Raw genomic sequence first — 68,967 nt, forward strand, 5'->3', positions numbered from 1 at the left:
ACTTAGTTTTTTAAGGGGATAGAGTATTAGTTTTTTTACCACAATCTCTTATTCAACCATTATTCACATTTAAAACGTAATTATGCAAGGATAAGGAATTTTATTCCGTGTTTAAATGGGAATGAAAGTTTGAATTGAGTACAAGGCAAAAGCAGGAAGTTGGATACCAATTATTTGTGAATTTTATTCTGCCGCACCCTACTTGTATTAATAGCCGGCAACTCATCTCATCAGGGTTGATATGGAGGGAGGTTTTAATGTTATAGAGAACGATTACAAGATTGACAAGATATCTGAATTGCCAGACTTTCTTCTACAACAAGTTCTTTCTTTCCTTACCATTAAACAAGTTGTTCAATCCAGTCTATTGTCCAAGAGATGGAAACATGTGTGGTTTACAATCCCAGTTTTAGAATTTGATGGAGCATATTTTGAGAACACCAAAAAACGGTGTCTCGAGTGGACCGTTGGATTGACTACTCTCTTAAGAGTGATGTAGAAGAGCTGAATCTTGATTTCTTTATGAGTGGCGGGAGGAGGTATATTTTGCCTCAGAGTGTTCTACTTGCAAATCAATAACTGTGTTGATGTCAAGTGGGTGTAGGTTAGAGTCACTCTGTTGTGATATAAACTTATCATCTCTGAAAAAGTTGTCTTTAGTTAAAGTGAGAACAAATGATCAAATTATCCACAATCTTGTTGCTGGGTGTCCTGTGATAGAAGACATTAGATTTGAATTTTGTTATGGGTTGGAAAATATACACTTTTCTGCACTACCTAAACTCAAGGCTATCAAGTTGGAATCCAGTGAACTTAAGATGGTGGAGTTGGAAGCATCAAATCTTTGTTATGCATGTATAACAGCTTATCATGCAAGCGAGATCAACCTGGTCCAATGTAAAAATCTGAAGGAATTAAATTTAGAAGCACTGTGCATAGCAGACGAGTGGTTCCGTAACCATATCTCTCAACTTCCACTCATTGAGGTGGTGACCCTATCTAATTGCAATAAGTTGAAAAACATTAAGATTTCAAGTCATATTCTTAAGAAATTATACTTACATATGTGCAAAGAGTTGATTGAAGTCGAGCTTGACACTCCTGCGTTACTTAAACTCTCATATTTGGGTTGGTGCAATTTATCACTTTCATTGAATGCTTCGGCTTATTTGTCAGAAGTTATCTACCAGATGTTGTTGCCGCCTATTAATCATTGGGATGTTCAAAAGATTGAATTGATTTCAAAGCTAAGTAATTCCAAATCATTGCATTTGTTAAGATTTCAGTCTGCTAAGGTATTTTTCCTCTCCTTTATTTGATTTTCTTGCTTCGTTTCATTTTACATCTATTTTCTTATCTTAGGAATTTTTGTACATTATTTGTTTCAGTGTTGTTAAGCTGAAATCAGATTTTTTTTTTTTTTTTTTTTTGTTTGTGAAGGATGTGGTTATACCGCAAGAATTGAGAGATACTCTACCATCCCCATCATATCTTGTCAAGCAGTTAAAGGTATCACTATCACGGCCAGATACAGGGAGCGAAATTGACAAACTTGTGGATAACTTGCTTTGGATTTCTCCTCTTCCAGAGGTTGTAGTAATAGCTTATCGGATCAACGTAAAACCCTGGGAGGACACCACATCTTTCAAGGTATGAGAAAAATTCATTATTTTTGAAATTAGAAACTCCTCCCCCCCCCCCCCCCCCCAAAAAAAAAAAAAAAAAAAAAAAAAAACTCAAAATTTTAAAAAATAACTGCTTATATTGCTAAAAGTTATTAAGCTATATCACTTTGGGTGAGATGGATCGTCTAGCTGTTTATAATATATTGGCAAAGATTTTTATTGTAATTACTCATGGTGCATGTACGTGTGTTGCTAGTGAATTTTTTTACTCATAGATTCCTTTAAATTGTGATTGAATGCAAAATGGAAAGTTTAGGTTTGAGAATTAAAGTTTATAGTATAAAAGAGAAGTGCTAAGTCCACAACATTTTTTATAACAAATCATAGGTGGTTAATTGTTATTGATCCAAATTTAAAACTAAAACTAAAATTACTTTTTTTCCCTGACAATAACCAGTAACAACCTGCCACTTAAGATTTGTTATAATAATGTTGTGAAAAAGTTGTGGACATATCATTTTGTACTACTAGCATGTGTGTGCAATAAAAAAAAAATTGTACACAGTACAAAAAGTTCCCACTTATGAGGTAGAGTGAAGAGAGAAGTTTCATAGATATTATTTAACTTGAACACTAAAGTTCTTAGTAGAAAATTATTTTAAGTTAAATGATAGAACCTTTTACTCAAAAAAAAAAAAAAAATGATAGAATCCTATTTTCTGCAACTACTTTGGTATATCCTAGTTAGATGCTTAAATTTGTCAAAGTGGTAGTTTCATAGCAGTGCATTTATGAAAATTTTCCTAGTAGAAGATGATTATCATTGTTGTCATGATTTGAAATCAATTCTCCTATAAAAAGCCTAAAAACTCTATGCTTGATTTCAGTTCTCCTATAAAAAGCCTATTTTTGACGAGGAGAATCCTAGTTGCTGCAAATTTCTTCCAAATCCATGTTGGAGGCATTGCTTAAAGACTGTCACGATTGAGAACATTAGAGTACGTCCAGATGAAGAGACTCTAAAGGCAGAAAAAGAAACCTTAGAGAAGTATTTTTATGAGAATGCAAAATTCTTAGAGAGCTTCCAATTCCTTTGTGGTGTTGTTGGTTAAAAATTGTCAACAACTTTAGAGGATCTGTATTGGCAAAAATGTTAGAAATGGGTATGCAAAAATCTTGGAGAGCATCCACTTCCATTCTAAAGGAGTTCTGCTCAAACATTGTCAACATGTTGAGCTTTAGACGATCTGCAAATACAAAATTTTTAAGCGAGCTAACTTTTAGAGTAGAATTTTGGATATGGTCTCATAAATTATGACCTCTGGCTCTGACTCATCTTGGAGAATCTTTTTGAATGCATTACACTTTTATCCCTTTTTGGTTTGAACTAATATTCCTGATATTTGATTATTTTGTAAGATCATTCTCGGAACCGAGCAACTTAATTTAAAAGTTTTAATGTTAATTACTAAATTTCAAGTGTTTTATGTAAGGATATTATAATTTGTTTGTGGCACCAGTACTTTTTGTGCTAGTTCAGGTCAATCGAGTTGAATTCTTGAAGTTCTTAAACAAACTTTGAATTGCTTTGGGTATATGGGAACAGAGTATGCCATATGTATGAGAATATTTTGAGCATCAGGGCATGTCTAGACTCTAGAGTACTCATCCTGGCTTGATATCTAAAGTAAAGCTTTCTCATCAGCTTGGTTTTAAGAAAACTAATGTTGAAGAATTATGAATCTTCCACTAAAAATAGGCTACCAGCTATGCATCGAAATGTTCTGTAAATTGAGTTATTGATATTCTTAAGCATCAGTCAAGAAATTTCCCCTATTTGCTTAGAATATACGGTTCAGTAAAAAAAAAAAAAAAAAAAAAAATTTGTGTGATATACTCATACAAAATAAATCTGGACTTTTCGATCTTACCTTCTTATATGATCAGAGGAGAAAATGTTTATTTATTTATTTACATTAATAGTTGGAGTTGGGGAATTCAAGCACAAGATGTCTTTATTAAAAAAATTAGAAAGTGTCAGTTGAACTACAACAATCTTGACAAGAGAAAGCGTATTTTAAGTTACGACTTTATAGACAGAATCAATAAGTTGCTTGCAATTTCGATAAGTTAGTGGCATTCAATACAACAATTTATCATAGATAGGTTGTTGGCTTTCAACTTAAGATAGTCAATATCATATTGAAGGTCGTTTTGATTTGGTCAAGGGAAACGAAATATTTTGTTCTCAATTACAACCAGTGTATTGTTTTAGGGTTACCTTAACCCAATTTATAACTTAAATAGCATTTTTTATATTTTTAATTATTTATATTGTACCACCAGAAACATCAATATCAGTCAAAAAAAAAAAAAAAAAACCAATATAGTCAGTACAATTTGATATTTTATTAGTGCATTTGAACATAAAGGCTCAAATTGGACCAAGATTGATTGATTGGACTAGGTTTCATCTACCCCTGGTCACATCATCTAAATTAGTTATCACTCTATATTTGATGGATTGAAATACCAAATATTCATTTTGAAATAGGCCCTCTCCATTTTAAAAGCAAATGGAGTAGTCCTTTTATGATTAAACATGGTATTACTCAAAAGGCACGAGCGAGATTAAGATCTTTTAAAATTTTTAGAGTAATTCTACTATAGAGTTTTTAAAATCCTATCTGTCCATTGAGAAATGAATGGATTTGAATTTACCATGATAAAATCAAATTCACTCATTTTAGAGCAAGTGAAAATTTGATTTTTGAACTTCACGGAGGGGATAACCTTAAAAATTTTAGAAGTTAATAATCTAGCATGACCATGCTATTATTGACTAGACTGTTAATAAATAAAACGTATATTTAATAAATGGAGGGATTCTTGAAAATTAGAATGACCATGACAATCATCGTTCAATTGATACAAAGAAACCTGGATCAGTTGCAAACTTTATTTATTTATGAGGATCACTATTACTCAGCAGACTAGAAAACATGAAGATCATGACACCCATATGCAAATCAAAAGTGTCCAAAGACAAACATGTTGAAGTGGGCCGTGTGTGGCTTGAATTGCCACAAGCCCACATCCTCATTGCCTAAGTCGGTCACTATTTGACCAACTCCTATTTGGAATAGTAACCCGCCACTTCAGCCGACTTTCATAAAGTAACATATATATATATATATATATATGTGTGTGTGTGTGCGCGCGCGCGCGCGCGCTTTATTATATGCGGCTATATTGTAGAGAGATTAAAGAAAAATTCCAATTAACCTAGTGAGCAAGCTGCATGAGAGAAAATAGAGAAAAGAGAGCAGCCAGCTTCTATTTTTATTTTTTCTATGAGAGAGTGCTAGGGTGTAATTGGGATTTGGGTTTCTTGAGAGTGTTCTTGTGCACTATTGTATTTTCCCTGATAATAGTGAAATCCCTGCAACTCCGTGGACGTAGGCAAATTGCCGAACCACGTAAATATTGTCTTGTGCGTGTGATTATTTTCTTTGACGTGTGTTTTCTCTATTTATTTTGTTTCTCACAGGTTGGGATTTTTGGTTAAATTCCCTACAAAACAAACAATTGCATACTCTGTTTGAAAGGACCAATATTGACCTCAACCATAAGAAATTAAAACATTTCCACTTCATCATCATCCTCGTCTAATAATTAGTAAGTGGAGCTTCTAAGCCACCAATAGGAGCTGTAGCAAGACCAGACATTGCATGACAGTGTTCTTGCAATTTGTTGTGCTGCTCTGATGTGAAACCAAACGAAGCAAGTGTGCTAGGCAAACAATTTTTGGTGATGGTGGAAATGGAACCACAACAACCAGGGCCAAGATTGGTCAGCCTATCAGAGAGGAAATCAACAATGTCACTTGTACAAGAGTTCATGCCACTCAATAGGTTCAAGTACTTGGCTTGGTCTCCGCTTACTTGGAACTTGGAAGCTTGACACAGATTTGTATCCTGGCCTGATGGGAAGGTCCCTTGTTCCAGTTGCATTTGCCAAAAGGCATGCAATGACCATAAAGATAAACACATTGTTCATAGCCATGGTGTTTACCTTTGTGTACTGGTGTGTGCTTCTATGCTATGTGATAGAAATGGAGAGAGATGAAGAAAAGCTTAGGTGTGGGAGGCTTTTTATAGAGGTTAAGAAATGAGGCAATTTTCAATTAAGAATTTTTTTTTAAAATAAAATAAAAAATCTAGAAAGAAGTTTTGGTTTGATTCAAAAGTTTTTTAAGAAGGGTATTACTAGGGTAAAATGTGTTAGCTTATGGTTAAGGGACTTTTAGCTAGGGTTAAAAGGTGCAATAAAAACAATTGCAAAGGATGTAATTTTTTTTTAATCAATAATCTATATATATAATAATAGGTGAAGCAGAGAGAAAATCCAATTAGATTTCAATTGGATTATCAATTTTGCGCCACTTGTCCTAACCAAAACTCAAAAAAAAAAATTTAATTAGATTATAAATTTGACTTCAATTTTGTGTCATGTATCTTATCTAAATTTTCTAATTTTTGTGCCCAAATAAATGATGCATTAACATTTAACACATAACCAATAAAACCACAATAATAATGCTCATTGGCCTCAGCAAAAACATCTTACCTGCACACTTTCATGGAGATTATAAATTGGACTCCAATTTTGTGTCATGTATCTTATCTAAATTTTCTAATTTTTGTGTCCAAATAAATGATGCATTAACATTTAACACGGAAGCCAAGAAAACCACAATAATAATACTCATTGGCCTAAGCAAGAATATCTCACCTGCACACTTTTATGGGTGATCTAAATAGAGTCTGGAGCTCTTCTAATCCCACAACCAGAACCAAGGAGTCCAACGAGAAAGACTATAAAAGTAAAACATCATCTCCTCCTAATTCCATATCTTCATCCCATGTCTCCTCCTCTCTCAACCTCTACCAACTAGATCCACACACTGCCATCTCCTCCTCCTTACGGATTTTTTAGAGCAAGGCCGGGTTCAAACACAATGTTCAATCCCACTCTTCCTTGCTTCACACTCTCATACATTAGCGCTTCATTGGCGCCTCCAAGAAGATTCCAAGCTCAATGATTAGTTCTTATTTTTTAATAGTTTTTAGTGTGTCTGGATTAAGATTTTGTTAATTTGTTAAAAGTGACAAAAATATAATCATATATATTATATTAAGTTGAAGTTCAATTTTAAAATTCAAATTGAATCAAATTGATTTCTAATTGTAGTTTAATTTTGTGCTATGTGTCCAATTTGATTTTTAAATGTTGGTGTTAAGTTACTTCCATTCATAATGCTCAATGTGGAAATTGAATCTACTAAGATAAACATCTTATCATCACAATTGTTAATATTTCTGTGCGTAAGCACGGACTACATGCTAGTAAATAGAAATGTGCAATGCAATAGTTATCATCCAATCATATTGGCTTCTGGGAACAACAATTGATTCTAAAGGAGTGACATGAGATGGCAAATTAATTGCTATTTGTCAAATACAATTCATGCCACAAATGAAAAAAAATACAAATCTTAGGGTAAATTTTACAGGTGGAAGTGATTTTGACAAAATCAAACACTTAAACTTTAAGAATATATGTTTCCTTTCTACAAAAATAGTGTCTAATGGTTATGTTCAAGAGGGCTAATAAGTAACAAGTCATCGCATGATCCTTTCCTAAGCAAAACCCAAAAGCCACCAACAAGAGTGAAAACTTGAAATACTCTTATATTGCTATTGCTCAAAGTTAATTTCTTGCTAAACACAAATTATTTTATTTTTTAAAATTTTCTACTAATGCTATATAATCTTACAAGTTAATTACAAAAAAAAAAAATTAAATAGTGAAAAATATAAATTGAATGTTTTTTTAGTAGTTCTAGGACCACAAATTATTTTATAATTTTTTTACCACAACTTTGATATGGTAGAGTATGAATGGTTAACCATCACTTACACATGGGCTCATTATTTTTTTTTCATCAATCAGACTCTGCCATGTTATAGTTGTGGTAAGAAATTGTGAAAAAATTTGTGGTCCTTAACATTTGATTTTTTTGTCATTTATGCTTGATCACCTTTTTATTTTTTTTAGAATACAAGAATTAAAAAAAAAATTTAGCTTTTCAAATACTTCTACTAACTATATTAAAAGTGTCAAGAGCTCTTCTACAATGCTTTGGTTTAGTCAATTCTTGTCTTTTTTTCTTTTCTTTTTTTGGTTTTGTTGTGAAAAAGCAAAAATTGTTTAACTAACCAAAACAAATATGTATATAGTTGTCATAATATTTTCACAATTGTTGAAGTGTCAATTCCTTACATGTCAAAATAAAATATTTAATAGCCTATTAGACCGAAACCAACCACAATTGAAAATAAAGATCTTGTAAAAGTGTTATGACATTTTGGTGTGGTCACAATATTTATACAATTGCTAAGGTGTCAATTGCATATAAATCAAAATAAAATAAAATAAAAATTATCATATCAAGACGTACCACAATTTAAAATAAATGTATTGTGAAAATGTGACATTTTTTTTTATATCATAATATTTTCAAAATTGTAGTGTAAGTTTTTTAGAGCATTTGTATCAATTCATGCAAAATGGCATAAGAGCCAAATTTTGCTTAACCAACCCAAAAGTCACCCTCATTAGTTTATGCATTTATTGTGCAAAATGCATTTTAGCTATAGTTCTTGTGAAAATATGCACAAGCACTAATGTTGTGCATTCAGTTTTTATTATTTCTTTGCATTTTTTGATGATGAAGGAAGATAGTAGCTGGTGGTTTTGCTGTTGTCACAATATTTTCACAACTCAAAATAAAATAATAAAATATCATACCACCACTCACCACAATTTAAAATAAAGGTATTGTGAAAGTATGACATTTTGTTATTGTCATAATATTTTCACAATTTCTAAAATATAAGTTATTTACAAGTCAAAGTAAAATAAAATAATAAATTATTAAACCAAGATTCACTATGATTGAAAATAAATGAACTATGAAAATGTTATAATATTTTGTTGTTGTTACATATTTTCACAACTACTGAAATGTAAGTTTCTTATAGGTCAAAAATAAATAATAATCTATCAGGCCGAGATTGACCACAACTAAAAATTAAAGTTATTGTGAAAATATTGTGACATTTTGTTATGTCCCTAGCTAAACTTTTTTGGTTTAGTCAATTTTGGTGAGCATATTTCACTCACAGTTTTCTTAAGTTGAATTTTTTTTTTTTTTTTTTTTGTTTTTTTTTTTTTTTTTTTTTTTTGTTTTATCTAGCACCAACATAGTTTTACTATAAAAAAACCCGTTCCCCATTTATGTTTGGGTTAGTTCACAATTTTCCTCATAAATAAAAACCAAGCAATTTCTCATTTTATAATTTGGAAACAAGTGAATACCCCCTATTGTTACTCTTTCAATTAAACCCTAACGGAATGTCATAGTTCCCTTTCCCACTAAATTTTAATATCCCAAAAATTTCTTTCATGTTTTTTGAGTTTTATTTGGCAGTCTAAATTATCCCCACTATATAGGGTGTTCTATTTTTTTACCTAGAGAACATTGATTTAGTAGGTTTTATTCTTCTAAAATTATAATTTTATGTAATTTGATGACACATATGCCTTTTGTTATCTTGTTTTTTATAATTTATCTATTACTTAAAAGGGTGTTTATTAAAAACTAAATAAGATAACACCGTAGCTAGACGCATAAAATGTAAGATAATAAAGAAGGAAGTATGAATAAAGATCACTATTGTGGACGGTTGCAAGTATTTGATGAAAAGCTTCAATTGCATACAGTATCATTCATTGCAAAAATTCAAATATTGTTAAAATATATTAGCAAAACTCAGTTGCTTATTATTTGAAGATGATATTTGTTATCATTCTTATAATTTTTTAACGAGTGACTATTGCCTTGAACAAATAGTTTTTAAAAAACTATCATTATAAAATAGATATTCATATGTTAAATAGTTATGCTAAATTTGTATGTAATCAAAATTCTTATGTAGTTTCTCCAAAAAAAAAAAAAAAAAAAAAATCTTATATAAATAATATTATCATTGCATGATATGTATTTTTTAGTATATAGTTTCATAGTTCTTCAAATGGAAACTTTATTTTAAATTGCTTATTAAAGGAGCAACACGTTTCTTACGGTTGCCACCCATACTAATTATTTTCAAGAAGAATCATAGGAAGTAGCATTTATTTTAGTGATATTCTAGTGTCTAGTGTTGTTGTAGTAGTTAGCGTGTATTTTTTTTTTTTTTTTTTTTTAAGAAAAATGATAGGAAGAAGAGTTCTAGCTATAAAGTTAGGAGTAGAGATTTTGAGCTTTCAATAAAGAATATGTTCTAAAGTTATGAATTTTATAAGATTCTCAAAACAAAAGTTATGAATTTATAAATTTAAAAAAGAACAAAAAATTGTATAATTTTTATTCAACTTTTTTTTTTGGAGAAAGTTTTGTTAATTTTAATTTAACTTAATTGCTCAAAATTTCAGTTTTTTTCTTTTCTAAATAACTACAAAAGAATTTTATGGGGCTTTAAAAAACATGAATAAAATTTTAATATGGAGATGTTAATTGTTTATGTGAAAATGACATTTGTTCAGGAAAAAAAATGATACTTTATTGGGAGGGGGAAACAAACTTGCTCCATTTTGTTTCAAGGAAAATGTTTTCAAGAAATGACTCATTTTCATATACACATTATATGTTTAGAAAAATTGATATTTTCTTGTCTTTTGTGTTGATCTGGAAAACTATAACTAGAAACCATTTATGATATGTAATTTTTGTGGTGCTTTGTACTTTTTACTTTGTACATTTTGTTTTCTGTTGACTGTAGAAAATGTTTTCTGTACACTAGTGTTTTCTGTCTTCGGCCCACACACCAGAAAACATTTTCCGGAAAACTTTTATGATCGAAAACAAACGGAACATAAAAAACAGGAAGTGCCAAATACTAATAGACCCTCAACGCAAAGAACCTTTGTGCTGAGTTCAGTTCAGTCATCAGAAATGGCATCCTCTGCACTCGCACGAATCTCCAATCTCCAAAGACACATCGATCCCACAGAGTCAAACCACAACAAGGTCTTTTCTTTTTGCATCCAAATTTTCAAGCTTCACAATTTTTCACTTCTGGGTTTTAATCTAAATGCTCTAAATGGTTTAACTAATATACAAACTGTTACCCATTGATTCTAGTGTGGTTTTCATTTCATGGTTGCTTTGGTTTTTAATAAAGGAGCCTCTTTTACAGTTCTTTGACTTTGTGTGTGTGGGGGGTTTTTACTTTTCTATAGGGTGGCAGTGATGGGTTTTGTGGAGACTTAATAAAGATTTCTCCAGAGGTTTCTGAAGCTTTGTCACGTGGGGATGCGGTGGTTGCTCTTGAATCCACCATTATTTCACATGGTAATAACAGTTTTTGTAATTTTATGTGTTTTTGCTAGTTTGATGCTTATGTATTATGAATTTTTAGTTTTTCTGAGAAATTTGATGGAAACCGCTAAACCCCTTTTTGTTAAAGTTTAAGATTTTAAGCTTGGTTTGTATATTTTTTTTATGTGTGTGTTGTAATGGGAAAGTATGGGCTATAGGTTTTATGAGTCTAATTATTTTGTTAGATACTTTGTGACGAGGCCTGTGAAGTTTTTATAATGTCTTACAATTTGCTTTATTGATGGTAGTATGTATTTCTTTCGGAAGGCTTTGTGTAGTGTTTCAGAAAGTTCACTGGATACTTGCAGTTCCCCTTGGCATCCTTTTGAATTGGAAATCATGCTATGAAGCTGGAATTATAATATAAATTGAACCTTATTTGATTTTACATAGCATTTCAAGTGATTCTGGTCCCGAACTCACGTAATTTAAAAAAAAATGGTTTTCTTGATTCTTTAGAAATAAAAATAATGTGTTTGTGTGCATTTGTGTTTACAACACACTGCATAATTAGATATAAAATGGAATCTGATTTGCATTCTTTATGTATATTCAGGAATGCCATATCCTCTAAATTTGGAAACTGCAAAGGAGGTGGAGGCCATTGTTAGGACCAACGGAGCTGTTCCTGCTACTATTGCAATTTTAGATGGCATACCATGTGTAGGTGTTTACATTAAACTTGTTCTTGTATTAAATATGCACATACGTACACTCATAGAATTGACTGTCTAAGAGGTCCTTTCTAGTAAATCAAGTGTAATCGACTAATAGCTTGATCTAGTTATTGTAACACATAAATTTAAACAGCTTTCTTTATTCAGTAAGCTAAGTTCTGAGAAATTCTGGAATATTTTATGAAAATTAGATGGATCTCCACAATCCGACTATGGTGAGTTTAACATACTTTCTAAGTGGGATCTGTCACTGTCACAGATATCTTTGGCTTAACAGCATGTCTTTGTGAATCTGTGATGCCATTTGCTTAAACTCGTTCTACATATATAGAACAGAGCACAGATGGTAAAAACATTGTTACCGGGAAACCTATTGCAATGTACAAAGATAGTGGCTGACCAAATAAAGACAGATCATTATTAAATCAAAGAAGTTCTTCACTGTATCAGTTTAATGGTTGAAGTCTGCATCTAGTTTTATAGGTGGAGTAGAGTTAGTGTTCCATACATCAGTTTTGTCAAGGGCTCAGCTTTTTAAATTCAATATGTTCTGGGAAAAGAGCAGTAAAATAGAATAGCTAAAGTTCATGAAACAAAGATGATTTTCCTTTGCTTTATCTACTCAGTGGGAAACTGGTCTGGCCAACTTTGTTGCTTTCTTGTCCATAATTGATCGGGCCTTGCTATGAAGGAGCTAGCCCAAATATTAGTAGAACACTTGTTGAGGTTTTCAAGGACATGTGTGTCTGTGTCTGTGTCCACTTATTCATTTATTTATTATTTTTTTTGGAAGGGGGGGGGGGGGGGGCTGTATTATAATCCTTGCCTCACCTTGGCTGTAACCTGCAATTATAGAAAAGTTGGTTATCTTGTCTAGGGTGTAGAATACACTATAATTTAATTCATTCTATAATGTAAAATATATCTCTGCATAGGATTGAGTATGGAAGAATTGGAGAGGCTCGCCATTTTGGGAAAAAGAGTTCAGAAGACAGCTCGGAGGGACATTGCACTTGTTGTGAGTAGCTCTTGATCATTTAAAGCTTATGATTGTTATTCTTTAGAAAGCTCTTTCTTTTGATATTTGCACCAAGTTCATATAGGATCTACTTAAATTCAGAGTTTGTCACCGCCAGTCTGCCACCCATTTTTTCTTTTTGCATCTTAATTTAAGCAGATCTGAGAATCCTATTAGAATGAGATCCTTTATACAATGATGATGCTAGAGTAACACTATCCATGATTTAAAAATTATATTTTTACAGAAAAAATAATTTAGAAGTAGATATTTGTCCAAAAATAAATAAATAATTTATAAGTAGATCTAAACTTCAATCATAAACAAACTCTGTGATGACCATCCAAGTCTAGAAGTTCTGTGTTCACTGAAATCAAATCAACAGAACCCTTCATCATAAATTGTGGGTATATCATATCAAGATAGGAAAAAGAAGAAAGTAGTTGGAAAACACTTTTTAGAGTAGCAAATTCTAATTTCAAAAGGCAAATAGACAAATTCGATAACCTTTACTATAAGCAAGTCTCCTTTAGGGCATGTTGACTGCTGCCAATTAGATATTCAGATTAAATCTGATTACTTTGGGGAACATACACTGTTTTTTCAATGGTTACCAGAATAGGAGAGGGGGATTTGAACCCTGGTTCTCCTAATGAAGGAGAGCAAACTATGCCACTGAGTTACAAAGCTCTTGGCTGGGAACTTACATGCCTTTGTTAATTTATTTAGTTGTTAGAACCATGAGGTTTGGACATTTTGTTTAGGGAACCTGTTGGCCTATATAACAGATGAAAATGTTATCAGTATCTGCTTTTGTGGTGAGAAGCTTCAACAATGACTATAAATGTCTGACACAGAGGCAAGATGTTTGAAAGGCTGACAGGAAAATAGCTGCTTTGTTGACATATGGGCCATCTGGGAAAGTTTCTGTAATGAAATGTTTTCAAAGGATTTTTTGTGTTACTTATATTGTATAAATTAGTAATATAGTATAACTTTGACATAAGTAATTTCTTATTTGTCATTATGATTTTTCTTTTTTTGTCTTTTCATTTTTTTTTTTCCTGCTGATTTTACGTGCTATTTGTTCTCTTTTTAGGTGGCTTCCAGAAAGAATGGTGCAACTACTGTCTCTGCTTCAATGTTCTTTGCTTCTATGGTGACTACTCTATTTTTAGTTTTTGTACTGCCTTCTGGTTTTGCTTATGCAGGTGTACTATGGACATCTTTACAGTTCTGGTGTCCTTAATGTAGGTTTTGATAATATTTTAATGTTCAACTCATCAGGTTGGCATCCCTGTATTTGTCACTGGGGGGATTGGAGGAGTACATAGACATGGCGAGCACAGTAAGTTTACCTCTATGAATATCGTGATGTTAGAAATAAGGTGGTGTGCATAGACCTTTGTGTAAGACTCCGTATATGCTGTTTTGGTCTTTGGAATCTCGGTGCCATCTTTTATGGATGGTCTTGCTTGTTTTTTCCTGAAGTTTTATTGAACTAAACCCATTTATGTTTAGGGTTTTGTTTAATCAACAACTAAGTCATCTAATCTGTATGTTGTTGAGTTTATGTCCATTTGATGGTCTGATTTGGAGTAGGGAATAGGAAAAGAACAGGCATGTTTGTAATGGTATTGGAATCTTTCATTCAGAATTATCTGTTCTGCAATTTAAAATACATGCAGTTACCAGTTTATCTTACCACTTATTCTCTAGAGGTAGATTTCATTTTTATTTTGCATTTTGTGTTTGCAAAAAATAAAATAAAAGAGAACGAACTTTCCCCCCAACAAACATAAGAGAATAGACCTATGATGGAAAGATGTGAATAGCCACATCTCCTCCAACAATGGATTGTGAGATGGCATTGCATTACTGAGTCATGGTAATGATATTTCTAGTACCTATTAATTATTCAAGTTAATAAACTTACATACAAATTATACAAGTTGCTAAATGAATTTTCAAGAATGAGCTAGTTGTTCCAAAAAATTTCAAGTTCTTTATTGATTGATTGGAATTTAATAATCTGTGAATTAATATTGATGGCGGGATGCATATTCATTATTGTTCCTTTGCAGCGATGGACATATCATCTGATCTTACTGAGCTTGGAAGGACCCCGGTAGCAGTTGTCTCTGCTGGTGTCAAATCAATATTAGATATTCCCAGGACCCTGGAATATTTGGTATTTATTATATCCTGTATCATTATGAGTAACAGAGATTCAGAATATGACTTATAAATTATTGTTTAAAAAAAAAAAAAAATTAATCTTACATTTATCTCTGTCATTACAGGAAACACAGGGAGTTTGCGTTGCTGCCTACAAAACCAATGAGTTTCCAGCATTTTTTACGGAAACAAGTGGCTGCAAGGTATTGATGTTGAACTCTATTTCAGTGCAATGTTTCTTAGAGTTACATTGATCTTTATTCAATAAGCAAAATGTTTTGATTTAAAAAAAATTTTTAAGTCCACAAAATTTGCCCAGGTCAATGTTGTCTCAACTCTGAACTATAATTTCCAGAATTTCTTTATGGCCATTAGAATTTGACATTGGACCCATTCATGTGGTGTTGTGTTCTGGGCCTTCTAGCACATAAACAGCTCAACCTCTTTGATATGTAGTAGCAAAGGGATTACATTTATATACATCCCTTGCCTTTTCATGTTGTTAGGATCTTTAGATTATTGGCTAATTCCATGACAATTTTCCATGTACTTTTTTTATCAATCGATTTGTATTTCAATACTTGAAATGAGGTGTATTTTGTATTGGGTTCAAGAGGGTTTAAGCTGATGTTAAAAGTGCATACCAAAGAATTTCGGTTGAACAAAAATTGGAGGGTCAGCCAAACCTGTCTGGTGAAATCAGTTTTTGAAAATCTGTTGGAAGAGCAAATTTGTCTGACACTTCACAACGTGTCAAGCAAAATGCCAGAACCTGAGAGAAATTAGTTACAAATTTCTCTGCTGTTCTAGCCCTTTGCCCATCTATATAACCCTCACTTCAACGAAATTTGTAGCTTGAATACCATATTGAAGAGCTATATAGAGACCAAAATCCCTAGAGCTAAAACCTTCTCATTCTTTCTACCTCTCCCTCTCAAATTGCCAAACCCTATGAGAGGAGATTAAATCCTTCACACCTATTATCAGCTGAGTCTCAACTTGCGAATCTAGTAGCTAGATTGAAGAAAGGACTCGGTGAAGTTGGTTGTTAGCAACAGCTTAGAGGGCTTGAGTACATACATAGTACTAGGCTTGGAGGGTTTTATGTGTATCATGTACTGCAACTATTCATTCTAGTGGATCGTTTTGGTGGTGGTGCCATGGAGAGGTTTTTCTGCCCACTTCTTGGATTTTCCTCTTTGATAACACATCCAGTGTTATCTTATGGTATTGTGTCTTTAATTTTCTGTGGGTTGCTCATTATTTATGTTTTACATGTTTATCCATGCTTAATTTGATGTCCATGCACATTGTAATTGGTTAATAACTTAAATTCGGTGTTAATTGTTAGATTAGCTTAAAAATGATTAAGCTGTAATTTTAAAATTTGGGGTCTAAATTAAGTATAATTAGGTAATTTCTCACATGTGAATCAAGTATAATTATTCTCTTAAGCAAAAAAAAAAAAAAAATGTATAATCTCTTTTTACTTCTTTCAATTCTTTAAGTGGTTGCATGTTTCATAAACTTCAGAAGATCTCCTTTTATTTTTGTTTAAAACACTTTTATTTTTTATTTATCGGTGGTTGAAAATTGAAGAGATGTATTGATAAATATGACACCTACAAGAAAGAAAATGGTTATATTGATGTTCTCTAAAATGCTGATTTTAGACTTCTTGTAAAGAACTTTTGTGCAAATGTATCAGTCTAAGATAATTTTAAGGTATAATTTTATGTATTGATGTTCTTTTGGTCAATTGTGACAAAATCTAGGTGCCTTGTCGTGTAGATGGCCCAGAAGACTGTGCTCGGCTTATAGGCAAGTGACAAACTCAGCCTTTTTATCTTTTTCTTCATTTACCTTTTAAAAAAATTTAATTCATTTCTGTTTCCATTTTTTTATTATTGTTTTTTACAGATGCAAATGTGAAACTGAAGCTTAATACTGGAGTTCTATTTGCGGTTCCAATTCCCAAAGAACACTCAGCTTCTGGAAGCATAATTGAATCTGCTATACAGAGAGCACTTAAGGAGGCTAGGTAAAATGTGCTTTTCCTGTCACCCAAATCTTATAACTGCTATTTTATCTTGTCTAGTTTATATCTATATATATATATATATATATATACACACACAACACTAATCTACGTAGGAGTTGCATCCTCAGGGATAAGAACATAACTGGAAATGCTGAAACTCCTTTCCTGCTTTCCAAAGTGAATGAACTAACTGGAGGAGCCTCACTTGCTGCAAGTATCCTTTTTCTTTTGTTCTAGCACAATTTTTCTTATATTATTAATTTCACATTTTCATATTCTAAGTCATAATTTATGCTTAAATTTATTAAAGGTTAACTGGAATTCTTTGCTTGAGCGTATGAGTGTAAAAATGTATTTGCATTACAATTTCTTTTTCCCAATTCATTTCCATCTTCACTAGCAGTTACCCTGAATTAACCCTTTTATTTTAACTTAATTTTCTTAACCAACTCTTAGACATGGCACTTGTGAAGAATAATGCTCTTGTTGGTACAAGAATAGCTGTGGCCCTTGCTCAGCTCAGGAAATCTTGTAATAAAGGTATGATCAGTTTGCTGATGTGTGATAATAATTAATTGATGTTGACCCAAAAAGAGATAATAATTACATGAAAACGCTTCCCGATTAATTCAAGGAAAATAGGAGCTCCTTTGAGTTTCCAAGATGTTTTTTGTATGGCTATGCTTGTTCTAATTGGCTTTCTATATTGGATACGATTGAGCTGCCCTGTTCTCTCCCTGATGAAACTCTTGTTTTATTTTCAGTAGGCAATGCAGAGTCAGTGTCATAGCCCCAAATTGTTCTGATCAAAATCCGGGCAATCCAATAATTTGGCAAGTTTGTTCTTTTGTTCTTCCCTGATATGACCCTTTATTCATGACAAAATGAAAAACTGATTTGAAAAGGCTAAGTTAGCCATATAATTTGATGAAGTGTATTAAGTACTGTATAATTTGTTACATTGACCCCAAATAGGGGAAGTTATACTTTTGAAGGCAGATGACCTAGCCTGCAGTTGTCATCCTAGATGATATGTATTATTATGTTATCTCATTCTCATGTTCATGTAAATAAAATAAAATAAAATTCTACCTTTCTCTAGGTGTGTTCTCTACTCAGGATGCAAATTGTTAATTCTTGAGAATATTTAAAAATTTGCTTGTTTGTTTGACAAAATTTTCTAGAATTACGATTCCCTTGAATATCTCAATTCCCATGAAATGCAAGAATTCTAATTCACCTTTTTATATAAGAAATGTCAATTCCCTCCCACTCCCTCTAAAACCAACTACATAAGAGTTTTTTTAAAAAAAGAAAAAGGGGGGTGGGGTGTTATTTCACCAAAATAAACATCCTTAAAAGTATTTAAAAGGGTTTTTTTTTTTTTTTTTTTTTTGGTTCATTTAAAAATGGTACACAATGGTCAAATTATTAATCTTTAGTTATTACATGATCAAGTATAAGATTATTTTAAACAACAAAAATTGATATTTTAAATATAATAGTCTAAAATATGGCATGAACTCATATTCGAATAACATAAATGTCAACTTTAATAATTCTTATTCTCGTGAGTTAAATCACTCAAGAATCTGTCATGAAGATCTTGAAATTCTTAGTGACCGAAAATGTTTTAAAAAGGCCTTATCTTTTTATGTCATGTTGAAATGACAAAATTAGAGAAATAAACGCTCACCATGGTAATGAATGCTTCAATGCCCTCTTGACCCTTCCTCACAATTGCCTATCCCTTTAAAAGAATGTGATCTTGGTACAAAGTGGATAATTTTTTGTGGATGATTTTAGCATAAGATTCTTACTGCATTCGAATGTGATCCAATCACCTTGTGCTAATGGGTACAAAGCAACTAGACAGTTGGTGGCCTTAGATTTTACTTTTATTTTTTTATTCAGTTTTGGTCCAAATGCAACAATGAATGAATCTATTGGATAAGTCTTATCAATAGATATCCCAATTTGATTCTAGGGCTTTATAATGTCACTTCTTGGCATGAAAGTCCTTGTTTTTCCACTAGGATTTCATTTCACCACTTCTAAGGAAACTGAGAAAAAGAAGGAAATATATCTAGTTTATATTGTTTGATATCATTTTGCTTCCGGTTCAGCATTTTGCGTTTTTTTGTCTAAACTGCTAAGAATGATATTCTCATCTACCTAAACACACGGCTGTTTTAGAGTTCAATTTTTTAGGAACTCATAACCAAAACTTGAGTTCACACTTTTGTCCCTGTCATGAATATTTTCAGGCTTTCTTTCCGGCACTCAAATCCTTCTTAGTTAAGGATTATTATTATGGGAAAAGTTAATGTATGGTCTAAGGGTGTTAACAAAGAACAATTTTTAAAAAAGTTTTTATTAGAAAAGAAAATAAACTAATTAATATTTTAACAACTTTTTCAACTTCCTATAAAATTGGTATAAAATTTTTCCTAAAATATTTTATTAATTAACAATTTTTCTAAGGATACCCATTAACACAACCATATTATTATTAGTAGTAGTAGTAAGTTGGCTTAGGAAGAACAAGCTCCAACTCCCAAGTTTCTGTAAAGATTAGAAACTTTATTCATGCCACTTCAAGAAAAGAAAAAAAGTATTTTATGAGACAGTTTTATGAGATTTCTCTCTCACAATATGTGTGAACTTATATGAGCAATTTTTTTAAATCGTCAAATTAATTCTCCAGGAGAACAAAGTAGTGGTTATTTTTGTTTGTTTGTTTGTTTGTTTTTTTTTTTTTTTTTTTTCCCACTCTAAATATATTACAAATCAAAGGGAAAAAAAAATCAAGGAACATTTTATCGTAAATACATCCAGTAGTTAGCAACGCTTGGATTCTTCTTTCTAACATTCTCCATTTGTCCCTTTATGATTCTTAGTTACCTCACCTCACACTTAAAAATTAAAAATTAAAAAAAAAAATCATTTTCTAAATTTATTTTTTGATTAAATATAACAGGAAATGATCTTCTCATTCTCTAAGACCTTATTAATAATATGAGTGGAATTCAAGGTCTTATTAATTTTATTTTTCATAATAGTTATTATTATTTTTAAATTTGAGTTCAATGTGTCGGGTCTAGTCTGCGAACACGTCTTGTCACTGTTGGTGGCCACGTGCCTCCATTGAAGTTAGGACAAAACGGATACACCTACTTGTTTTTGTCATATTGATGATAGTGCTCTCGCTATGTCATTCCAATACTTATATATATGTTGTTTAGCAAAAAATACTTTTATATATATATATATATATATTTATATATATCTTTCTTTCTTTCATTTTTGCTGAAATACTTATATATCTGGCTTATCAATAAATTTAGAAAAAAAAAAATGATATATCTATGTTTCTTCTTGTAAAGTTCTTTTACAAAAAAATGAGATCATGTTGTTTTCTATAATGTCTTGTGGAGATTAATCATCCTTTCATTCATGATATATATAAAAAGTTTTACTTTTACATGATATTAGAATTTAGAAGATGTCCCATGTAATGCTCGTGTATAATATAAGTTTATTTTGCAAAATTTATGTCTTTGCGCTTTATGGTTATAGGCCACTCTATTTTGTTTTCTGTTTTTTTTTTATTTTTTTTTATTAGAATATTTATTTATTTTATTACATTGGAACTGTATTTTTTTGGATTCTATTACACAACTTCGTTGTTCAAACTGACCGGTGATGTGGCGCTAAATTAAACACTTAAATAATGCAATATTTGTTTCTCAACAAATGAAAAAAAACACTAATGCAATATTTCGTAAAAAATGTACACTACGTGGCTAAACAATATTAATTTTAGGGGTACGTTTTTGCAATTAGATTTAATAATAGATATATTGATATTGATTTTATTCTAATCAGTACATTCTAAGAAGTTCAAATTGCATAATAATGGGTGATATGGTTTTAATTCTTATAGGATTTTAAACAATAAATTTAAACCCAATCATTATTCGTGGGATTCAAATTGGGCTGCAATCCAACTATGTTCAACAGTAAGAAAGAAGATGAGCCGAATGGCATTAAACCTGACCATGACTCAAATCTGAAGACAATGAATGACCTTCAAAGTTTACAAAGAGACAATGAATGACCTTATGGACCAGAAAGAAAGGAAAAGTTAAAGAAAAACAGGCCGATGTGGTTATGTCTTTTTTTGACTGAAGAAGGTTGGTGGTTATGTCTTCAAATAGTTAAAAGTTAAAACTGACATAAGTGACGATTTCAATGTTTGTAGTGCAAAATATCTCATCGTAATTTGTGATAAATGTCAAGACTAAAATGTACAAATTTTTTTTTTTGGTCAGAAAGGAACATGTATAAGATTGGATAGGATCATGTATGTGATAAATAACATTTTTATTTTATTTTCACGTGCAGTTTATATACAATTATACACTATTTTAAAATCTGTCTTTTTAGATGGAGTTATATTTGTATACAATTTTTTTCCCCCCACAATAAACTCATTCAAACATACTTTAAAAAAGCATCCCCACACAAAAGGGGGGAAAAATGTTGTGATAGAAGGTTTTTTTTTTTTTTTTTTTTTGGGTGTAAGTCTGTATTCACTCTGTAACTATAAAAACGTGTATTTTAATTATTAACTAAAGGTTTGTTTGGATAGTGCGGCTGCGTCCACGTTTTGCAAGTTTTGGGCGTTTTTTTTTTTTTTTTTTTAAAGTCTAGCGTGTTATGCACTGTTCATTGGTCATGAATAGTGATTTTAGGCCAATGAATAGTGTTGAACAGTAATAAACAGAAAAAAAAATTATTTTTTTATTGTTTTCAGTTTTTAATTTTTAGCAAAATAAGCTGTATCTAAACGTACACTAAGTTATGCAATTATAAAATCAATAAGTTTTAAGAACAAAGTTTTATAATTTTTTCACAATAATAGATGGTGGTTTATTGTAATTAGTGTATAATAAAAGTAAGGTTATCAGTGAGTTTATATAAAACTGATTATATCCTCTTAAAAAAAACCAACAAGAGTAATATTTGATATTATTCATATAACAATTTATTAATTTATTAAAATTATAGTGAAACAAACTATATCCCTAGCATTTCTCTTATAAAATTTATAATTTATCATTCAACTCTTTCCATAAACAAAGTGATCTAAGGGACAAATAACATCTACTTTGGATTGATTAGAACTTAGAAATATAGAGTACTTTTCTATTCCATTCTTGGCCTTAATGGATTGTCCTAGTGTAAATTGATGGTAAAAGATACGATCTATGACTTTTTTGTACTGTCTAGTGTATTGAATGGGCTACCACCAAGTACCAGTTGAAAGTGTGTCATGATAATTATATCAGTCGATATCATGTGACTTGTAAATATAACATCCACTCAGAGTCTCATATCAGACCCCCCCCAAAAATTATGGTCCCTACGAAAGTGATGAACTAAAGTGGGAGTTTTTTTTTTGAGAGGAAGTGGGAGTTAATATTTGCTTTGGATGTTCTTAAATAATCCATTGTAAAAACAGGAAAAAGCCATTAAGGTATTGCCACTTGCTCGGTCTATTTAAGGCACCCATTCATGAGACAGTGACCAACTCTGGTTTCGGGAGGAGAAATTTACCAACAAAATTTAATGTCAATTTTAAGGTCTCATTTGGTTACAAACTTACAAATTACTCGTCAAAGTAGCCTTGAGTATAAGACAAAATATTAAATCTTTTTTTTTTTTTTGAATATTTGATGATTGGTTGACGGAGATGTAAATCCTAATATATCCATTAAAAATAGGAGTTTTGATCCTTAAATATATTTATTACAATTATCAAGAAATGTCAATTAATAGAAGTACAATATTAAAATAATAATAATAATAATAATAGAGGTACAAGGCCATTAGCTTTAACAATAAATCTTTTGTTTGTGAAGTTCACGTGTTAGAGTCATATTTTTATGTAATTGACATATCTTATGATAAAAATGCATTTTACTTATAATTTGATAGTTTTAAGTAGGTTCAAGACTATCATGACAAGTAATTTTATTGAGCACATGGAAATTACTTAAAAAACCGTACAAGAAAAATTGAAATAAGTTGTCTCGATACCCAACTCGACACTTTCAATCTATCGAGTTTTAATGAATCGTGATACCTTTCTCGATATGTTTGATCTATCTAGGTATGTAGGTTTTAAATATGTAGATCTATTTTTGGCCCATGATGACAAGGTTTTTTTAGGGTTTTGTGCTTTAAGTCTCTAAAGGATATAAAAGAATTATTTTATAACCGTCATCATAGTCACTATTGACATACAAGCTTTTGAGAAGCTGTTGTGACTACTTGTGCACCATAGAGTTATGTACTAAGTTGCTTTAAGATCTACAAGTGTGGATTGAAGAACTTTGCATCAAACAATAACTATCAAGTTGATGTGCAGTTAGTCACATATTGTGATTTGTGTAGAGGAGAAGTCTCTACAAGGTCAAGTTTAATTGGAGATTAGCTTATGGGTTTAATTGTAGGGTGGTATTTTGGGATAGGTTGAGTAGTAGTAAGATTCTTTATACTTGTAACTGTTTGTTCTTGATTAGTGGATTCTTCGAGAGGTGACTTGAAATTTACCCCATGAGATTTTTGCCTATGAAGGTTTTTCCTATTCGTCAACAAATCATTGTGTAAATTTAATTTCCACTGCACTCTAGTTTAAATAGGAGATTTGTTTGTGCCTCTACAATGTTTCATGTAATTTGGATAATTAATCATTAATTAATTGGGGTCAATCTATAATGCAACAACATGGAGTCCTCGTATATATTGGCAAGCATTAATAGCTTGTGTGAAAATGAGCATTAGACATAAGTTTGCGTTTGCAAAGTTAAGAATCTTGTAACTTAATTGATAACTATTAATATTTTCAATTGAAATATCTAGAATTTAAATCTCCCAACTATCAAATTATGACATAAAAAAATTGTGCATTTGTGAATAAAAATTATGATATAAATTCAATAAGAAATTAGAGTAAAAGTATCTCATTCTATATTCTATCAATCTTGTATGGTTTGTCACACACTTTTTTTTTTCCTTATAAAATAACAAAATTTAAAATAAAGACATGATTTGGTGAAGTTGATGGAGGTGGGTTATAATTAGCTCAACTGTTAAAGTTTTTGATAGTTAAATAAGAGATTTGGGGTTTTTCTTTGCCTACAAAAAAAACTGATTAGTATCTTGAACGCAAGTGAGACAAAATTTTCATTTGTGTGTTTGCATTAGCTTTTTTGTTGAAAAGATTATTTACTTAGTAAAACTTGATAAAAGTTGTGGAGCAAGAAATTTTTTGAGGGGCAAGTTAAATATATCAAAAGAAATTTAAATCCAAAATAACCTATTAATTGTCTATAATATATCTTTTTTTTTGAGAGAGTTTCATTCAAAAAAAAAGATATATCCATATATATATAACTTATACATGAAATATGTTTGTAACATACTAACATTATTAAATATATTTAACTTTTTTTTTATATATAATCATTTATATTAAGTTAGGTTAAAACATTTTTTATCTAGTTAATTTGTTGAATTATATTGATCATAATTAATATTCTTTAAATATTTTATATCAAGTTTTTTAAAAATAAATTAGAGTTTACTCAATTAAAATATTTTAATAATTACTAAAGGAGCACTTTATTTTTCACAGATGACAAATGCAATAACGATCTCTAACTATTCATCAAAAAGTCCACAAATTGTCCTTTCTTCCAAAAAGTAAAAGCATAAAAGCATGGTTTCCATATCTTTAATTCTTCGAATAAAAAATAATAATAAAATGTTTTCTCTTTGAAAAATAAAGAAGACTTCAATTAAAGAGATTTACTTACTATTTTCTGGAACATATGTATTGAATATGCTCTTGTTTAATTAGTTATACAGAGTATAAAAGTAACAAGAAGAAAAATAATAATGCTTTAATCATTTATATAAACTTATCTATTTTTTGGAATATGTACCTGAGTATATTTTGGTTTAATGAGCTGTATACAATATAAAAATAACAGGAGAAATAAATGATGCACCAATCTTTCTCCACACATCTAATCCCAATTCACTCCTTTAGACCCAAAGCTTTGTGTGTTGGTGTTGAAGGAGAGGCGTTGCTTGCTTTTCTAAGTGAAATGTTTCAAAATGGAACTCAAGTAATGTTTTATTATGTGGTACTCATCTCTTGAAGAGGCCACAATAGATTAGCTATTTTAGCTTCAAGGTAAAATATATTGTCTCTTCAAGAGACAAGGTCCATGTTGGGACTTGTCTCTTGAAGAGACAAGATCTAAAAAATACTATTTCTTCAAATAAGTTTCAAATAACACTATTTAGTGAAATAATTTTAATTATTAAAGAAAGAAAAAAAAAGTGTTAATGCAAACATAAATAAAAAGAAAACTTTTTAACTTGAGAAACAAAGTGTCTTGGTTATAACTTGTAAATATTTTCTAGTCCAAGAGCTGATCTTATCTATAACGATTATATGTGTAACCACACTCATAGTTGTAGGCCACAATGTCATTACACGGAAAAATTACATAAAATACTGACTCTCTCTCTGTTGGACAAGTTCCAAATATTCATATTCCAAAGGGAGAGAGGTCATGAATTTAATTAATTAATTAATTAATTATAATTAAAATCTTAAAATTTTTGAAGAATTTAATTTTCACTAAACGATGTGAAAGGATGTGGCTGCTTTGGCAGCTTAACCTACTTCATGTTCTTCCAAGGCTCACCCATCTCATCAATCCCAGCTTCAGTGCTCATTCATCCAGTGTTGATGAGATGGGCTGGTCCCTTTGGGCTATTTTGTTGTAAATATCTTCTTCCTTTTTCCTTTTTTATTTTTTATTTTTTATTTTATTTTATTAATTTTTTTCATTCAGGAAAAAAGTAGATTGATTTGTAAGGTTTTCAAGATTATAAATTCTTATAACTTGGATATATGATATATTGACAATAAATTCATTATTGACCTGGCTATTTGTGGTTTTATTTACACACATACATTACATGTGCAATTGTGCAAAAAAGAAAAAGAAAAGAAATGTCAAAATAAATCATTTTCATAATATACAGATAAAAAACATTAAATTACAATGAAACTGTGTTTCCTAGCCTTCCACCTAAAACTCCGCAAGTAGAGATAAATGTGCTATCTACTTTTGGCTTTTTCCTTAACCTCCTTGTCCCTTTGTCTTAATACGAGAAGATAATACCAATTGTATGGTCACAGGGTTTGAGAAGAGAACAAAATGTGATTTTGGAAGGATCTTTGAGAGTTTTCTTGCAATTCTCACACTCCTCCCACTAGGAAACAAAACTTAGGCTATTTGTTTGTCTTTGTTAGGGCACGTTTGGATCCATGTAACCTTTGGGAATATTAAAAAGTCTATTAGGCCAGGCCTGATTCCCTATCCACCTAATGTAAAGACAAAAAACCATAAAAAGTGGAAGTTTTAATAGAGTTAGAGAGAGAGAGAGAGAGGGAGAGAGAGAAAGACAATTCCTTTATAGAGAGAGAAACAGAGAGAGAGAAAAACAGAGCCAAAAGCCAAAATGGCTCAGCTTCTCACAAATTCCATATTCCACTTAGGAGTGAAGGACAACAAAACAGTAACGACAAAAAGGACCCCCCCCAACGCTTTGTCGACAACGTAGCCATGAACAAGTCCAAAAACAACACTAACTTTAATTAAAACCCCCAAATGTATTTTTCTCTCTGTGATAGAAACAGAGGAAAACTGAAAAACAGAGGGAACCCAGAAAGAGTTGTCTCTCTGTGTGCACTGAGAGAGATTCAAAAAGCAATCTTTGGAATTCTCATGGGGATGCGTGTGGGTTCTTTATCAATTGCGTAACCCAGTAAGGCTTTTGGCTGTTCTTGTTTTAGTTAGCTAGTTCTAGTTCTGGTATGCTCAAGCTGCTTCTTTTTGTCTTCACTGTTCCTCTCTTTTTTTTTTGACTTATCAGATCCTTTTCTTTGTGAAACCTGAACTAAGATTGATGAAATTTTTTTTTTTCCCTTTGGAGCTTGTCTAGTGAGGATTACATTTATGATATTTTTTCTTTGATTTGTGTTCCACTTGTTGTTTAATCTAAGCCTTCCACTTGTTTTCCCTTTCTTGTTTGTTTGATCTATTTAATTTGGTAGATTCTTTACTCTCTTAGACTTTTAAATAAGCACTCATAGTGCTGTGATTCTGCATTCTTTTGCTTGTGAATGCTGAGATGAGACTAAACTTTATTCTCTGATTATGATTCATGCAAATTTGGTTCTTGCACGAGCAATATGATGTCTCCTTGTAAAGACTTCATCATTTAGATCAATTTGCGAATTTAGTTTGGTTCTCTTTTTGTTACCATTATAGTCTGTCCTTGTTCCCCAGTTTCTCAATCTGTTGTGTTAGTTGTATGGCACCAATGCTTCAAGATGAAGGGTCTTCTTCTGTAACTTCATCACCACTCCAATTATTTTCCATGATGTCTCTTTCACCCAATTTAGGATCACCATACCCATTTGTTAGAGAACTTAAATCTGAAGAGAGGGGTTTGTATTTGATCCACTTATTGCTCACTTGTGCAAATCATGTTGCTGCCGGCAGCCTTGAAAATGCAAATATTGCCCTTGAACAAATCTCCCAACTTGCCTCTCCTGATGGTGATACCATGCAGCGTATCGCTGCATACTTCACTGAGGCACTTGCAGATAGAATCCTAAAAGCTTGGCCTGGTCTTCACAAAGCCCTCAACTCTACTAAATTAACATTGGTTTCTGAAGAAATTCTTGTTCAGAAACTGTTTTTCGAGCTGTTTCCCTTCATGAAGGTGGCATTCGTGCTCACAAACCAGGCTATTGTTGAAGCCATGGAAGGGGAAAAGATGGTTCACATAATTGACCTGAATGCTGCTGAACCTGCCCAGTGGATTGCACTTATTCAAGTTTTGAGTGCACGGCCTGAAGGCCCACCCCATTTGAGAATTACTGGGGTTCATCAACAGAGAGAGGTTTTGGAGCAAATGGCGTTTAAACTGACCGAAGAAGCTGAAAAGCTGGATATCCCATTCCAGTTCAATCCTGTAGTTAGTAAATTGGATAATCTTGATTTTGAAAAACTTCGTGTCAAAACAGGGGAGGCTCTAGCGATCAGTTCAGTTCTTCAATTGCATTCCCTGTTGGCCTCTGATGATGAACTCTTGAGAAAGAAATCCCCACTAGCTCCAAAGAATCTGAATGGAATTCACTTACCTGGAGTCCCGCAAATCAACCAAAGCACATTGGGTGAGCTGCTTGAGAAAGATTTAGTTAATGGGCATAGCCGGAGTCCTGACTCAGCCACGTCATCACCCCAATCTTTAAGTGCTTCAGCTAAGATGGATGGATTTTTCAATGCCTTGTGGGGCTTGACACCGAAGCTCATGGTAATAACAGAACAAGATTCTAACCACAATGGATCAACTTTAATGGAGAGGCTATTGGAGGCTCTTTACTCCTATGCAGCATTGTTTGATTGTTTGGAGTCTACAGTGCCAAGAACATTGGAGAGATTGAAGCTAGAGAAGATGCTGTTTGGGGAGGAAATTAAGAACATTATAGCATGCGAGGGAGCTGAGAGAAAAGAAAGGCATGAAAAGCTTGAGAAGTGGGTCCAAAGGCTTGACTTGGCTGGGTTTGGGAATTTGCCTTTGAGCTATTATGGTATGTTGCAGGCAGGGCGGTTGTTGCAAGGTTATGGTTCTGATGGTTATAAGATCAAGGAAGAGAATGGCTGTGTGGTAATATGCTGGCAAGACCGAGCCTTGTTTTCAGTATCGGCTTGGAGATGTAGGAAGTAAGATTTGAAATACTGATGTCTGAGCTTTAGTATTTGTTGTTTCCTCTCCCACTCAACCCACCCCCCCCCTTCCTTCTTTGCGTATGAAAGAATTTTGATCATCTGCAAATGAATACTGTTTAGAGTGTTGGTGGCCCATGCTACCTGGAAAAAAAGGCCATCTTCCTTTATTACCTTCATACAGAATTTGTTTAATTCTTCTCATTTTATTTTTAATGGAACCTAAACCGATGTTTGGATTGTATATGTATATAAAGTTTTGTCTTGTGTTTATTGTAATTGATCTCAGTGCACATTTATGTGCACTTGAATTTCAGTGTCACAGCCTCAACTTTGTGCTGCAATTGTAGTATGGTGTTCATCATTGTATTACAGGCTACAGTAGTGAATTGACCAAAAAAAATGTCCCATTAATACATCTAGACTGTGTTTGCAGTTTGTTGATTATTTCTGCATCTCTCTGATATCCATATTCATGTGTTGACCATAACGAATTAAAGCCTGGAAGTCCTAAGAAAATAAAGGGAACCTGAGATGAAGTGTTTCTGTAGCATTACATTTTGATGCAAAATTCATGTGTCCCCTGGCGTGGTAAAGAATAGTTATCAAGTAGCCAAAAGAAGGGGAACAAAAAAGGTTTCTATTGGACTTTTTGTAACAAAGATTAAGAAATGATTTATTAGGAAATTGTGTGGGAGATGTTGGTTTTGTTGAGAGGGAAGCTGGTCTTATAATCCGATACATGTGAACTATTCAAACAAAATCAAACCCTTTTGTGACTCATTGAATTATTCCAAACCTCAAGCACATACCCCCTTGCCCCCATTTGTTTCCTCCATTAGTTCACTTGAAAGGGTTGCAAGAAATTAAGTTGATGCTTTGGTTGGACTTAACAAAGAAATGGAAATCAAAGCTCAAAACTAGGGGGACAAGCATGTAAGAGAATGAGCTGGGAAATGAATTTTAGAGGGAGAATAGATACAGATGGGATTGCTTTATGTCTTCCAATAAATTTTGGTTTAATTGTAATAACCAAGAGACTCAAGTTTGTTTTTAGAACGTAAGATTTTGATCTTAAATTTAGTAAGGGACATGTTTTGGGTGGCATAGTAAACTTGCTATTTTAGAGCTTTTGAACCCAAGTGATTTGTGAGCTGCACCTATCAAGTTGTGTTTGGTGAATCATGACGAGGGAATGCACTAGAGGATATTTGATAAATCATGAAACCCTCATGAGAGAGAGGAATGGTGGCATGATGCTGAAATTATGGATAATGGGGTGACAGCACAAGAGGATAATACATAGAGAAGTCAAACAAAATCAAACCCTTTTGTGACTCATTGAATTATTCCAAACCTCAAGCACATACCCCCCTGCCCCCATTTGTTTCCTCCATTAGTTCACTTGAAAGGGTTGCAAGAAATTAAGTTGATGCTTTGGTTGGACTTAACAAAGAAATGGAAATCAAAGCTCAAAACTAGGGGGACAAGCATGTAAGAGAATGAGCTGGGAAATGAATTTTAGAGGGAGAATAGATACAGATGGGATTGCTTTATGTCTTCCAATAAATTTTGGTTTAATTGTAATAACCAAGAGACTCAAGTTTGTTTTTAGAACGTAAGATTTTGATCTTAAATTTAGTAAGGGACATGTTTTGGGTGGCATAGTAAACTTGCTATTTTAGAGCTTTTGAACCCAAGTGATTTGTGAGCTGCACCTATCAAGTTGTGTTTGGTGAATCATGACGAGGGAATGCACTAGAGGATATTTGATAAATCATGAAACCCTCATGAGAGAGAGGAATGGTGGCATGATGCTGAAATTATGGATAATGGGGTGACAGCACAAGAGGATAATACATAGAGAAGTTCCTGTGGATGGCTTTAAAGAGGAGATTGGAGTAAAGCTAATTCTAATGCTAAAGACATTGAATATTATTTTATATTTTGTCTTTTTTTGTGTATCTTTTTTCTTGTTCAACTCTTGGCTTTGGCTTGATGTTTTTGGACAACTTGGGACAAATAGCTGGATCCTGTAGGTACTCTGGAACTTCTACTTTGGACTCTTTGTGGTCATAATTTGGGTTCTCTGGCCCCCATCCCTTATATACTGCAAGGCAACTCTCTTACACACACCCTGTCTCTTCTTTGTTACTAGAGGCCATGGGGCATTTTATGGTGCATTCTGTCATCTTCTCTTTTACATTTAGCATAGCTGTCATTCCCTTCTATGCACAAGACAGTATAGTTTTTATCTTTGGTTTTAATAAAAAGGGGTTGCAAATAAGTCACACATACACACTCTCTTTTCTTTTTTCTTTTTAAATATTATGCACTAAGATATAAACTTTAAAGGCATGTTGGTTGAGACCAACTTGCAAGAGTTTTGACTTTTGTTTGATGTTTCTGGAAGAGTAATGCTAGGAAAAGTTAAATTTTTCATTACTGCTAATATGATCTATTGTGATTAGAGTCATATTACTTTAACTGGTTCTGCCATTGATACTGATTCTATTATTCACCAATCACAACAGACTATGTAAGTAGTTGTGAAAAAAAGTTGTTAAAAAATAATGTTTACATTTTATGGAATAGATATATGATTTCAAGAACATGGCTTCAATAGGACTAGCTTTTTCCCTACTTCTGAATAGTACTAGCATCTGCCTCTACATCAGCACTACCATTAAAGCATTGAAGAAATATGCACTATTGAGAAGTAGGAAGAAAGCTAGTCTTTACTGCATCGCCGTCAAATTGTTCATATGAGTTGCTAATGTTTCAATAAGGTTCTTGCCTTTTGGTTACTTGGCTGCTATTCTTTACTGCGAGGAGGGACATCGAGGTAGAGGATGAGAGAGCAATTCCTGAGGTTGGTGATAGAAAGAGGAGATTGAAGTGAGGTGGATGCTAAGAAAATTGGATTTTGGGTTTTATATTAATATTTCGTTGTGTATTTCTTGGTGGAATGCCTGGCCTGGTTGTCTTGAATCCAGACAAGCTGAGCCCAGTTTGTCCCATGTAGTTGAAAAAAATACTAGGCAAAAATCTAATCTCTTTAGCATCAACTTCACTTCAATCTCTTCCAGAAACATTAGGCCTAAATCCAATCTCTTTAGCATCAACTTCACCCTAATCTCTGTTGGGCTTTGTGGAACTTGGTTTGTGTTTGATCTAGTTTGTGACCCTACTTGACTTGGAAGTGTTTCTGTTTTAAATGATAAATTTTCTTAGACTTAGTTTGTGGAGTGAAGGCTTGAGCTGATATTTTGGCCTGTTGTTTGGAGTATTTATTTTTCGCTTCAAATTAGGATTTATAGTATTGAAAAACTGTACCTAATTGCCGACTTTATATTTTTCTCCCTAAAATTTTTGGTGAAGATGGTGTCTTTTCTAGTTCTCTTTCCTGTTTTCTTAACTCTATTAAATGATAGTGAAATTTGAATATTTTCGTTATTGAAATTTTTTGGAAGTCTTTGTGATATGACTCTCGTATGAGTCATGGCAACCCCTCATCAATTTGCACTTAAATCATTGATTAGATACCAATAACATCAACTTTTGGCTTTTTAGTGTCTTGCTCATATCAAATCACACCTAAATTAGCACAACAATGCCATACGTTATCCATTCATTGAAGACAAATACATTAATTTTGCTTTGGTGGTTATCCTCAGATCAAGCTGACATTGGCACAAGCCTTCTCTCTTTTTATTTTTTCTTCTGGACAGAAGCGATCATGTGCCATAAAAATGTTCTGGAGTAAACTTTAAGGCTTAAAAGTAATGGCAAGGAACAACTTGGCGCACTCTCAAACTTGAGGGAGACATTGACTCAAATAGAAGTTTTGAGATAAAACTGATCCTTCAGATTAATCATGAAAGATTAAAGAGTTGAATTAATGGAATGATTAATGCATGAAAAGACTGGCAAACTAAAATCTGAAGGCAAATATTGAATTGAGTTGATCAGCAAATTCTGTGTCTAAGGAATCACTTAAAACTACAGCTTAATTTTCCTTTCTTTCCCAACTGTGGCCATGTGATGGCAATAGGAATAAATAGCCTGAGGGGTTTGAATTATGTTCCTAGGCCTATTCAAAATGTGATGCATTGTGTGTGTCAGTAAGGGTTGGTCACATAAGTTTATTTTTTGCTTCCCCAAATGTATCAAAACAGCTATGTATTCTGCTTCATTTCGAGTCCTTGGTAACAGCTATGGTTTCAACCATGTCGAACTCCAAATTTATTGTAACATTTCATGTCATTCGCAATCTTAAAGATATTGTTTGGTTTTTAACACAACCAAATATAATGTTGGGATGGAACCAAAAGTGTTAATATATTGACTCCATTATCACTGTTCCTTGTTAATCATTCTGAGATATACCCAAGAATCAACCTATACAACATGTATGAAGCCATGAATCTCCTGTTTGTTTCAGTTCCTCAAGTAAAGACCAAAGCTCAACCATAATTTTTAAAAAAAAACTAGGTTATCAATCTAAAATATATATCCTCAAGGTGCTAAATTAAAGCATTATTAATAAAACGAGTTGATGACATCAATGTGATTCATGGTTACAGAGTTAAATCTAAGTATATTTGAGTTAACATTGATAAACCATATACATACAAAGTATATATGAGATTATATATTAAAGATAAGATCTCACCAGAAAAGTCTAACAGAATTCTAAAACCAAAGAACAAGATTTACAACTTACAAGTCAGCTCTCTCTTCTTGAGTGTAAAGAAATTACCTTACTCAATTGCTGAAACCAATAGAGAATAACTCTCACCTTGAAACCTGCATGAAAAGCATTATTAGTTCTCATATGGAATCTCTCAAAAGAAAAGCGGATGGAGATTCAATTAGATATCAATGTTTTGCCTTAGATTTCCAAAGATAAAAACTATTGGATCTCCATTCCCATTTCTTCTATGTCTCGCCATAAGCAAAGCATGAGATATGGATTGTGATTCTCATGCTTGAAGCACCTGCAAAGCACAATGTGACTTTTCAAACCACATCAGCAAGCTATAGTTTACCATAAATATATGTAAAGAGTCCTAAGATGACCATTACCAGCTATATTTTCCCGTAGTTCAGGATTGATCTCCACATGTATATTTGGATTCCAAATATCAACTATGCTGATACTCATGTTGTTATGGATGAAGCAAAGCGACAGCCTCAAAGCACAAATAGCTCACTAGATGGGGCTTGCTACCTATAACTTTGTGCCATGAATCTGTGAATTTATCATAAATTCTAAAGCTTGCATCCATCCTGGCAATCCAAGGCATAGTTGTTTCTTGACCATTCCAGGAGAATAGGCTAGGCTCTGTAAAATTCAAACTAAAATGCTACACAAGTACCTATGTTTTTGTTATGTACATGTATTTTTAAGTTCAAAAAAATATGTAAGATTAACAGCATTAAAAATCACAAAGAATAAGAATTCACCTTCTCAGCCTTAGCTGTGGTTTTGGCAGATTTTCCATGTAATTCTTCTCGAACGACAAGTTGACCCTTCAGTTTTTTTTCTTGCAAAACCTGCAAATATAGATATTTACAAATTACAATGCAATGAAAAAAACCATGTCTAGAAATCTGAATCCTCTATGCCACACCTCCAAATTAGCACCATCACTCTAAGATGCTTCTTTATTTTCTCATTTCTTTCGTCAGTAGTAATTTCCTGCAAAGCTAAAATATTTCCCATCAAATTTCTAATTTTGAAAGGAAAATAGAATATACATACATACATACATACATACATATATCTAGCCTTGGTGCGATGGCAAATGCCTTCCACCAAAAATGACAAGTCGTAGGTTTAAATCCGGCAATGATCAGTCTCTTCGAAGAAAAAACAAAGTGATGATAAAAATTATAAAATTGTTTTCCAAATCACCTATTTTGAACCTCACAAAAGTGAGAGCTTTGAGTTTTGGTATGACTTTTTGTTGTTGTTGTGGAGAACTTGGAAGTATATGTAACACCTACATTGTTCCAAATTTCCACATCATCCTACTCAAATACGTGTATCTATAAATTGCATGAGTGTGTTATAATTACCTAAAACCTTGTAATTTAATTGACATCTCTTAGAACATTATAAATCTCCTGATTCCAACTATGGAATTATTAAAAAAAGAAAAAAAAAGGTTAAACATCATAACTTAGGGCCAACAATATTAACTAATAACTATTGCCAAACTCAAAAACGTTCACAAGTAAACTTTTAAGCCAAAATTAAATAAATGACTTTTGTTATGTCTCAATATGTACTTTTAGATTTTTGTAAAATATTTCATTACTTTAATCATTTAAACTAATTGTTTAGTTGCACTAATTTTTTATTTTTTACGAATCATGTAGCACTAATTGAAAGTACCAATAAGATAAGAAATTAGACTCTGTCATAATTTTAAAAAGCAAAAACAAAAAGTATTAAGAGAGAAAGAAACATTGAATCATTGTCGGTCACTTTTGCATGAATTCACAATTTTTTTTTTCTACCACTCACAGTTTATATCATATTAAAGTTGTAGTCCTAGATTATACTCAGAGAACAATTTAAAATTATTTTATATAGGTGATGGCATTGTTGAAATTATAGAAAAAGAAAAGGTGTTTTAAGTAATTGTGCTGTAAACCCAACTTATGTTAGTCCGGATGCACCAAACCCAACCAATTCCTAATTGTGTGGGCCCAAGTGGCCCAAATATCTATCCATTTGCACTAAAAGGAAAATCATTGGGCCTTTTGGGTTTATCTCACAGAGCTATAGAAGGAGTATACAGATTCATCAAAGATTAACTGGAAAAGAGTCATCACATTAATAAAAGTCTAAGACAAATTTGATTAAAAAGATTAATGTATGTTCAATTAATTTAGAGAGAACGTATCCAATCCATAGAGGAAAGGAAAAAGTTTTATTGGATCATTGATTGTCGCTAAATATTTTTCATTTCGAAGGATTTGTGATTCCTTTATAAAAATATAAAAAAGGAAGAAGAAGAGCAGATTCATCATTCATCCATTCCCTTTTTGACTATTTCTATTTAGGATTTTTATTTTATTTTATAATAGTAATAAAGCTATTAAAATAACAAATAACATAGACAAAAATTAATGGCTTGAATCATGAATCAAGAGCCAATATACACCCAAACATTTATTTATTTATATCCCATGGCATCTACTCTCTCTCTTAATTAAAAAAAGAAAAGAAATATAAAGAATTGACAAGGAGAAAGTGGATTTAGGTATGTATCATATCAATCTAATGAGTACGAAGAAGAGTTCAAAATTGCAATATGCATTCCTTCTTCAAAGGAAAATGCTTAAGATACTCTAAATTTTATTATATGAGGTTTATAAATTGATGAATTTCTATGTGTTTGTGTAATTTGTGGGGTTTTATTTGTATTGAATTGGTGAGGTGAAGTTGTCAAAGTGCATAGATTGATGTTTGCTGTTGAAGAATTTCGCCCCTACGAACTTCATGTTAAGAGGTGAATTGAGGGATGAAAATTAAGTTTGAAAAATATTTAAACCGTGAGTTTGATCCTCTCTCTTACAACACTTTGGAGGAGTGAATTTCAAAGAACCTATGAAAATTCTGTTACCTTTTGTCAATAGTTCCACCACCTTAGCCTCACTATATATGATCCCATTTCCCATGATTTTACACACTTAATTCCCACTACAAGAGCTTGAGAGAATCCATAAACTCTAAAGCTTAGACCCTCATTAATCTCCACACCTTCTCCCTTTCTCAATTGCCAAAAAGGAGGAGATTAAATCCATCACACACAAATCAACCTTCTGAGTTATTGTGTTGATTGGAAATTGGAGAGGCTGGAGTGCATTGTTTGCTTCATAGTTTGGAAGGCTTTGTATGTAAGATGCATTGCGACTATTTTCTCTAGTGGATCATTTGTGTTGTGAAACCCAGAGAGGTTTTTCAGCCCAGTTTTTGGGTTTTCCTCTTTGTCAACACTTCTGTGTATTGTTGGTGTGATTAGTTTTATGTTTTTCCATGTATGCTAATGTCAATTGGTCAATTACTTAGAAAACTGCACTTTAAATTATTCAATTTGCTAAAAATCAACATTAGCCGTAAAGTTTGGGGTCAAAACAACTTGAGTTTGTGCTACAAACTCTAAACACCGGTGGAGACTGAAGAGTTCAACTCTCTATCCAACTCACCAAACAAAAGAAAATCCTACCTTTGTTAACATTTCTTTATAATAAAATAATAAAAAAAAAAAACATCAAGGGAAATCAATCAATAAGAAAAGACGCATTCATAGGAATAGTTCGAATTATTGTATATATATATTTTTAGAAGCGATACACTTCATGCTTAATGGTGTAGACTCTAGAAGCATTCTCTCAATTTCCCAGAGGTGGAACCTTATAACCTGCAAAAATTATATTGCTACATTAACAATTTTGTTACATAGCATAATAGAATTCTTTTAAAAAAAAAGAAAGAAAAATTAAAGAAACATAAAAATATTAAATGAATACAATTATACAAAATTACAAATAATCAAAAAATATGAAAATGTGAATAATACTTCCAAAATGGAAAATTCTTGGTTGCAGCAATTGGCAAATTGGCATTAACGAGAACATTATCTAGAATAAATACAATAAATGGTCAGTTTGGTAAAACAATTTTTGATAAAAGACAAAATTTTAAACATAAACACATAGATCTAGCAATTAGCATCAAAATACAAAAAGCAACCTTAAACACAAATATTTGAGATCGGCTATGAATTTTCAACAGATTAGTTAAGAGCAACGTTAAACTAGTAGCGTGTTTTGCAAAAACGAAACATTAATTATAAATCTGTCGGGTAATTAAAGAGTCTTACTTCCACATTGTGTTCCAGGATTGAGTGACCCGCCGCAATAGTGAACGACGTAAACAAAATCGTCCATGTTGTAAATTTTTTCAATATCCTTGGAAACACCCTTGCATATGCATGGAACTGTAAGTTCATTTACTGCCTGGCAACAAAAACCGGGGGGTACATATCTGGGCCTGCCCTTACCTTGCACGTACACATCTAGTCAAGAAACTCGAGGTATCAATAGCTTGACATTCCCTTGCATATACCTCACGAATATTGATATCCCACAAGACAATGATGGTTAAGACTGTCAAGGCCAAGCATCGAATGGTTGGAGCTGCCATCTCTGTCTCTCTTTCTCTCAAATTTTTGGTGCTGGTTTAACAAGTTCTATGATAGAGAGGTATAGATTTGGGCGAACATATCGTGTGAATGAATTTTAGGGCAGCAACAAATTTTGTTGCAATGTGTGTTTGGATGCAATGCATTGCAAAATTATGGCAATACATTAAATGTTTCAGAATATATAGAAGTCTGGAGTCTCTCCCTTCCAAGTAAAGGAAAATGAAAATTTAATATAGATGAAGCTCAAGTTTGACCGCGGAGTTATTGGTGGGAAAAAAAGAGTAATGTTATAGTTACAAACTATTTTATAATATTTTTTTAAACTGTTGATATGGTTAGCTTCTTATTAATTTTCATCTATGTTCACCATTAACATCTTTTTTTTATTACCAATAACTACTTACTACATCGGTAGTTTGTAAAAATTTTTGTAAAATTGTTTGTGTTTCTAACATTATTCAGGAAAAAAAATTTTAATTTCAACTCTAAATTAAAATTAATAATAACTTACTATCTATGACTTATTATGAAGGGAAATGTTAAACAATGCCATAAGGGCATTGGTTTAGGAACTAATTTTAGAAATATTTTATTGGAAGAATGATAAAACAATAAATGTTATTAATAGTTTTTTATATTTCCCATGAAAGTGGTGTCAAAACTTCCCTATTATGGTTTATTAACAATTGTTCTAAGATCATCCAATAACATGTCCCTATTATGCAAGTGTTGTGAAAATGTTGCAGATGTGACACTTCTTTTTTATTTGTAGAGTTCTGTTAAGTGGTGTCCTTAGGAAAATTCCTAATAAACTAATTTAGGAAAGTTTTGACACAACTTTCATAAAAAGTATAAAGAGTAATACTACAGTCACAAACTATTTTAACAACATTTTTACAAATTGTTATTATGACCAACTTCTTATTGGTTCTCATCTGAATCTACCAATAATATCACTTTTTTGTTTACCAAAAATCACTCATCACATCAGCAGTTTGTAAATTTTTTGTAAAAAAGTTTGTATTTCTAGTATTTTCGAAGTATAAAAAACCAGTAAAAAAAATCTATTATTTTTTTTCCCCATAAAAATTTCTAAAAATATTTCCAAAACTAATAACCTTATGCATTAAATTTTCCCTTACTTGTAAAATATGGTCACATGGGTCATGTAATTAATGTTATCAAATTTTTGTATGATTTTTTTTTTTGAGAAACATTTTATATGATTGATAATAATATATATAGGCATTTTTATTTGGTATAATTCCATAGTTGAGAAAGGGGATATAAATAATGGACGGCTTCCATAAAAACACTAAGGGTATGTTTGGTAGACTGTAATAAGCGCTGTAATGTAATAATTATTCCTATGGTTTAGTTATTCTTTAGTTTGGTTATATTTTTATTACAAGGAATAATCATTCCTTATGAATAGCTATTCTTCAAAATGGAGAATAACTATTCCTCTTTAAAAGGTTGTATTAGCTATTCCTTAGTAAGTGCAATAATTTCAAAACTTAATATATTTCCAAGTAAACAAACTTTCCATATACATCTAACAATTATAAAAATAAAAAATCATAAAAAATAACACATATCTCTCTTAAATTTAAAAATAACAAGTTTTAAGGAAATATAATTGTATGAGTAAGAAATTTCCTAAAATAAATGTTAAGTTTCATTCTAATGTTATAACTCACAACCAAACTAATGAATATGTTTAGTTATTACATTACAACACATTTTATTCCTAATAATAAAAATTACAATTTCTGTCGTAATCCTCATTTAGTGTACCAAACGTACCCTAAGAGACTTCAAATGAGTTGCAAAGCTCTAGGTGAATCTATAATAGATTATTGTTTAACTATGTGTTGGATAGATTAATGCTTGGAATCTTATGGATAAACTTTGAAGTCTTTTATTTTTGAATTAATATGAAGGCAAAACCCAATTTGGTTGCCAGGAGCAGTATAATTAAGTGACTATATATATTTCTTAGTGTTTCAATAGAGACGTCTAAGATTTTGTATTCCTGTAGTCACTTAAAATGTATTAAAAAAAAATTTTTATTTGGCTTATTAGGTATAATTTTTTAAAGCTTTACTTTTTTCCTAAGTATATTTTACACAATTTAAAATTAATTACATATTATTAATTAAAATAGGCCTTACAAATATTCTACTTTTAATGGAGTAGTCTATAGTCTATAATCTATTATTTATTTATAATATATATAAAGTTGAAGACATTTGACTTTTGCTTGACCTCATACTATTTTGACAAGACCGCTCCCCTCTCATTAAAAAATCCTCTCATTCTTTCCTATTTTTATTCAAATAAAAACCATGTGGCAAATAATAAATCTGAAGGTAAAAAATAATCCACCTCAAAATATACATACAGTAATGTATTTCTCTCTTTCCCAAATCCAAACCGTTCGGCAACCTCTTGGGCAAACTCACTACCCATACCAACACCCTCAAATTGCAAAAAGCCATTAAAATGGTGCTGAAGCTTTTAGAGACACCATCAACAAGTCATCCAAAGATGGAATTTTGGTGAAATGGTAAAAGGTGTGAATAAGCCAAAGAAAATGTGTCATTTTGAGAGACTTTTAGGTTCTAAAAGTTTAGAACAATTGGCAAATCGTGAATACAAACTTGTCTAGATATAGATCTTAGAGTCTATAGGTATTATTAGACAATGCTCAAGGTGATACAAGTCAAGATCCAAGAACAAGTAAGTTGCAGAAAAAAGAATTTGAAATTTGCTTAGTTCGATCGATCGAGAGATAGGCTCGACCAATCGAAACACGGGTCTGTAGAATTTTAAGTCGGCCCAAATAGCAGTTCAAGCCCAAAAAGGATTAGGGTTTCAAATTTACTCTTTTTAATATATAAAAGAAACCCTAAACACGTTTTTAAAAGGTTTTTCAGAGAGAGAAGAGTGTGCCTCTTTTGTATCTAGGGTTTTGTATCTAAAAAGCTCTCTTATGTCTTCTATCGGTGTTATTCCTTGAAGAATCTCAAGATTTGGTGTTGTAGAAGTTGTTGCATTCTCTAGTCATCAAAGGTACTAATGATCTAAACCTTCAAAGGTGGTATTGGAGTCACAAATCGGAGAGTTTGTGTTTTTTTAATCACAAGTGTGGGTGCTTGTGTTGCAAGGGCCTTATAAAGAAGGAGTTTGTGGATTTAGAGTTTGCACGTGGTTGTGTCAGTAAGTTCTACATGTGGTAGCAATAGGATATTAGTGGTCTAAGTCTTATTGTAAACTTCAATTCTCTATAGTAAATTTTCTTTTTACCTTGAGGATAGCTAGGTTAAATCCTCCCAAGATTTTTTATCGGTTAGGTTTTCCTGAGTCATCATATCATTGTGTTTTTTATTTTCCATTACTTTACATGATATGATTGTTTTGTTTTAACCTAGATCTGAATAATAAACCTAAGTATTCACTTGGTTAATTAATTAGGTTAAACAACTTGCATTAAAGGGTCTAAAAACGTATAGAGAGAACTAAGGTGTTTGATTTGGAGACAACAACTTGACAAGAAATCCTTAATATGGTTCTTGAACACAATGAAATCATAACAATTATTCCAAAAGCATAACTTAAGACATCATGCTCTAGTACCATGTTAAATTATCAATTCTCCTAAAAGTTTAACTTGTTAGTAGATGATAAATTTAATCATTCAAACACATAATTTTAACAGAGACATGCAAAAAGAATTGGTAAAATAACTGGTTCTATTGAGAAGCTTTGGTCTAAAAAAATCGTTTCTTTTTAAACATATATTTGACATTTTTTAGATTTGCTAAGTGCTAACCCCAAATATTCCACTTTTTTTTTTTTTTTGGCAAAAAATTGAGAGGAAAGTGGAGGATTTTTAATGGAAGGAGAGTCCGATCCTATTTTGACACATAAGTTTTGTGTCCTCACAATCTTACACACCAATATTCTAGTGTGTGTATATATATAATTAAACTTAAATTCTATTCTATATTTAAATTTTTAATTAAATGATAAAATAGATAGTTCAATATATAAACATAATCATAATAAATAACTATTAATGATTGTCATAATTAATTATTTAATATTTTTATATAAAAACAAAATCATAATAAATACATATAAATAAATATTATAATGATCAAATTTCATATTAATATTTTATATACAAACACAGTCATAATAAATATTTATTAATGTTTATCATAATTATAAAGTTTCATATTTATGTACAAAATAAAGAGAGTGAATTATTTTTTTTATAAATAAAATCATATTTTATTGAACTTTCTTATACATTGCACGAGTTATTGAAAAACTGAACGCGTCATTCCTGGGACCAAAGTACATGTCCAAACCATAGTCGCTTTTGCCAAGCTCATTGGGTGGTTTTCACTAATATGGAGGGTCTATCACCACTCACCAGGCAAGCTGGGCTGTAAACAAGCTGAGCTACTTGAGCTTAGTTAGGGAGTGACTTTGGAAAGTTGAGTTGAGCAGCCAGCTACTTGTCTCAAGTTTTTCATTAAAATATTAAAAAAATGATTTCTATTTCCTAACAACTTAGTGGTACTTTTTTTTTTTTTTTGGAGGTGAAACTTAGTGGTACTCTAATATTATGTTTGTTTTACAATTTCTCGTACTTCCCACTGCTACTAAAAAACGGAAGGTATAAGTTGATGTAGGGTTAATAGTATGAGAGAGGTTAATGGAAAGAGGGAAAGTCGAATTAACGTTGATCAGCCTGATGGTTTATGTCCATAATAAAACATTTTTAGTGGCTACATGCTTGTTATATTGGATTGTGTCTTACAATAGATCTATTGGGGCTTAACTCTAAGCTAACCATAAACTAACTCTAAAGCGTAGTATAAGTTAGTCTGTGTAATAATATAAGTATTGCAGTAAAATAGTATAAGTTGTGCAACGAATACATAAAAGAGCATGTATCCAATCCATATAGAAATGGAAAAAAAAAAAAAAATCGCTCTATTAGGTTCTAAAAGTTTAGAACAATTGGCAAACTGTGAGTACAAACTTGTCTAGATATAGATTCTTTGATCTATAGTGTTAGAAATTGGGCTGGTTTTGGTCCAACCCATAAACCATGGCCCATAGATCGTCCACATGGGTTATCTGATAAGTAAGTTTAAATTTGAACTTAACAGATATTGATATGAGTTATCAATATCAGTAGTGAAGTCATTTAAATTTAAAAGATGAGATCTTTTAGGGATCACATATATCTGATAGTAAGTGAATCTCTACTAGTATTTAAATACTCCTACATTAGTCAGATAGTGGTTAGACACAGTGAGTGAACATACGTATAGTTTTGAGTGCTCTCTCAAAATAAGTTGTCTCTCTGGGACATCATCTACTGTTCCCTAGAATTTGGAGCGTGGAAACTAGGAGAGACTCTAGTAGCCTTTCCTGCGACTTGGAGGTGTTCCACAAAGGAGATCGTGAGGAGTTCGTAAAGCAAGCAAAGTGAAAGATCCGGCAATTTGGTGATCTGCTCCATCAAAGGTATGTGTCTACATGACCTCTAGTAAAGTATATATTTATTCAACATATAGGTTTGATTAGATAATGCTCAAGGTATCATAAGTCAGAACACAAGAACATACAAGCTATAGGAAGCAGAATTGAATTTCTGTGAAATCCGACTGATCGAAAATTAGATCCAACCAATTGAAAATAAAAGAATTCAAATTCAATGAAATCCGATTGATCAAAAATTAGATCCAACCGATTGAAAATCATAGACATGAAATTTCTGCAAAATTCTATTTCAGCCCAAACTTTGCTTAAACATTTTGGGTTTCAAGTGAAACACTTCTAGTATATAAAGGAAAATCCTAACTACGTTTTCAGAGCTTTTTTAGAGAATTTGGAGGTGCTCTTGTGAGATCTAAAAGGTATTATGCCTTCCTTTTTCAAAGTCACTACCGAAAATCATTCTCATATCATTATATCCGGTAGATTTGAAGTTGCTGCAACAAGATCAACAACTGTTGATGATCTAAAGCTTCAAGGGTGGTCTTGGAGTCACAAATTGGAGAGTTTGTGTTGCTAAACCTTTGAGTGGGATCTCAAAGTCACAAGCAAGGGTGCTTGTGTTGGTGTAAATCCAAGAAGAGAATGAGTCTATGGATTCGGAGCTTGCACGTGGTCTTGTTAGTAAGTTACTACTGGAGGTAACAATAGATTTAAGGTTAGATCTTATTATAAAAATTTCAATTCTCTTATAGTGGATTTGTTTTACCTTGAAGATAGTTAAGTCAAATCATCTCTAGGTTTTTACCTTGAAATGGTTCATTTCATCGATTTTTCTAGGTCATCATATCGTGGTGTTATTTACTTTTCCGCATCTTTGCATGATATGATTTATTTATGTTTAACCTAGAACTGAATAATAAACCTAAATAATCACTTGGTTAATATATTAAGTTAAACAATCTGGTTTAAGGGGTCTAAAAGAACAAATAGGCTCATTGATTGTGCCTAAATATTTTTCATTTGAAGGATTTAATGATTTCTCTAAAAGAAGAGGAGAAGAGCAAATTCATCATCATTCATTCCCTTTTTAACTATTTCTATTTAGAAATTTTTATTTAATAATAGTAATAAAGATAATAAAATAACACATAGAATGGATAAAAATTAATGGTTTGAATCATGTATTAACAACCAATATCCATCCAAACATTTATTTATTTATATTCCAAGGCATCTTCTCTCTCTCTCTCTCTCTCTCTCTCTCTCTCTCTCTAAAAAAGGAAAAGAAACATAAAGAATTGACAAGAAGACAATGGATTTAGGTATAGTTTATATCAATATCATGAGTAGGAAGAAGAGTTCAAAATTGTAATATGCATTCCTTCTTCAAAGGAAAATGCTAAAGATGCTCTAAATTATATTATATGAGGTTTAAAAATTGATATGACAATGATCATGTTTGATGAATTTTTATGTGTTCATGTAATTTGTGGGGTTTTATTTGTATTGAGTTGGTGAGGTGAAGTTGTCAAAGTACATAGACTGAAGTTTGCTGTTGAAGAATTTCGCTCCTACAAGCTTCATGGTAAGAGGTGAATTGAGGGATGAAAATTATGTTTGAAAAAAATATTTAAACCATGAGTTTGACACTCTCTCTTACAACACTTTGGAGGAGCGAACTTCAAGGAACCTAAGAAAGTTCAGTTATTATTTGTTTGTAGTTCCACCCCCTTAGCCTCATTATATATGATCCCATTTCCCACAATTTTACACACCTAATTCCCACAGAGAGCATTCATAAACTCTAGAGAACTCTAGAGCTTAAATTCTTATCAATCTCCACACCTTATCTCTTTCTCAATTGCCAAAAGGGAGGGAATTAAATCCATGACACACAAATCAATCTTCAGAGTTATTGTGTTGATTGGAACTTGTAGGGGCTGGAGTGCATTGTTTACTTCATAGTTTGGAAGGCTTTGTATGTATGATGCGTTGCAACTATTTTCTCTAGTGGATCATTTGGTGGTGACATCCCAGAGAGGTTTTTTAACCCAATTTTCGAGTTTTCCTCTTCGTTAACACGTTTTATGTGTTGTGGGTGTGATTAGCTTTATGTTTATCCATGTATGTTAATGTAAATTGGCTAATCGCTTAAAAAACTGCGCTTTAAATTATTCAATTTTCTAAAAACCATCATTAGTTGTAAAATTTGGAGTTAAAACAACTTAGTGTGTGCTAAAAACACTGTCAGTCGGTTCAACCCGTTGAACCGGGAATTAGACCTAGAGTCAATCTGGTCAAAACCAGCAAAAAACTTGTCAAAACTGGTCAAGAATTGGGTTAAACAGGAAACCGGCCTCTTTTTCGAATTTTTGACTGGTTCAATTTTTAAAACCATGGCTACAAACTCTAAACACTAATGAAGAGTTCAACTCTCTATCCAACTCACCATACAAAAGCAAATCCAACCTCTGTTAAACACTTCCATATAATAAAAAAAATAAAAATAAATAAACTCCAAGGGAAACTCAATCAATAAGAAAAGACACATTCATAGGAATAGTTCGAATTATTGCGCGCGCGCATACACACACACACACACATATATATATATATATATATATATATTTAGCAGCGATACACTTCATGCTTAACGGTGTAGACTCTAGAAGCATTCTGTCAATTTCCCAGAGGATGAACATTATAACTTGCAAAGATTACTACATTAACAATTTTGTTACATCAAGAAACACAATAGATTTCTTCTTAAAAAAAAATGAATACAATTATACAACATTATAAATAATAAAAATATGAAAATGTGAATAATGCTTCCAAAATGGAAAATTCTTGGTTGTTGCAACGGGCAAATTGGCATTAACAAGAACATCATTTAGAATAAATACAACTAGTCGCTAACCCGTGCGATGCATGGGATAGTTAAACAAAATTTATACACATTCACCTTTATTGGTACAATCATTTGAAGACAATTCTAATTAATACCCAAATGTAAGAGACACATTGACTTACTATTTAAAGTAGCATTTTGAAGAATTTACATATATTGTGCAACTGAGCCTTAATTTCTCATCAACGGTTAGAAATATAAACTGCAAATATATAAATAAAGACCATGACTTGAGAAGGACATTAAACTTCAAATTAGAGTAGTAATGTTACTTTCTCAATCTTTGCTCAGTTGTAATAATAATATAGAGGAAATTCAAAACATGGAAATAAAATAAAAATTACAACAATTAATTCCATTATCTTTCATGCTATACTTTGTAATTGTACGGAATTAAGTCAACTCAACATTGGCGTGCATTTAATCTTTCACTAAAAGCAAAGGGAAGTAGATCATGTGCATACATCTTTATGAGCAATTTTTGGCAGTCAGGCGTAACAAACGTGTAACCATTTTGTCCTATTCCTACCATCTAAGAATATATCCTCTCTTATAAGTTGATGATGCCAAGTTTTAACATATCCTCTCCTTTTTTTTTTCTTTTTTTTCCCCAAAGAAATAAAAGGACTTTAAAGACATGTCCAATTTGTTAAAATGCAAGTGCTTCAAGCCATAGAATGATTTAATGAAAATTGCAACTCCATGAATTGAATTTGCAAATGGTATTAACTATTAGCTATTAATGCGATTATTAAGCCATACCACATTAAACATGTTTCTCTATCAAAATATATAAACAAACTAACCTTACAAAAGTTGAACTTTATAAGCTAAAATCTATACCGTGAGTTGTAGATCTTGAATGCTATACTGTTCGTTTAGGGCTTCCTACATCTGGAGAGAGAGAGTTTGCAGAAATCAAAGAAAATCTCTCTATAGCTTAAGAAACACAATATACTAAAATCAAAGAGATAAAATTTTCACAGGACAAAATATTATAGATAATTTAAAAGAATTTTGGTTTAATTCTTGAACACCGCAACTCCATAAAATTCATACTAATAATAATATTTTATGATAGAGCAATTAGAATTTTGGTTTAATTCTTGAACATTGAATAGGAAATTGATTATATGAGTATTCAATGGTGAACAAAGTACTATGTGTTAATTAATCTATAAACAAAGCTAACCTTACAAAAGCTGAACTTTATAAGCTAAAATCTATACCGTGCACTGTAGATCTTGAATGCTTTAGGGCTTCCTACGTTTGGAGAGAGAGAGTTTGCAGAAACCGTGGCTTTATATTTCTTAACTTGAGAGAGAGGTGAGGTTGCTAGGGTTTTGAGGAGTTATAATTTTTTTTTTTTAAATATTGTGCTGACGTGGAAAATTGTGGTGCCAGCAAAGGTTTCAGTTTTATATATAAATATATATATATATATATATATATATAGATTAGAGTCTATTTGGTAAAACATTTTATTATAACAGATACAATTTTAAACATAAACACAGAGATCTAGCAATTAGTATCAAAATGCAAAAGCAATCTTAACCCCAATTATTTGAGATCGGCTATGAGTCTTCAGCAAATTAGTTATAATCGGTTTTCTAAGTGTGTTTTGCAAAAACGAAACATTAATTACAATTCTATAGGGTAGGTAATTAAGGAGTCTTACTTCTGCATTGATCTCCAGGTTTGGGTAGTGACCCGCTGCAATAGTTAACGACGCAAACAAAATCGTCCATATTGTGAAGATTTACAAGTTCCTTGGATAGAGATAGACCCTTGTATATGCATGGAATTGTAAGTTTACTCACTCTCAGGCAACATAAATTGCTGGGTCTAATGTACTCTGGCCCGCCCTTACCGTGCACACATCTAGTCAAGAAACCTGAGGTGTCAAGAGCTTGACATTCCCTTGCATATACCTCATGAACATTGCTATCCCACAAGACAATGACGGTTAAGACTGTCATCTCTGTCATTCTCTCAAATATTGGCTTACCTACAGTATTGGCTTACCTCACTAATTTAGATGGCTCACCACTCACCAGGCAGGCTGGGGCTGTCAATGTCATACAAGCTGAGCTACTTGAACTAATTGAGCAGCCAGCTGCTTGTCTTCGAGTTTTTCATTTAAAAAAAAATAAAAATAAATAAATGATTGCTATTTCCCACAACATAGTAGTACTCTAATATTATATTTGTTTTACAATTTCTCATACTCCCCAATGCTACTAAAAAACGGAAGTTATATTAAGTAATGTTAGAATTGTTGATATCCACCATAGAATTGTTAATTAAGTAATATAGGGTTAATAGTTTGTAAGAAATTAATAGAAATGCTCAGTCTAATAGTTTATGTCCACCATAGAATATCTTAAGTGGCTACATGTTTGTTATAGGATTGTCTCTTACAATATAGATCTATTGGGGATTTATGTAGAGAGCTTAACTCTAAGTTAAATATAAACTAACCTTCAAGCGTAGTATAAATTAGTTTGTGCAATGTAAATATTGCGGTAAAATAGTATAAGTTGTGCAACAAATACATTAAACATGAATTGATATCTCTAACATCCCCTCAAACTCAATGTAGAAGCTTGAAAATACCTTGAGTTTGGAAATAAAGTTTGACTATGTAGGAAAGCGGGCAATACTGAATCAAATGCAGAATGAATTGAACTTGATATGAAGTAGAATGCATGAGATAGCTATTGACAATAATGAGCGACAACTATCAACGATAGATGGGGGGCTGATAGGGTGGGCAAGATCTAGAGCAGGGAATGTCAGTGACAAAGTGGGTCGTTGCAGGTATTTTTTTTCATCCCTATTGATCAGTTGGTTTCAACATTGATGAGGTTTATAAAAGAGAAAAGGGATGGACAATCCACAGAGAGAGAGAGAGCATCCACAGCAGCTGTGGTATGTGTTAAATGCCAAATATTTGGCACATTTGGCACAAACACCAAAAACAATGCATTATCAGATGTGTAAAATGTTTCAAAAGTTTGCAACATGCTATAGTACTGTCTCAAATTTGAGACGGTACAGACAACAATTGCATAATATATATTACTATTTTATTCCCGTTTTCTCTCTCCTCATCACAGATATCTCTCTCTCTCTCTCCATCTTTTCATCTCTATCTTCTCTCTCATCTCTGTCTTCTTTATTCGTCTTCAACAGCACGTCGATCACCAATGGCCACCACTCGACGCCGCCAATCTCACCAAAGACCACCACTGACTTGCCCATCTCAACCCACCCACTGCCATAACCCACAACCCATGAAACTCAACCCACCCACCACCATAACCCACAACCCGAACCCACCCACTCCCATAATTTTCCACATCAGCACAATATTAAAAAAAAAAACATAAATACAAAAAAAAAAAAAAATTAAAAGCAAAATAAAGCTTTTCTAAAACCTGATAAACTTTTCTCCCCCAACACTCCTTCCTCAGTCCCACGAAACCTGATAAACCTTTCTCCCCCAACACTCCTTCAGTCCCACGGCAAAGCCCACCTTCCATCTAAAGACAAACCACTTCTTCCATAAAAAACACAAATTCCTCAATCAAAACCCACCATACCCACAAAAAGTACACTCTTCTCTCCCTCTCACTCTCTCTGAAATTATTTTTCTATCCACAACTTTGAAATATTTCTTTGGTGGTCCAAGGCCAATTTACTCCAACCCACAAATCTCCACAACTTCCATTACCAAATGGCTTAACTAATTGAAGAGAATACAAGAGAAGGATAACAAAGAGCAATACTACAAGAGAAGGATTAGTGTAGAAAAGAGCACTACTACAATAGAGGAATAACAAAGGATTTGATTGTGGGGAAAAGAAAAAGAAAAATAGAGGCAAGAAGAGATAGTTACAAAAGATACGATGAGAAAGAGACGGAATTTTTTGTTCCGGTACCTTGACATCGTCCCGCCCTTCTTCTTCTTCTTTCTTTTTTTTCTTCCTCTTCGTGTTGCTTTACAGCCTTTACCCAGATGTGTAGTTTGGGTTTCCTTTTTAACTTTTTTAGTATGATGTTTTGTTAAATGTGCACATACCTGTTTGACACACCACGTGAATTGATTCTAATTCAATTTTTTTCACATGACCAATGTTAATAGCATCTGGAAATAGGTGCTTTTAGCCTTTTAGTTTATAATAATAATATAATAATTATAATTATAATTGTACATAAATTTTTATTGATAATATTGAAGTATATCAACTATTATAAATCTTAAAGTTTTTAATAATTTATTTAAGTTTTGCCTAATAAACACATAAATGCATAAATAAATATTTATATCTATTTACTTATATATAAAATTAATGGTAACTTCAAAACAATTCAAAGGTATTATCAAAACGTGTTTCTATTCAGTATTGATTCTCTTGACATAGTCCCGTGGGTAGTGGTATACTTTTGCAAAAGTGAAAAATGAAGCTCTTTGGAAGGTGCTTGATTTACAAACACCATTCCATACTTATTTACATAGGTACCTTTTCATTTAATAAACACATTTTTAGTTAATAAGTACATTTTCATTCAATAGGCACCTTTTGGTATATCTAATACGAAGAGTTATGACTTGGTATATTTAATAAGAAGAGTTATGACATTTCAATAAGCCCCTTTTAGTATATATATTACAATATATATTATATATATATATATACCTATATATGCAATACAAATTAAATTAGAGATTCAACATTCTGTCTCTTATTCCTTCCCACAAAAAACTAATAAATAAAACAATATTTCTTTCTTCTATCTAACTAATAAAACTTTGAGCTATTTCTTTCAATATATATATATATATATATATATATTAAAAATTATGTATTTTTGCTTACTACTCCAACTCAAAAATAATGATTTTTTTTCCCTAAAACTCATCCAAAATCTATTCCCGTGCATCGCGCGGGTTAGCGACTAGTATTAAGTAATGTTAGAATTGTTAATATAGGATTAATAGTTTGTAAGAAATTAATAGAAAGAAGAGAAGTCGAATTAAAGTTGCTCAGTCTAATAGTTTATGTCCACTATAGAATATCTTAAGTGGCTACATGTTTGTTATAGGATTGTCTCTGAAGGGGATAAAATATGACCTGACGGGCCCCGATTTAATGGGCCTGACGGATTCGGGTCCGTGGGCCGATGGAGGGCTAGCCCAACTTGCGCCAAGGCCCATTGTGGATAGATACAGCAAAAAACCCTGGATGAAGAGTACTTGCTACCTACGCCTGAATCATCCTAGAAACCCAAAGAAAATAGGAATCCTAGCGCAATAGGAATTCCGGAAGATACGCGCGCCGAAGCAAGATCTTCTCTACAAGGAAAAATCTTGCTCACCACGTTTGGAAATATTCAAGTAAAGTCCTATAAGGAAAAGACTTCAACGCCAAGGAAGAGGTGACAACCTTCTACTACTATAAGAGCCCCAATACTCTCACAAATCAAGGTACGCATAATTTACCCTCTCTGGCACTCTAAAATTGTGAGAATAGTTCTAACTTGACCTTTGGAGGGTATTTGGCCAGCACCACACTGGTGCTCTCTGTTAGGTCTTCTCTTTTTTTGTTGTGCAGGTGCTATTTTGAGCGTGTGAGTACTGTGTGACCTATTAGTGATTTTTTCAGCATCATCAGTTGGCGTCATTTGTGGGAAACGTTTCACGAATTGTAAGCCATATTATCGCTTCCCGGAAAAAAGAGTTGCATGGTGCTCACTCGCTCAATGGCGACCACTAACGACATTCAAGAAGAAGAGCCACCCACGACCGCACTTGAGAAACAGGTTAAAACTCTCACCACTGCCATGGAGCGCCTCACCAAACAAAATCGTGACTTGGAAGAGCAGCTGAACTAGAAAAACGTAGCACCAAATAACCAAGGAGCGGATTAAGAAGGAACCAACGCTGAAAGGAGGAATCAAGAGGGACCATAGGCCAGTAAGGCCCCAAGCAGACCGGAGTGACAAAACATGAGCCTTCCCTCCCTCGCGGATACGGCTCCGCCACCTATTATCGCGGGGATGCAGTCAATGAAGGAACAGATGGAAGTTATGATGAACGCTCTCAAGGGACGAGTGTCCAGCGATCTTGACGACCTTGTTAACCGAACTGACTCGCCATTCACCACTTCCGTCAACTTCTTCCCCCTACCAATTAAGTTCCGCATGCCACATATGGATAGTTATGACGGGGTCAAGGACCCTCTAGACCCTCTAGACCACTTTAAGACCTTGATGCACCTTCAAGGAGTAGCAGATGCAATTATGTGTAGGGCCTTCCCTACAACGCTGAAGGGTGTGGCAAGTGTTTGGTTCAGCAGATTGACGCCCAACTCTATCAGCACCTTTAAGGAGCTGAGCGCTCAATTTACTACGCACTTCATCGGGGGACATAGATACAAGAAGTCTACGGCTTGCTTGATGAGCATCAAACAGCGAGAGTAGGAGACGCTGAGATCCTACATATCACGCTTCAATAAGGAGGCACTCTCGATCGACGAAGCCGATGACAAAATACTTGTAGCGGCATTCACTAATGGGCTTAAGAAAGGGAAGTTTTTGTTCTCCTTGTACAAAAACGACCCGAAGACCATGTCAGAAGTGCTTTACAGGGCCACCAAGTATATGAACGCTGAAGACGCGTTGTTGGCTCGAGAAGAAAGACCCAAGAAAAGAGAAAGGCAAGAAGACACACGGCAGGACCAAGGCTGGAAGAAGGCAAGGACAGGAGACCGAAGGGATGAAAGACGCCCTAAGCCCCTGGGAGGAAGATTCACAAGCTTCACCCCATTGACTGCCCTGATAGACCAAGTCCTAATGCAAATCAAGGATGAGGGGGCTCTGACATTTCCTGGAAAGCTGAAAGGTGATCCCAACAAGCGATCTAGGGATAAATATTGTCGCTTCCATCGTGACCATGGTCATGACACGGCCAATTGCTATGACCTAAAACAGCAGATTGAGGCCCTCATCAGATAAGGAAAATTGCAGAAGTTCGTCAGCAAGAAGAGAACAAATCCACCCCCATAAGGCCAGCACTCCCGGCGGGAGAATGAGCGACCGAGACCCCCCACAGGGTACATAAGGATGATAGTGGGAGGAACAGCTGCCGCTAGGTCGTCAAAAAAGGCTCGCAAAACCTACTTTAGGATGGTACAAAATGTTTAGCTGACGGGACTGTGCCAAAGATAGCACGGAGAGAAGGCCCCATTATTGGATTCTCAGAAGAAGATGCGCGATGTCTTCACCACCCACATGACGATGCGCTCGTCGTCAGCATATGGATAGAAGACTACAACATGCACCGGGTGTTGGTCGACAACGGTAGCTCAACAGATATCTTATACTACCCGGCGTTCCAGCAGATGAGGATCGACAAGGAATGGTTGATTTTGACAAATGCCTCGCTCGTTGGTTTTGGAGGAAGCCGGGTATTCCCCCTAGGTGCGGTCACATTGTCTGTTGTAGTAGGTGATTACCCCCAACAGATCATCAAGGACATAACATTCCTGGTGGTCGATTGCTCGTCTGCCTACAACGCTATCGTCAGACGACCCACACTCAATTTGTGGAAGGCTGTAACTTCAACCTACCACCTAATGATTAAGTTCCCTACCAACTATGGAGTAGGAGAGCTACGCGGAAGTTAGGTGGCCGCACGTGAATGCTATGTAGCGATGATGGAAATGGAGGATCAGGTCTAGGCCTTGAATGTAGAAGAGCACCGAATGGTGACGAAGTCGGTAGAAAGACTTGAAGAGATACCCCTTGACAATTCCGATCCTGACCGAATGACCAAAATTGGAACCCTCGCTAATCCCGCAATCCATCAAGAGCTCATAACCTTTCTTAGAAGTAATCGAGACGTATTCGCCTGGAGCCATGAAGACATGCCAGGAATAGACCCTTCGGTCATGGTACACAGATTGAATGTGTCGCCCTTCTTTCCACCCATCCGACAGAAGAAGCGAGTGTTTGCCCCCGAGCGAGATTGGGCCATAGCGGAAGAAGTCCTCAAACTACAGGAGGCGAGCTTCATTAGGAAGGTTGATTACCCTGACCAGCTGGCAAACGTGGTGATGGTTAAGAAAGCTAGCGGGAAGTGGAGAATGTGCGTGGATTTCACTGACCTGAACAAAGCCTGCCCCAAGGACAACTATCCTCTCCCGCGGGTCGACGTTCTTGTGGACTCTAAGGCTCAGCATCAGCTGTTAAGCTTCATGGACGCTTTCTTAGGTTACAACCAAATCCAAATGCATGAAGATGATCAGGAGAAAACTTCGTTCGTAACCAGCCAAGGCCTCTTCTGTTATAAGGTAATGTCATTTGGCCTAAAAAATGCAGGCGCAATGTATCAGAGGCTTATGAACAAGATGTTCGCGCAGCAAATAGGGAGAAATGTCCAAGTCTATGTTGATGACATGCTAGTAAAAAGCCGAAGGGAGGAAGATCACTTGGAAGACCTCAGAGAAACATTCAACACCCTTCACTCCTACAACATAAAGCTCAATCCGGGAAAGTGCGCCTTCGGAGTAATGGCGGGAAAATTCCTAAGGTTTATGGTGTCTCAAAGGGGGATTGAGTCCAACCCGGACAAGATTTGAGCCATAATGGAGATGGCACCCCCAAGAAATGTGAAGGAGGTACAAAGCCTCAACAGCAAAATAGCGGCATTGAATAGATTCGTGTCAAGAGCAACGGACAAGTGCTTACCTTTCTTTTGCATATTGAAGAAATCTTTCGAGTGGACTGCCGAGTGTCAGCAAGCATTCGAGGAGTTAAAAGCCTATCTATCTTCCCCACCACTGTTAAGTCCCTCGCAACCAGGTGAAGAGCTTTTCCTCTACCTGGCCGTCTCCCTCGTTGCCGTCAGCACCGCCTTGATTAGAGAAGAAGATAGGGTGCAGAAACCCGTATACTACGCCAACCGGACGCTTCGTGGAACTGAAGAAAGATACCCGCCCATGGAAAAACTCGCTTTTGCATTAGTCACGGCAGCCCGTAAGCTTAAACCATATTTTCAAGCCCACACGGTGATCGTCCTGATCGATAAACCCTTGAGACGGGCAATGAGTAATCCTGAATCCGTTGGTTGATTGGCACTATGGGCTATAGAGCTGAGCGAGTTTGACATCCAGTATCAACCAAGAACCGCTATCAAGGGACAAATCATCGTGGACTTTATAGCAGAATTTACGAGCGACGAGGGCGAGGGGGCAGAGGAGGCTCCCCAGTGGAGCATACATACAGATGGATCATCCAACAGACAGGCTGGAGGGGCCGACATCGTACTACTCTCACCCAAGGGGGACACGGTTGAGTGTATGGTCCGTCTAGACTTCCCCATTACCAACAATGAGGCGGAATATGAAGCACTCGTGGCGGGGCTCGATCTTGGTAAAGCAGCAAGGGCCGAAAGCGTGATCATTTATTGCAACTCACAGGTCGTTACTAATCAAGTGAATGGAGACTATGAGTGTAAGAACGAGAGGATGTGGTGGTATCTTAAGTAAGACAAAGAGTAAGCGACTTAAAAGCCAAAGTTGTCCAGATCCCCAGAAGAGAAAATGAGCAAGCCGACTGCCTTGCCAAAGCCGCTTCATGAGAACATATGATCACCCCCGGTAACGTACTCTCTTTTGTTCAATTCTATCCATTAATAGATCCTGACGATGTACAAAAAATTGGCTCCGAGAACAACTGGACCACACCACTGGTTTCCTACTTAAAGAACGGCGTCTTGCCAGACGAGAAGGAAGCCACAAGAAAATTGAAGGTCCAGGCAGCAAGATTCGTCTTAATGAAAGATGTTCTGTATAAAAGAGGTTTCTCTCATCCATTTCTGAGATGCTTAGGTACGGAAGAAGCGGACTACGCCATGAGAGAAATCCACGAGGGTATCTGTGGAAACCACTCAGAGGCACGGTCGTTAGTACACAAGTTGATCCGAGCTGGATACTACTGGCCTACATTGTTAAAGGACGCACAAGCTTATGTCAAGTCATGCGAAAAGTGTCAGAGGTTTAGCAACTTCATCAAGCAACCATCCGAAGAGCTGACCCTGATGACGGCACCTTGGCCGTTCGCTTAATAGGGACTAGACATCATGGGCCCATTCCCAACAGCGATCAGGCAACTAAAATTTCTAGTAGTTGGCATAGACTATTTCACTAAGTGGGTAGAAGCAGAGGCCTTAGCCACTATCACGGAGAAAAACATTCAAAGGTTTGTCTGGAGAAATATCATATGCAGGTACGGGATACCTAGAGTATTGGTCTCTGACAACGGTAAGCAATTCGACAATAGCACGTTCAGAGAATTCTGTTCAGAGCTAGGAATCAAGAACCACTACTCGTCACCCGCACACCCACAGGCTAATGGGCAGGTCGAAGTCACGAATCGGTCCTTACTCAAGATAATCAAGACCCGGCTCGAGGGGGCAAAGGGTATTTGGCTAGACGAGTTACCAAGCGTTCTGTGGGCATACCAAACTACAGCAAGAACACCCACTGGAGAAACACCATTTCGTCTAGCATACGGAAGCGAAGCTATCATTCCGGCAGAAGTGGGGCTCGCAAGCTATCGGGTGGAGAACTACGACAAGGATGAGAACGAGAAGGCCATGCTCCTTCAGCTCGACCTGGTGGACAAAGTCAGAGCGACAGCAGAGCAAAGGTTGGCGCGTTATCAGAATCTCATGGCGAAACACTACAACTCCAGCATCAGGCATAGAGACTTTCAGGTCGGTGCTCTTGTACTACGGAAGGTAATGGGCGCCACTAGAGATCCATCGTAGGGGAAGCTCGGCCCTAATTGGGAAGGACCCTACAGGATCGCATCATGACAGAGGAAGGGCACCTACCACTTGGAAACACTAGATGGAAAAAAACTGCAGCACCCATGGAACGCGGAGCACCTACGAAAGTACTACCGGTAGAAGTAATATGAAGAACAGCAATGATCCCTAATTGCCCGGTTTATTTAATCTTTAGCTACAATTACTAGTTTTTCTTGAACTATTTTTGCTACAATCTTTTTGTGCCTTTTTAAGCTCAAGGGGGCAGGTACTTTTTTCTACAAACGCATTTTCTTTTAAGAGGAATATTCAGATACAGCTATGGTTTTCCACATGGATTTTTATTATGAATGAATAGGTTACACAGGGTCCACAAAGTGGACGGATCACCCAAGTTGGTGAAAATAACATGTCCAAAATGGACGGATGTAGAACAAGTCCACAATGTGGACGGATCATCCCACGAGGATGAAAATTTGAGGTCCAAAATGGACGGATGTAGAACAAGTCCACAATGTGGACGGATCATCCCACGAGGATGAAAATTTGAGGTCCAAAATGGATGGATATAGAACAAGTCCACAATGTGGACGGATCATCCCAGGAGGATGAAAATTTGAAGTCCGACATGGACGGATATAGATCAAAAGTCCACAAAGTGGACGGAGTATCTCTGGAAGATGAAAAGTGTAAACATGTCCAGAAAGTGGACGGATAAATCTAAACGCCCACAAACATGACGAATCGTAAAAGATTCTTCAGATCAAGTGGACGGATAAAATCCAAAATGCACACAAACATGACGGATCTTAAAAATTCTCCAGATCAAAGAATGAATGAGTAGAAACAACGTCCTCAAGGTGGACGGGTCATCCAAAGAGGGTGAAAATTTTAAAAGAAACCCAATAAGGTGACGGATGCAAACAAGGTCTGCAATAATATGAACGGACCGCCTTTAAAAATTCCAAAGTGGACGGTTTAGCTCGAAAATATCAGAATGCAAGGTGCAAATCTAAAAATTCAAAAAATTAAAATACTCAGCAGGACGGCTATCACAAGTAGAGCAAAATGAACGAATGCATTCAACAGAAACAACAAAAATGAATAATGTTAAACCCTTAAAAGGAAATGTTTACATATTATCAATGACGGATGAAAATTGTACTCCAAATATATATATATATATATATATATAAATAAAAAAATAAAAAAAATTATCTAACTACGGCAACTATTGGACTTGAGTGTCAACCGTCTACTCTACAAAGTTGTCTGGATAAGGGGCTTCATCGGTGACGGACTGATGGGCCACCTCCACGACGGGCTGTACTTGTGCATTTTGGGCTTGTGCTAACTCCCCGTCACCAAGAACTTCGTCATCAGCAAAGAGGTCATCAGTGTCCTCTGAGGCGACAGGCATGACGGAGGTTTGAGCTTGGTCGTCAACTTTGATGTTTGAAACGTCCAAGTCTGGGTAGGCCTTCTTAATTTGACGGATGGAATCGTCGAAGCCTTGAAGGAAGGAGTCTCCTAGCTCTGAAATCAGGGCGTCGGAGTCACGGTACTCACATATCGCAACCTCCTTAGCCTGACGGACCTTATCCTTCAGGTCTTGTATCTCCTTGTCCTTACCTTCAAGGGCCTTCTTCGCCTCCTCCGTACTCTTCTCAAGACTTTTTCTCGCCTTTTCTGAAAGTTCAAGCTTTTTCTCCATCTTGGGTTTCCAATTTCACAGTTGGTTCAGCTTATCCTTCGTCTGCTCTACCTTCGCCCGTATACGTTCCAGGGCCGTCTTGTGGCTGAGACATCGTCCCATCAACCCTTTCATCATAACCATTGCCTGAAACAAAAAAAAAGGGAGTTAGATTGGAAGCAAAAGTAATGGACGGTGGTAAAGGGGACGGGCAGGGTTACCTGAGTAATTGCAAAAAGGCCCGTCTCCCCCATGGCCTCCGTAGAGTGATTCCCCAAGTCCTCGTAGTCCTCCGACGAGATAATGGACGAAATCTGCTCCAAGGCATGTTTAGAATCCTCCCGAAGGAGGATGGGCGGCTTCTCTTGGTTTGTTGACGGACCCTTCATAAGGCCATTGCTGACCCCATGTTTCGTTGGGGTGGCCGTCTTCGCAGCCTCAGCCATAAGCCCTACGACGGGCTCCAAGGATACTTTGGCCTTTTTGGCAGGAGGATCCCTCTTAGGTAGCAGTTTCCTCTTTATGAATGGGATACTTGGGCCTGTCCCAGTGGGAGCCACGTCACCTGTCTCTTTCTTCTTTGTGGCCTTTGACCTGATCAACGCTCTCTTCTTAGCATCGTCCATTTCTGAAAAGAATGACGAGCAATGTTAGCTACCAAAATGAAAATAAAGACCGTTCAATAAGAGTAAAGACGATGGACTTACGTCTTCAAATCTTTTCCTTGTACTTAACAACTGCTGGCATTGGCTCTGGTCCGTCACAATACCAGTGAACGGTATTGAGTGTAACCAATTTCGCCCAAGTCCTTTCTTCCGGCTGGGTCTTAGAAAAAAAAATTTCGAGAAAGGCAAACTCCTTGATATCAACTTGGGGACGTCGTCTAACTGCAAAAAAAAAAAAAAAAAAAAAAAAAAAGGAAAAAAGGAAAAAACGGTTAAAATTGTTTAAAAAGTTATGAAATGAACTGTTAAAATTTTTTTTATGTACTAGGACGGGAGCATACTGGACGGGTACAATATGCCCCAAATCGTGTCGACGGGCATGTGCTCCGTGTCTCCTGGGCGACACATCCAACCGTCACCTTCCAGGAAGAAGTAACGGCTCTTCCAACCCGTATTAGAGTCTGGTGTGTCGTAAATAACCTTCAACAACGGACTCCTGGGTACAAAACTATATCCCCCTCGACCTATCAATCTCATCCGGACGGTAGCAGTGAATGAACTCCCTCACCGTCAGCCTCCTGGCACACCGTACAGGACCTCCATTGCTATGAAGACCCTCCAGGAATTTGGGGAAACTTGGTTGACAGATAGTCCCAGGTACTTGAAGAGCTCACGGTGAAGGGAACTTAGCGGAAACCTAAGTCCCACCTTCAGCATCTGCTCATATACTCTGACACCCTCGACTCCGTCGTAGTAGCATTTCTCGGACTTATAGGGCAGACGGATGGGGATGCTATTCGGGATTTGGTAGTTATCCCTAAATGTTTTGAAGTTATTCACCGTCCATTCTGGTAGCATGATGAACTCCCTAAGTCCATCAGCACCTATGACGGATCTTACTATCTGTTCCTCATCGTCATCAAAAGCCTCTTCTTGTTCAACCATCTCCACATCCTCATTTGTTGAGGACAAGGAGGAGACGGACTCCTATCTTCGCTTGGACTCTCTTGGTCTTTATGACCTGACGGATATACTTCCTCGTAATCCACCCCATCACGGACAATTTATTGATTACTCGACGCACTAGACATTTCCTACACATGACGACAAAACCTAAGACTCTGACGGATCTAGAAATTATGACAGATGTATAAATTTTAGAAGAATGAATCAAAATAGGAGGGGGCAAAAGTATGTCTGTAGAATTTATGGGAAGAAAGCACTTACCAATCTTGTGAATGAATGGAGGAAGTATGGCGATGACGGACGTAGCAACTAGACGAGGTTGTCTCTGACAGGTATGATGGGTGCGCTCTGACAAGTGAGTTTTAGCTAAAAATGAAGAAATGAGAAAGGAAGACTCTATTATTTATAGGGAAGGTGCACGGAAGACGAAGCAACGCTTCGATCCGAGATAAAATCCAATCAAAGGGCGACGCGTGTCATGCTTCATAATGGCTTCCGAACAGCTTGTCAGGTGTTGGTGCAGTTCACGGTGTCCGCATTCACACCGTCATCTCCTTTGGCATGACTCCGTCAACCCTTTAGCTTTACTCCGTCAACTCTTTGGTTTCACCCCGTATCCCTTTAAGCCGAACCGTCATCCCCCGAGCGTAGGATCGTCACCCCATGAGTCCTTCCACTCATCTAGACGGACCTATAGGGTGAAGGGGGCAACTAAAGGGGATAAAATATGACCTGAAGGGCCCAATTTAATGGGCCTAACGAATTCGGGTCCGTGGGCCGATGGAGGGCTAGCCCAACTTACACCAAGGCCCATCGTGGATAGATACAGCAAAAAACCCTGGATGAAGAGTACTTACTGCCTACGCTTGAATCATCCTAGAAACCCAAAGAAAATAGGAATCCTAGCGCAATAGGAATTCCAGAAGATACGCACGCCGAAGCAAGATCTTCTCTACAAGGAAAGATCTTGCTCACCACGTTTGGAAATATTCAAGTAGAGTCCTATAAGGAAAAGACTTCAACGCCAAGGAAGAGGTACCAGCCTTCTACTACTATAAAAACCTCAATGCTCTCACAAATCAAGGTACGCATAATTTACCCTCTCTAACACTCTAGAGTTGTGAGAATAGTTCTAACTTGACATTCGGAGGGTATTTGGCCGGCACCACACCGATGCTCTCTGTTAGGTCTTCTCTTTTTTTGTTGTGCAAGTGCTATTTTGAGCGTGCGAGTACTATGTGACCTATTGGTGATTTTTTTGGCATCATCAGTCTCTTACAATATAGATCTATTGGGGATTTATGTAGAGAGCTTAACTCTTAAGTTAAATATAAACTAACCTTCAAGCGTAGTATAAATTAGTTTGTGCAATGTAAATATTGTGGTAAAATAGTATAAGTTGTGCAACAAATACATTAAACATGAATTGGTATCTCTAACATCCCCTCAAACTTAATGTAGAAGCTTGAAAATACCTTGAGTTTGGAAATAAAGTTTGACTATGTAGGAAAGCGGGCAATACTGAATAAATGTAGAATGAATTGAACTTGACATAAAGTAGAATGCATGAGATAGCTGTTGACAATAGTGAGTGACAACTATCAACGATAGCTAGGGGCTGACAGGGTGGGCAAGATCTAGAGCACGGAATGTCAGTGACAAAGTGGGTCGTTGCAGGTATTTTTTTCAATCCCTATTGAACAGTTGGTTTCAACATTAATGAGGTTTATAAAAGAGAAAAGGGATGGAAAATCGAGAGAGAGAGAGAGCATTAGGGGTGGTAATAGAATATGTAAAAAATTATAAAGGATTTGCATAAAAAAAATAAATAAAAAAATAAAAACCTCAATTTTATATAAAAATCATTTAAATATATTTAAAATAAAAACATATTTACACTTTTAGGACAAGGTGAGGAAGGAAGGGGTGAGGCGACCAAAACTAGGCCTTGTCCCATCACCTCTTCAAGAAGGGAAGAACCTACACGGGGCAAGGCAAGTCTTGTGAGGCGGGAATCTTCTATCATCCCTAGATACGAGTGAATTGGCGATCTTTAGGGAAACACATGGTCCTGGCTCTAATTTGTTAGAATTTTTTATGCTAGGCTGATGGAGAGAAAAATAGAGAACATAAGATGTAGTATGGCTTCATAGTTTATATCCACAATATATTACCTTAAATGGTAACATCTTCTATATTGAATTATGTGTTACAATCAAGGTTTTGAAACCCCGACCAGATCGTACGGTTTGATCGGGAAAACCTCGAACCGCTCATTTTTGCGCTTCTTTTAGCCTCAAGAACCGCTCTATGGAAAAAAGCAGGGACCCGTGCAAACCGTGGTCGGACCTCACGGTTCTGAGAATCGTGATCAGACCGCTTCTTACGATTCCCTACTTCCATTTGAATCTGAACATTAAAAAAAAAAAAAAAAAGAGGGAGAAAAACAAGTTTTAAATTTTGCCCCCTTCAGAAAACAGATATTAACCATGAAAGAATTTGAGAAGCAAAAAACAAAGAAAAAAAAAAAAAGATAGGAGAAATTACAAGGAAAAAAAAAAAAAAAGCAGCCACATTACCAGTGTGGATCATGGCAATGCTTTGCCTTGATAGATCGATTCTCATTTTTTCCTTTTATTTCTTTCAGCTTCTTAAAGCCGTTTTTTTACTTTTTCTCTGCCCCTTTGTTTCACTTGCTTTTCTTTCTCTAGGCTGCTTTTACGTTTCTAACTTCTTCTCTCTCTATCCCTTTAGTTTCATTTGCTTCCTTTCTTTGGGTTGCTTTTTAGCTTTTAGGTTTGTGATGGACAACTAGGCATGTGTGTCTTGGGATTCTAATTTAAGAATTTACTTTTCAGCTTTTCAGTGCTATAACTAAGTCCCTTACCTTTAATATTTTTGGTGGGGTGTTCAACTATCAATTTTAAGTTTTTGAAATGAGATTTTAGCTCTTCGGACCATGGGAATTGGGAAGAGTTGGGCTCGACATTAATATTATGTAAATGGGCTTGACCAGAAGGTGGGGCTCAAGGCTCAAAGCTTATGTAAATGGGCTTGACATTGAGGTTCAAGGTTTTGGGCTTGATAACGTCATAATTAAGTCTGGTTATTAATATTATGTAAATGGGCTTGACATTGATAAATTATTAGATATTAACTAAAATATAGATTTATAGTTTTAATTGGACTATTTTAGTTAATTTTTTTTTTATTTGAACCAAATTAATATATTTATTTATATTTAAAATAATTATTAAACTAATTATGATGTTATCACGATTCGACCCCCGTTCAACCTCGGTTTGACCTCAAAAACCTTGAACCTCCTCCCTTTACGGTTCAATGAACGGTCCGGGTCTGAAAACCTTGGTTACAATCAGCACATCAGGTGGTTTATAAGGAGAGATTAGCCTTAACCAAACCATATAGTACAAATTAGTAAACTGTAATACAAAAATACCAGTTGTACGTAAAAATATATTGAACCTAGTCTAATATCCCTAACATCTAACTTGTTTAACCACACCATACAATCCAAGCTGTTAGCTAGAATGCAAAAGTTATATATTCCAATATCAATATTTTATTCTTAAATGTTCGAGCTAATCAAGATTGACTGGAGCTAGGCTTGCCTGAAATTGCTTGTAAGATAAAGTGAGCCAATTTTCAGTGATGTAAAATCGGCCTGTTTATTCTTAAAGAAAAGAAACATACATTAATACATGTCAAATAAATAAATGTATGTAAGATCTCTAACATTTCCCTTCTCTATTTTTCTCCCATTTTCATGCCCCTGGAACTGTATAACCTACAAATTAATGCACCACAAAATTAGTGTGTCCTTTTGCTGCGAAAAACAATAATAATAATTTATATATGAAAAAAAAAAAAAAATGTAAGCTTACTTCCACATTTTGTTCCTGGTGCAACCTTTTTGCCACATGACCTTGCCACATAAACCACCTTGTCCACATCAATTGCATCTTCAATTTCCTTAGTAACAAGTTTGCAAACGCATGGCACATCCACAGTCTTGACCACTGCACAACATTCCCATGATGGCTTAGACTTTGCCCCAGATTTACGAACATACTTCTCACATTGTGATACAAGGCCAAGCACATTGACCTCACAGCTTTGGGCCATGGCTTGGTGACTGCTGGAGATCATTATTTCAGAAAACATCAACATTGCCAAGACCAGGCAATAAATTTTGAGACAAGAATTTTCCATATCTGAATCTGATATCTCTCACTCTAAACCTTATTTGCTAGTTTACACAGTAATTAACCTGTAATTAATGTTAGCCTAGATATATAGAAGAGAGTGAGTGAGGTGGTTTGGGTTCACAAGTTATGTGTCACGTAATTTTTATTTGCTTGATTGAAGTGACAGAATTGGGATTGGATGGAAGGGCATAGTGCTAAATGGGATGTAAGGTGGGTTGGGGTGATTTTCGGAAGGTAGAGATAATCGAAATATTAACTAATATGATCAGACAATTTGCCCCATAATAAAATGCTAATGAAGACAATCTACATGTCAGAATCACGAGGTTGCTGCTCCTCATTTCATGTGACGTTTGTCTTTAGTACTGTCTTTGCGTTGGAGAAAGAAGATTGCATATATATATATATATATATATATATATATATATAATGAGTTCAAGTTACACCTGGTATAACTTCACAAGAGTTATACATTTTTTGGACCATTGATTTGTATTAGATTTAAGGGTAAAAAAAATACTCATAGTCATGTATTTATTATTCCCTAGAAATTAGCAACTAAGTCATTAATTCTTCTTATTAAAAATAGAAAATAAAAAACAACATTAACTCTCTGCTCTCCATCATCTTTATCTTCTCTCCCTCTCTCACATGGTCTTGTGTTCTATCTTGTGGGCATCAATTGTGGGCTTGAAGACAAGAAAGACAATAACAATTGAAGTTTTGTTCAGCTGTTAAGTTTGCAATTTAAAAAATGATTTTGGATTGTTTAGTTGTGTTCCTGTTTTGCTTAAATAATTCTCATTCCAAATTAAAATTATTCCAAAGTTCATGAATGGTGTCATTAAGTACTTGGTAAAGGACAAAAAGTCCTTATCTTATGCTAGAATTTTCGTAAAATGATGAAACTTCAATCCTTATCTGATTCAAGTTAGTCGTGGTTGCACTATTTTAGTTACTTGTGCAGGATTTCTTTTGATACCATGTGAGAGAGGGAGAGAAGATGAAAATGATGGAGAGCAGAGAGTTAATATATGCTTTTTTTTTTCTATTTTTAATAATAAGAATAATTAATGACTTAATTACTAATTTCTAGGGAACAATAAATACATGACTATGAGTGTTTTTTTCACCCTTAGATCTAATAAAAATCAATGGTCCAAAAAAGGTGTAACTTTTGTAAAGTTACACTAGGTGTAACTTGAATCCACAGTACTATTCACACATTTAAAAATTATTTTGCTACAGTGTTTTCAGTTTTTAGCAATAAGTGGTATCCAAACAGACCCTTAGCTTACAATTATTGATGATATTCTTGCGTGGGAGAAAATCTCTTATATAAATTGCTGGAAATGTTTCAAATTTTTATTTGGGCTGGGTTAATATTTATAGGGTTGTTAATTTTACAAAAGCTTTTATTTGAGTTTAGTTGTTAATTAATTAACGGAAGAAAATATTTTTATTTTCAGATAACAAACTAGTTTTAGAGGCTCTGCAATATGGATGATATTATTTTTTAAGCCCGTATACTGTTTGACCGGCCTGCATGGGTCCTCCTGAGGTTGATCTATAGAAGAATTTCAAAATATGGAAAAAATCAAATCCCTGTTGTAGATGCATGTTTCAATAATCCTTAACTTTTAAAAGTAACATTTAAATTCTCAATCTCCAATGATTGATAATACTGTTTCACATAAGTGATTAGTTGCAAGCTTAAATTCAAATAGTGATAATAAATTTAATAAAATTATATGATTGACAATACTATTTCACATAATTAGTTGCGTGCAAATTTAAAATTCAATATTATAAAACTCAAAAATGTTTGTTTGAGTTTTCTTCACAAAAATAATGTTTATTTGTGCTCAATGACAAAGCTAATTTTTTTTAAGGGGACTAAGATTAATTATAAAGAGATATGAAAAGAATTAGAGTTTGTAATCAGCTGACAAATCCATAAAAATCACAAGTTTTTTCTTTTGAGAGAAAATAGAAATCAAAAGTTGATTCATCATGATTATGGCCCCCTTTGTTCTTAAATTGATTCTTCTCAATCTAATTCAACCCAACACAAGGCGAATTGAAGTTTACCATTGAGCATGCAGGTTAATTAGAAGTCTGTATCGTGATATCTTAGGTGGATTCGACTTTTGTAAACACTTCATTTTTATTTTATTTTTCCCCATTTTAGTGTAGGAAAGTCACATCCAACCTGCATTATTGAAGATCGTTCGTTCATAAGAGAAGCCCAACATTATTGAAAATAGATCATATGTGTGATAAAAAGAAATATTACTTTAATACTGCTTTAATTTTTGCTACTAAAAGTAATGACTCTAGATAAAGGAAAAATTAATTAAATAATTAAAAGTAGAGAGACCCTCGTCATTACACAATAATTATCTTATATTATATTGTCACAAATTAATTAATTTGGAGTGGACTGGGATTACCATTTTGTCCTTGGAAGTGTTTATATAAGGCTACTCCGTTCATTTTCTCCATGCAAGCTTTCACTTGAGCCCTCACAAGAATATTACTATCTTTCTAGATTATACTTCTTCAATGGGGTTCGCTATCCTTCCAGTTTTAGCCTTATTTTGTGTAAGCTTTCACTTGAGCTCATAGAAGAATATCAATCCATTTGCTCTCTCTCTCTCTCTCTTTCTCTCATGTGTGTCTGTGTTAATTTATATACAATTGTTAATGCTCTCCGTAAGAGAATTAGCTAATGCATGACTGTTAAATTTTGTGGCAGCTTGCACTAGTAGGAAGCCATGCTTCTCTACCTTCTAAGGTCTACTGGCAGTCAGTTTTGCCGAACACTCCCATGCCGAAAGCTCTTCAGGATTCTTTGATTACCTCTACTGGTCAGATTCAAATCCCAATTCCTTACCCTTTTTTCTTTTCGAGTTCCCCAACTGGTTCACTGGTAAAGAAGAAAATTACTGTTACAGAAACTTTAGCTTGGGGCGTTAATAATGCACTTGTTTGATTTTGTTAACTAGAAGTATTGAACAAGATAAGATATATCATGCATTAAAGAGGATGCATGTATATTATCTAGAAGATAATTATTGTTTGACTTATATATGATGCTCTCTATCAAGGCTGTCAAAATCGGGATCCTATTGTGAATCGTAAATCGTAGGTGAATTGTAAAATCCTACATATTTTCAGATTTAAAGCAAAAAACGCATTGATAATGACTTTGTATGTTGAATAATCATGTAAATTATAAATTCATCAAAAAATAAAAAATAAAAATAAAAACTAAGATTTGCATCATATGATGTAATTTGCATGTCATACATCGTTAAATCTGTACTAACAAAACAAATATATTTAAGTTTTGACCCAATGTATCTAAAAGGTTCAATAAATATTTAATTAGCAATCAAATGCTAAAATATTTATCAAAACATATGGAAAATATCTTCCAAGTTCTAAGTTCCAAGTTTGAAATCCAAAATAAGCTAGCAAAGGGAAACTAGCTAACTACAATATGAAATCCAAAAGCAAAATGAATATTAAGGTGAAGTGAACATTTAATTATTCTCATTCTAAGGTCCTCATAACAACCGTTCTAAATCCCTAATCATCATCATCCATTTCATCATTTATGTAGACATTATATATATTTTTATACTAAATCTACAAAAGACATCAAGATACAATTCCACACTCAACTATTCAAGTAATACTACTCAACAACAATTAAAGAGCAAGCTCAAAAAAAAAAAAAATCAATCAATATACAAATACAAACATAGCTGATAAAATTATATATATAAAAAAATATTTTAGTAATATTAAAACACAAATTAATATATTGATTAAACAAATTTAACGACATTATAGCTTAAAAGGCAACAAAGCCAACATCAAATTCTTCAATTAGAAATGATGAAGCATTCTTTCATTTTGATTACAAGTGAACTAGAAACTAGAAAACATTTGCTTAGGTTAACATAATTTTTTTTA

General features: G+C 34.1%; 5 protein-coding genes across 6 annotated transcripts; 4 read left to right on the top strand and 1 right to left on the bottom strand.

The window, feature by feature from the left end:
- Window positions 1-505: 505 nt before the first annotated feature.
- Window positions 506-3,056, top strand: LOC115986647. Its single transcript, XM_031109908.1, has 3 exons — window positions 506-1,295; window positions 1,441-1,650; window positions 2,513-3,056. Exons 1-3 carry the CDS (start codon window positions 588-590, stop codon window positions 2,735-2,737), a joined length of 1,143 nt encoding a protein of 380 aa, XP_030965768.1. The 5' UTR covers window positions 506-587; the 3' UTR covers window positions 2,738-3,056.
- Window positions 3,057-10,464: 7,408 nt separating this feature from the next.
- On the top strand, window positions 10,465-18,145 carry LOC115981698 (pseudouridine-5'-phosphate glycosidase). Of its 2 annotated transcripts, none has more exons than XM_031104018.1 (13): window positions 10,465-10,779; window positions 10,992-11,103; window positions 11,687-11,797; window positions 12,743-12,825; window positions 13,925-13,984; window positions 14,113-14,173; window positions 14,910-15,016; window positions 15,129-15,206; window positions 16,779-16,824; window positions 16,924-17,044; window positions 17,173-17,258; window positions 17,501-17,584; window positions 17,809-18,145. In XM_031104018.1, exons 1-13 carry the CDS (start codon window positions 10,465-10,467, stop codon window positions 17,832-17,834), a joined length of 1,290 nt encoding a protein of 429 aa, XP_030959878.1. In that variant the 3' UTR covers window positions 17,835-18,145. The 2 variants fall into 2 exon arrangements, with proteins under 2 accessions (XP_030959878.1, XP_030959886.1); XM_031104026.1 differs by having other exon boundaries at window positions 17,812-18,145.
- An 8,445-nt stretch (window positions 18,146-26,590) lies between these two features.
- On the top strand, window positions 26,591-29,350 carry LOC115981710 (scarecrow-like protein 3). Its single transcript, XM_031104037.1, has one exon. It carries the CDS (start codon window positions 27,512-27,514, stop codon window positions 28,931-28,933), a length of 1,422 nt encoding a protein of 473 aa, XP_030959897.1. The 5' UTR covers window positions 26,591-27,511; the 3' UTR covers window positions 28,934-29,350.
- A 25,894-nt stretch (window positions 29,351-55,244) lies between these two features.
- Window positions 55,245-56,725, top strand: LOC115950096. The gene is made up of 3 exons (XM_031067347.1): window positions 55,245-55,635; window positions 55,750-56,112; window positions 56,298-56,725. Exons 1-3 carry the CDS (start codon window positions 55,245-55,247, stop codon window positions 56,723-56,725), a joined length of 1,182 nt encoding a protein of 393 aa, XP_030923207.1.
- Window positions 56,726-64,319: 7,594 nt separating this feature from the next.
- LOC115983646 lies at window positions 64,320-65,049 on the bottom strand. The gene is made up of 2 exons (XM_031106403.1): window positions 64,660-65,049; window positions 64,320-64,562 (listed from the first exon to the last, which is right to left on the bottom strand). Exons 1-2 carry the CDS (start codon window positions 64,985-64,987, stop codon window positions 64,540-64,542), a joined length of 351 nt encoding a protein of 116 aa, XP_030962263.1. The 5' UTR covers window positions 64,988-65,049; the 3' UTR covers window positions 64,320-64,539.
- Window positions 65,050-68,967: the final 3,918 nt, after the last annotated feature.

Source organism: Quercus lobata, chromosome 1 (assembly GCF_001633185.2).
Source record: "Quercus lobata isolate SW786 chromosome 1, ValleyOak3.0 Primary Assembly, whole genome shotgun sequence".
In the NCBI taxonomy this organism is placed as follows: Eukaryota; Viridiplantae; Streptophyta; class Magnoliopsida; order Fagales; family Fagaceae; genus Quercus; species Quercus lobata.

Excerpts from the sequence above, each read along its gene's own strand:
- LOC115981710 (XM_031104037.1), top strand. The coding sequence starts at position 27,512 with ATGGCACCAATGCTTCAAGATGAAGGGTCTTCTTCTGTAACTTCATCA.
- LOC115950096 (XM_031067347.1), top strand. The coding sequence starts at position 55,245 with ATGGAGATGGCACCCCCAAGAAATGTGAAGGAGGTACAAAGCCTCAAC. Across the intron at positions 55,636-55,749 it reads TGCATTAGTCACGGCAGCCC|AGCTGAGCGAGTTTGACATC; the intron begins GTAAGCTTAAAC and ends TATGGGCTATAG. Across the intron at positions 56,113-56,297 it reads AGTGAATGGAGACTATGAGT|ATCCTGACGATGTACAAAAA; the intron begins GTAAGAACGAGA and ends ATCCATTAATAG.
- LOC115983646 (XM_031106403.1), bottom strand. The coding sequence starts at position 64,987 with ATGGAAAATTCTTGTCTCAAAATTTATTGCCTGGTCTTGGCAATGTTG. Across the intron at positions 64,563-64,659 it reads ACCAGGAACAAAATGTGGAA|GTTATACAGTTCCAGGGGCA; the intron begins GTAAGCTTACAT and ends ATTAATTTGTAG.
- LOC115981698 (XM_031104018.1), top strand. The coding sequence starts at position 10,465 with ATGATATGTAATTTTTGTGGTGCTTTGTACTTTTTACTTTGTACATTT. Across the intron at positions 11,798-12,742 it reads AGATGGCATACCATGTGTAG|GATTGAGTATGGAAGAATTG; the intron begins GTGTTTACATTA and ends ATCTCTGCATAG. Across the intron at positions 16,825-16,923 it reads AGACTGTGCTCGGCTTATAG|ATGCAAATGTGAAACTGAAG; the intron begins GCAAGTGACAAA and ends TGTTTTTTACAG.
- LOC115986647 (XM_031109908.1), top strand. The coding sequence starts at position 588 with ATGTCAAGTGGGTGTAGGTTAGAGTCACTCTGTTGTGATATAAACTTA. Across the intron at positions 1,296-1,440 it reads TAAGATTTCAGTCTGCTAAG|GATGTGGTTATACCGCAAGA; the intron begins GTATTTTTCCTC and ends TTGTTTGTGAAG. Across the intron at positions 1,651-2,512 it reads AGGACACCACATCTTTCAAG|TTCTCCTATAAAAAGCCTAT; the intron begins GTATGAGAAAAA and ends GCTTGATTTCAG.